The 72089-nt window shown below is 41.6% G+C and overlaps 1 protein-coding gene across 4 annotated transcripts; it reads right to left on the bottom strand.

The window, feature by feature from the left end:
* Positions 1 to 31081: 31081 nt before the first annotated feature.
* Positions 31082 to 69824, bottom strand: BRD1 (bromodomain containing 1). Of its 4 annotated transcripts, none has more exons than XM_072147081.1 (13): positions 69684 to 69824; positions 64830 to 66200; positions 61744 to 61900; positions 60958 to 61089; positions 59959 to 60087; positions 59527 to 59839; positions 57462 to 57725; positions 51545 to 52039; positions 36249 to 36384; positions 35666 to 35796; positions 34755 to 34864; positions 34424 to 34578; positions 31082 to 33125 (listed from the first exon to the last, which is right to left on the bottom strand). In XM_072147081.1, the coding sequence occupies exons 2-13, from the start codon at positions 66188 to 66190 to the stop codon at positions 32942 to 32944; spliced, it is 3567 nt and encodes a 1188-aa protein (XP_072003182.1). In that variant the 5' UTR covers positions 66191 to 66200; positions 69684 to 69824; the 3' UTR covers positions 31082 to 32941. The 4 variants fall into 4 exon arrangements, with proteins under 4 accessions (XP_072003182.1, XP_072003183.1, XP_072003185.1 ...); XM_072147082.1 differs by lacking the exon at positions 69684 to 69824 and adding an exon at positions 69569 to 69673; XM_072147084.1 differs by lacking the exon at positions 51545 to 52039.
* Positions 69825 to 72089: the final 2265 nt, after the last annotated feature.

Here is a 72089-nt window from a genome sequence, read left to right as displayed (position 1 = left end):
TCATCAGGAAACCATTTTATTGTCTCCTCCACACTCAATGTCTCCCCCACTAGATCCCCTGCTGTTAGCCCTCATCCCCAGATCAGTCAAACCAGCTGTCAGTCATCAGGCTACAATTTGATCATTACAAGTGCCCAGGTGAGAAAAGAGCTGAAAAGACTCAAAGTGGGCAAGGCTACAGAACCAGATGGTATCAGTGCAAGATTAATCAAGACCTGTAGTGATCAGCTTTGTGGTATCATTGCACATATGTTCAACATGAGCCTGGAGTTGGGAAGGGTACCACAACTGTGGAAAACATCTTGTGTGGTACCAGTTCCAAAAACACTTCACCCATCGGACCTCAACAGCTACAGACCGGTGGCATTAACATCCCATTTGATGAAGGTCTTCGAGAGGTTGGTTCTCGCACATCTCCGCCCTGTAGTGAGCTCATCTATGGACGCGCTACAGTTTGCTTATCGGCCAGGCATTGGTGTAGATGATGCCATCATCCACCTACTACATCAAACTCTTTCTCACTTGGAGAAACCTGGGAACACTGTGAGAATAATGTTCTTTGATTTCTCCAGTGGTTTCAATACCATACAGCCAGGGCTACTAAGGGACAAACTGGATCTGGCTGGAGTGGACCACCATCTCTCTAGTTGGATCCTAGACTACCTCACAAACCGACCTCAATATGTGAGAGCCCAGGACTGTGTGTCGGATACTGTGATGAGTAGTACAGGTACAGTTCTGACTCCCTTCCTCTTCACATTGTACACAGCAGACTTCAGGTACAATTCATGTAGCTGCTACCTCCAGAAGTTCTCTGATGACTCTGCAATAGTAGGCCTCATTACAGGTGAGAACGACAGGGAGTACAAAGAACTGATACGGAAATTTGTGGACTGGTGCCAGCAAAACCACCTTAGGATTAATCCTGGGAAGACCAAGGAGATGGTGGTGGACTTTCGTAAGCACAGTCCTCCTCAACCGGTGATTATCCATGGGACAGACATTGAGGCAGTGAAGTCCTATAAGTACTTGGGTGTCCTCCTCAACAATAAACTGGAGTGGGCAGAGAACATAAACGCACTTCACAGGAGGGGTCAGAGCAGGCTACACCTGCTGAGGAGGCTGAGGGCATTCGGAGTGCGGGGGGCTCTTCTTAAGACCTTCTTCAACTCTGTAGTGGCACCAGCCATCTTCTTTGGCATAGTCTGTTGGGGAAGCAGCATCTCAGCTAGGGAGAGGAGCAGACTGGACAAACTGATTAGGAAAGCCAGTTCTGTCCTGGGGGGTCCTCTTGACACAGTGCAGGTGGTAGCTGAGAGGAGGACACTGGGTAAGTTGAAGTCTATTCTGGAGAATAGCTCCCATCCCTTGCATGAGACTGTGGTGGCATTGGGGAGCACATTCAGTGACCGACTGCTTCACCCCAAATGTGAAAGGGAGCGTTATCGTAAGTCATTCCTCCCCGCTGCCATCAGGCTGTTCAACAAACAGAAGTAACCTGCGCCCCCCACCTAACCAGTCCCTGCAAGTCCCATCCACAGACTAAACATCAAACTGCCGAGCATTGCTTGTCTCTTTTTTGTCTTTTTATCCCCCTTTTTCTTTTTGTTCATTTATCCCTAATATTATTGTTGTCATAGTTTGTACTTCACTCTCTGTACCCTCTCTGCTGCTGTAACGCTGTGAATTTCCACACTGTGGGACTAATAAAGGATTATCTTATCTTATCTTTCCTACAGCACAAATTAGATTGCCACATGCCCATTCAAATTCCCTAACGATCAATAATGGCACCCGTCAGGGCTGTCCACTGTCCCCCTTATCATATGTCTTAAGCATAGAGCCCCTGGCTCTATGCTTAAATTGGCACTACATGTTCCGGACATTAACTCACTTCAGTTTTCATGGACCATTTCTGAATGCTTTGTCCAATCTATATTCCTTTCCTACAGCACAAATTAGATTGCCACATGCCCATTCGAATTCCCTAAAGATCAATAGTGGCACCCGTCAGGGCTGTCCACTGTCCCCCTTATTATATGTCTTAAGCATAGAGCCCCTGGCAGCATGTATAAGAAACAATCCAGATATTAAGGGCATTGAGGTGAGGGACAAACAGTTCAAAATAACTTTGTTTGCTGATTATGTGCTCCTTACCCTCACCGATCCCCTCATATCGCTTTGAATTTAAAATTGAGGAATATAGTAACATTTCTGGATATAAAATTAATCAGACCAAATCAGAAGCGCTGCCAGTTAATTTATTCCCTACATTATTATAATCTTTGAAAGACAATTTTCATTATACCTGGAACCTGACTTCCATAAAATACCTGACCCTGTCTTATACCTCCCTATACAAGGAAAACTTTCCCCCTTAAATCAGTACGTGAGGAGAAATCTTTCTATACTAGGTAAAATAGCGGCCATAAAAATGTCGATACTCTCCAGATTTTTATATTTCTTTGAAACACTTTCAGTGAGGGTTCCAGTTAGTACTTTGAGGTGCATTCAACCGATGTTTTTGGATTTTATATGGAATTCCAAGAGGCATAGGATTTCAAAAACAGTCTTAACGGCACCTAAGTTACAGGGGAGTTTGGAGCTACCCGATATAACGGTGTACTACTATGCAAATCATCTAAGACACATAGTATCCTGGACTTCATTGACGGCCTTCAATAAGTGGACAGAAATCGAGAAGCTCTGGCCAGCTCCTGCCCATCCCACAGTACTGATTTGGGGGCCACCGTCAGAAGTCCCCACATATTCCCTTTTAGGCCCCATGGCGTTTACTAGAGACATATGGCGGAGGTGTCGCATGTAATATTCTTTAGCTACCCTGAAGTCACCTCTTACCCTGTTTCTCTATACTTCGGGCCTGACTTTGTGAGTACACCCGACTACCAAGAATCTCCTTAAGCTATCAGATCTTACTAGTGCATCAGATCAGTTCGGCCCTGCCGCAAATACTACGTACCCACAGGTTTACTAATTCTGTGTATCTATACTAGAGTCTCCCACAATACCAGATCTCACAGAATTCGAACGTATCCGTCTTAGGAGTTCAGCTTCTAAAGGGCTTATCTCAGATTTATATTTCTTGCTCATGGCCCAGAATTACCCGGACTCTGGTAATCACGCGTACATGACTCTGCCCAACATGACTGGTTGGGCAGAGCACTCTCGGCATTGGAATGGAAAAAGATATGGGATATGGCCCCAAAAGGCTCTCTATCCACTATATACAAAGAGAACCAATACAAAATCTTCATGCACTGGTATCATATCCCGGTGCTTTGGCACAAAAGGGACCCTAACATTCCAGATGTCTGCTGGAGATGTGATGCTCACGTCTTCTGGGAATGTGCAGCTATTCAACCATTCTAGGAGAAGGTCCGAATAGTGATAGAAAGGGTACTGGAGATACGTTTGGCTAGTGATCCTGCTGTGTTTTTGCTGGGGCTTCCACCCCCTGTGATGGGGAAATTACAAATAAAATTGTTCCTCCATATTTTATGTGCTGCAAAGACCCTGATCTCACTGCACTGGAGACGTCCTATACCACCCTCTACATTAGATCTCTACTCTTGCATTAGGCACATACAAACATTAAAACATATGACTGCCTCCTTGCATGAAAATACAAACCCGTTCCTCAAAGTTTGGTCTACTTGGGACACTATCGGAGACAACCTACCTACATCTTAACTATTAGATTTAGGAAAGAGATCCATGGATAGGAATGTTTTGTTCTGTTTCTGCATTTAACGTGTTAATGTGTTGGACCTTTGGTCCCTTTTTATTTAGTTTCTCTATATTGTTCTCACATAAGGTACAGCAGCAGATGAGAATGGGATCAAATGAAAGACTTCATTCCTTTTTCTTCTGGGCATTGGACTTTGCCCTTTACTCTCCTGCTAACTACTTAGCCATTTAAATTTGTTTTTTTTTGATCGATTTCTACACTACCAGCAAGAGGTCCTGCGTGACCTAATCATTTGTCTATGTATTAATAAGCGGTATATGCCTATACAAACCTGGTAATACTGTGGTCTGCTGCTTGTGCATGACTGTTTGTACTTTTCTTTTTACTGAAAATGGAAAAAACGTAAGTTCAAAAAAAAAAGTGCTATGGTGTGGGTGATGGGGGTGAGGGCGAAATTAACATAAACAGAAAAGTAATTTTCAAAAGGGAACAGTTGGTTATTTTCTTTGATAAAGCACTGGTTGTGCTTTGTAAATGTCAAATTAAGTGGTAGATTTCCTATAAGTAAAAAGCAGAAATTGCTATTGCTCCAATTTTAGCAAATAAAAAAAGTATGCATGCATATGTACTGAGGTCATTGTACTATGGTGTAAAATATACCAAATATACTGTACCCTTAAATCCATTGTTTCCAATAAGAAGTCATCTACTTAGTTAACAGAGCTGAGCTGTATGTAATGTATTCTCAGTACAAAGCAATAGAAAGTAGAAAGTCTTTTTTAGAGAAAATAAGTGAACAAATTGCATCATGAAAACCAAGGAACACACCAGGCATAAAGTTTTAGCAAAGGGCATTTTAGGGTTAGGTTTAAAAAAAAAATAGCCTAAAAAACTGCTGAACTACCAAGACATGACTCTACTCATGATGAGCGAACCTGGACCACACAATTCGGTACCGAATTTGACAGGTTTGGCACCCTCAGACTCGTGAAAATGCACCGTGAATGATTGCTGAATTAGCCAACAAAGCAGCTTACAGCTTATTAAACACAGGCATACCTTCCTTTATTGGCATAACTGTAATTGGCTGGACATGTGACAATACAAGAGCAGGGTCAATGTCCAAACGCCATTACACACTAGAAACAGGCAGAGTTTGATGCTCAACATAGGGTCATTCAGATAAGCAGGGACTTCTGAAAAACCAGCAATTGCATTTTGAAGGCAGCTAGGTGTATAGAGGGGGCTACTGATATTAGGGGCAGGTGTAAATCTGAAATAATTGTCCTCATTAGGGCACTCTGAAGATCTGCATTAGGCTACCCTTAGGCTGCAATAGTGCATTAATAGTCTAACTGATTATAGAGGATTATACAGCAATACTTGGAAAGACCAGACAGGAATATTACCATTTACTGAATCATCCAGCATAGGTCCTGTCTATGTATAGTATTCAGCTCCAGAAAAATCATTATCAATCCTTACTTGATTGCAAAGTTGCTCATGTCAGTGAATAGCGAGCAGTAATACATGGATCATCAAACTGCACTCCTCAGTGAATAGCACACAGTAATTTGTGGATCAGAAAAGTGTTGTTGACAGTAAATAGCATTCAGTAATATGTGGATCATAACAGTGTTCTTCTCCATGAATAGCGCACAGTAATATGTGAGTCAAAAAAGTGCTCTTCTCAGGGAACAACACACGTTAATATGTGTATCATAAATGAGCTCTTCTCAGTTAATAGCACACAGTTATACTGGGATTATAAAAGTGCTCTTCTCAGTAAATAGCATGCAGTAATATATGGATCAGAAAAATCTATTTCTTAGTGAATAGTGCACCGTAATAAGTGGATATAAAAGTGTTGGTGTCAGTGAATAACACACAGTATTACAAGGTTCATAAAAGTACTCTTTTCAGTGAATAGCACACACTAATAAGTGAATAAGTGTTGTAAGTGAATAGCGTCCAGTAATATCTTGAAAATAAAGGTGCTGTCACAGTATACTTTGCTACTGCAGGTCTTTTAAAATGGGGAAAGCTGGTTCTACAGCCGACATTGTTAGACGTCAGTGATACTTTGGATGAAGAGGTGATGCCCAGGGACCAAGAAAGCAAAGGCCATCCTGGAGGGTGTCTGCAGCACGGCATTTATTCTCACAGAATGCAGAAGACAGAAAACATGTCAAGATGATCTCTGGTCCTGAAAAGGAACATTTACAAATTACTAGCCTGATCCATCACCGACAAGAGGATCTGCTTCTCTACAGCAAACGTGGACATCCTAAAATTCATTCAAGGAAACCTACAATCTCAGATCTACCTATTTAGGTAGGTCATCTAATAAATATCATCAGATTATCCGGTTCATCTAATAAATATCATTGGAGTCCTTTTTAAGGATAATCCTTCAGTGCCCGCTAAGATTTGAAAAGTTTTATTACCTTACTATGCAAATATTTTGTTACCGATCGTCACTCCCCAATGACATCACAGGAAGAATGATATGAGCCGCGCGCCAACAATTTTTAAGTGCCTCTGGCATCATTGCTGTCAATTTGCAGCAAACAGCCATGCTGTATTGTGAAGGCTCAGCCAGTGAGCCCTTTCCATACTGGCCTTGCTGCCCACCAATGTACTATTATTGCTGTGTGTGACACTGGTTTAAAGGAAATCAAAATCAAGCATGATAAGCCAAGGGTACTTACTCCAGGCACTGAGACTGTGGTTTAATATCCATGGCCTCCTTTCTTCTATAATCAACTTTTAACTGGTTCGCGACCGCCCGCCATGTATTCACGGCGGCGGTCGAGTCCCGCTGCATGGAGAGGGCTCACGGGCTGAGCCCTCTCCATAGCCGATAAGTCTTTGGTGCATATTGCAGCAAAGACTAAGGCTATATTCACACTGCCGTTGCCCGCCCGTACCGTACCGTAGCGGGCAACGGCAGTGTACGGGGAGAGGAGGAGGAGGTGAGCGCAGCTCACCCCCGCCCCTCTCCATAGCAACCTATGGCGCACGTGTGCTGCTCCCGTAGGGTGCCGTGCGCCCATAGGAGTGTATGGGGGACGTATATGGGCCGTATATACGTCGGCCGTATATACGTCCCCCATACGTTCGTGTGAATGTAGCCTTACCGGTAACACCCTCGACCAGTGCTAGCACCAATCACAGGTGTTATAACAGCAATCATTGCCGGCAAAGCTGCCGGCAGCCTAAAAACCGCCATCTTGCCTAGGATCGTCGCTTCCTGTGACGTCATCGGGGAGCGGTGATATGTCTCCAGGGTAGCCTCGGGTCTTCCGAAGACCCCAGGCTATTTCGTTTTAACCCATTCATTAAAATGTGCTGATAGCACATTGTAATGAATGAGGAAAATCCCCATATACTGCCATACTGTAGTATGGCAGTATATGATAGGATCGATCAGACAACCTAGGGTTAAAGTACCCTAGGGAGTCTTAAAAATTGTAAAAATAAAAATAAAAAAAGTTTTAAAAAAATTATAATAAAAAACCTAAAAATTTAAATCACCCCCCCTTGACATAAATATAAATAAACAGTAAAAATCATAAACACATTAGGTATCAATGCATCCGAAAATGCCAGATCTATCAAAATGGCACTTTTTTGCCATTTTGAAAAATATAAAAAAATCTATAAAAAGTGATCAAAGGGTCGTAGAGTCCTAAAAATGATAGCATTGAAAATATTATCAAATGTAGCAAAAATGACACCACCAAGAGCTCTGTACAACAAAGTATAAAAAAGTTATTAGTGCCAGAAGATGGCAGAATCAAAAAAAAACATTTTTTTACAGGAGGTTTTAATTTTTGTAAATGTATGGAAACATTATAAAACCTATACAAATTTGGTATCCTCGTAATCGTACCAACTCAAAGAATAAAGTAGAGATGTCATTTGGAGCGCTCAGTGAAAGCCGTAATATCCAAGCCAACAAGAAAATGGTGCAAATGCGTTTTTTCACGATTTTCACTGCATTTGGATTTTTTTTCCTGCTTCCCAGTACATGGCATGGAATATTACATACCATCACTATGAAGTGCAATTTGTTATGCAGAAAACAAGCCATCACACAGCTCTACGAGTAAAAATAAAAAAGTTATAGATTTTTGAAGGTGGGGAGTGAAAAATGGACATGAAAAAAACAGGAAAGGGCCCGGCCCTTAACCAGTTAAAATAATGATAATGAGCCTGAAGGGCTCTGAGGGATTTTAAATGGGGTTTTCAATGAAGGCAAGTTAGGCCCTATCCACGGGATAGGGCCTAACTTGCTGATCAGTGGGGGTCTCAGTGCTGAGACCCCCGCAGATCACGAGAACGAGGCGTCTGACCGACCCTTTGCCGCTCCTCACACTAAGAGAGCTCCTTTGTGCTCTGGCTCCACTGCCGTGTTACATTGTTCTTAGCCTCCCCACGCTCCCTCAGCACTTTCCCCTCCCTCTTCCTGTAATCATGGCAACAATACAAAATGGGAGGGGAGAAGTTCTTATTGTACAATGTAACTGCCTATGAAGCTAAAGCATAGGTGCCCTGGTAACTCCCCGTAGCCCTTTTGACTCATTAGCATAACTGTAAAAGTTTACTTTAAAAGGAAGAAGGACATGGATAACAAATGTGCCACTTGTTTATTATGCTTGATGGTAGATTGTATTTAAAAATGTATCTGAAATTTGTCTGAATGCATCAGCCCTTTCATTAAGAAGTCGGAACTATTTAGGTAAATATAAAGTCAATGCAGTATGAGGAAGGCACACCTAATATTCTGTACACATTCTGTAACAAATGCACCTCCCTTACACTACATACAGCTGGGAATTTAGGAATGTTACAGTTTTCAAGCCTAAATAAACATAACAGTAGGCAAATAGGTTTCCTATGAAGTTGGCTCTGCATGTTTCTCTGGTTGGTAAAGTAGACTCATTTTTTTAAGGCAGGGGATTTCTTCAATAAATATATTCTCTGTTGGTTATGTATAAATAAAGGTAATCGTATGTAAAAGTGTGACAGACATTGATGATCTACATATACCTCGCACTCATTGGGGGAGCAGCATGTATAAAGCACAGTATGCAATAATTATGTTGGTTATTGCACAATGGTTTTTATGATATGCACCTAATTGAAGAGTAATGTGCAGTTTCATCTTTTTAACTTTCTGCCTCGAAAAGTAGGGGTGGCTTTGCTCCCCAGGCCGTTCTTACACAGATGAATCACTTGCGCCTTTTTAAAACTGCAAAAATGTTCGAAAAATAATTCCACTCCTAGAGTCACTTAAGAAGAAGCCAACAAGAAGGTGCGACATGTAGCTGACCCTTTAAATTTGATTTGCACGCAATTCTGCTGATGTGCACAAAAAGTATATGCACATTATATCAATTCCCTTTTGCCTGAATAATAATACAAGACAAACAACACAATATACAGCAAATCAATTGAATTACTGTATATAGAATGATTTATCAAACCCCTAATGGTTCAAGTATGATTTCATGGAGTTTGAAAGAAAAAAATTGAAAAAGTCTAAAACATATTTAAAAAAAATTAAAAATGTAAAAATTCTAATCACCCCCTTTCTCTTCACTGACAATATAAATAAATAAGCATGCATGGTTTCTCTGCATCCCAAAACCTTGATGTATCAAAATATAAAAATAACATCAAAATGTCCAAATCAACTCTTTTTTTTCTTTTTTGCCACCTATAAAAAACATCAGACACTAGAAGACTTTGTGAAACCTGTTTTACTATATGGAATATATGCATACTAATATAAACCTGTACCAAAGCAGGGACAAATATAACAACAAGATGCAAGATGATGGACTAAAGATCATGGGCTTTAGCTAAGACAAAAATCCAAATACATATGGCTGAATATTATATGCATGTGGAAAGTAAATAAAAATAAGTTAAAAAAACATAACAATATGAAAAATCAATTAAAATGTCATTTCACCCCATTACCCACCAAAAAAGACATCTTACTTAGCTCTGAACACTGAAGTGTAAAAAAGGTACAGAGGTCAGAATATTTCGATAAGAAGATTTACAAAGTTTTGGGGGAATATTTATCAGGGCCTCTGTGCCACATCAGTGGTGTAGAAGCCCTGAAATGATTGTAAATGCTAGCTTATTGCTGATACTTGCTATTATTTAGCCCAATCTGCCACCTTCACACTTTCAACTTTTTGATCACTTTTGCAAAATGGTGAAAAAGTGCTATATTCTTTTACAGCTTTTACCACCCGGAATATTCATTTTTATATAATAATAATAATAATAATCTCTTTCTTCATATAGCACCATCATATTCCGTATCATTTTATAAATCATAGGGGACATATAAAATAATACAGTACAGAGAACAAACAGTTATATGTATTTTGATAGGTCAGGACTAGAGATGAGCGAGCACTAAAATGCTCGGGTACTCGTTATTCGAGACAAACTTTTCCCGATGCTCGAGTGCTCGTCTCGAATAACGAGCCCCATTGAAGTCAATGGGAGACTCGAGCATTTTTCAAGGGGACCAAGGCTCTGCACAGGGACGCTTGGCCAAACACCTGGAAACCTCAGAAAAGGATGGAAACACCACGGAAATGGACAGGAAACAGCAGGGGCAGCATGCATGGATGCCTCTGAGGCTGCTTAAATGCACCATTATGCCAAAATTATGGGCAACAGCATGGCCATGACAGAGTGACAGAATGAAGCTAGATAGCATCTAAAACATGCAATAATTGACCCTGACACTATAGGGGACGGCATGCAGAGGCAGAGGCAGCGGCAGCAGGCTAGAGAGTGTCATGGCGACATACCCTAAATGGACTCAGGCTTCAAACCAATGGGTGGCAGAGAGGAACCAAAGGAGGTGAGCAAGAAGCACTCAAATAATATCGGTACATGATAAAAGTTTGCCAGTATATTTTGTGGATTACACAGCAGGGTGGCGACAAAGCTAACATGGAAGCCATGAAAACAATCCAAAATTCTGCCTGACACAGCTCGTTTGATAAGGGGACCATGTATGGAGGCAGTGAACTAGTAGTAGATTAAAGGTGCTGCAGTTAAAACTATGTTAGTTGGATCTTGAGATGGAGCTGGCGCTCCGCTGCCAGGCGAGCTTTCGCCAATCCAAGCCCCTGTCTCTAGGCTACTCCCCAAACAGCACTTCGAAGAACCTTTTGTATAAGATCAAGTGTAGTAGCGTTCTTATAAGTTTAGGATATGGCAGGTGAGGGGAATGTAAACAGATGCGCAAGAAGCGCTGAAATAATATTGGTAAATGATAAAAGTTTGCCAGTATATTTTGTGGATTACACAGCAGGGTGGCGACAAAGTTAACAACTTTGATGTGGAATCCATGAAAACAACCCAAATTTCTGCCTGACACACCTCGTTTGATAAGGGGACGATGTATGGAGGCAGCTATATGGACGACTTTTGGAGGTAGCAATGGAGACAACGTGTGGAGGCTGCTATGGAGACAATTTAATTTGGATAGTGCCTGTATGTGGCAGTCCAAAAAAGTTTTCAAACCAGAGGAGCAGGTAGGTGGCCCTCCAGAAAAATGAAATAGATTGAGTGCCTGTATGTGGCAGTCCAAAAAAGTTTTCAAACCAGAGGAGCAGGTAGGTGGCCCTCCAGAAAAATGAAATAGATTGAGTGCCTGTATGTGGCAGTCCAAAAAAGTTTTCAAACCAGAGGAGCAGGTAGGTGGCCCTCCAGAAAAATGAAATAGATTGAGTGCCTGTATGTGGCAGTCCAAAAAAGTTTTCAAACCAGAGGAGCAGGTAGGTGGCCCTCCAGAAAAATTGAATAGATTGAGTGCCTGTATGTGGCAGTACCAAAAAGTTTTCAAACCAGAGGAGCAGGTAGGTGGCCCTCCAGAAAAATGAAATAGATTGAGTGCCTGTATGTGGCAGTCCAAAAAAGTTTTCAAACCAGAGGAGCAGGTAGGTGGCCCTCCAGAAAAATTGAATAGATTGAGTGCCTGTATGTGGCAGTCCCAAAAATTGTTTAAAACAGAGGACCGGGTAGGTGGCCCTCCAGAAAAATTAAATGCATAAAGTATAGCTAGAGCCAGTGGGCCCTGTCAAAAAATAGCCAGTTTCCTCTGCTTTAGTGTACAAAGAGGAGGAGAAGGAGGAAAATGAGGAGGAGGAGTGCATAAATTATTCAGGTTGAGCTTCCTTCACCTGGTGGAGATTGGAAATTATCAGAAATCCAGGCTTTATTCATCTTAATAAGCGTCAGCCTGTCAGCGCTGTCAGTCGACAGGCGTGTACGCTTATCGGTGATGATGCCACCAGCTGCACTGAAAACCCGCTCGGACAAGACGCTAGCGGCAGGGCAGGCAAGAACCTCCAAGGCGTACAGCGCCAGTTCGTGCCACATGTCCAGCTTTGAAACCCAGTAGTTGTAGGGAGCTGTGTGATCATTTAGGACGATGGTATGGTCAGCTACGTACTCCCTCACCATCTTTCTGTAAAGATCAGCCCTACTCTGCCGAGACTGGGGACAGGTGACAGTGTCTTGCTGGGGTGACATAAAGCTGGCAAAAGCCTTGTAAAGCGTACCCTTGCCAGTGCTGGACAAGCTGCCTGCTCGCCTACTCTCCCTCGCTACTTGTCCCGCAGAACTACGCACTCTGCCGCTAGCGCTGTCAGAAGGGAAATACTGTTTCAGCTTGTGCACCAGGGCCTGCTGGTATTCATGCATTCTCACACTCCTTTCCTCTCCAGGGATGAGAGTGGAAAGATTTTGCTTGTACCGTGGGTCCAGGAGAGTGAATACCCAGTAATCGGTGCTGGAATAAATTCTTTGAACGCGAGGGTCACGGGATAGGCAGCCTAGCATGAAATCTGCCATATGCGCCAGAGTCCCAACGCGCAAGAATTCACTCCCCTCACTGGCCTGACTGCCCATTTCCTCCTCCTCCAACTCCTCCAACTCCTCTTCTTCTGCCCATACACGCTGAACAGTGAAGGACTGAACAATGGTCCCCTCTTGTGTCTCGCCAACATTCTCCTCCTCTTCCTCCGCATCCTCCTCCACCTCCTCCGATATGCGCTGAGAAACAGACCTGAGGGTGCTTTGGCTATCAACAAGGGAATCTTCTTCCCCCGTCTCTTGTGACGAGCGCAAAGCTTCCGACTTCATGCTGATCAGAGAGTTTTTCAACAGGCCAAGCAGCGGGATGGTAAGGCTGATGATGGCGGCATCGCCACTGACCATCTGTGTTGACTCCTCGAAGTTACTCAGCACCTGACAGATATCAGACATCCACGTCCACTCCTCATTGTAGACTTGAGGAAGCTGACTGACCTGACTACCAGTTCTGGTGGAAGTTGACATCTGGCAGTCTACAATCGCTCTGCGCTGCTGGTAAACTCTGGATAACATGGTTAATGTTGAATTCCACCTCGTGGGCACGTCGCACAACAGTCGGTGAGCGGGCAGTTGGAGGCGGCGCTGCGCTGCCCTGAGAGTGGCAGCATCTGTGCTGGACTTCCTGAAATGCGCACAGATGCGGCACACCTTCGTGAGCAAATCAGACAGATTGGGGTATGTCTTGAGGAAACGCTGAACTATCAGATTTAACACATGGGCCAGGCATGGCTCATGTGTCAGTCTGCCGAGTTGCAGAGCCGCCACCAGGTTACGGCCGTTGTCACACACAACCATGCCTGGCTTCAGGTTCAGCGGTGCCAGCCACAGATCAGTCTGCGCCGTGATGCCCTGTAATAGTTCTTGGGCGGTGTGCCTTTTATCGCCTAGGCTCAGCAGTTTGAGCACCGCCTGCTGTCGCTTAGCGACGGCACTGCTGCTGTGCCTAGAGCTAGCGACTGATGGCGCCATGCCCACGGATGGTAGTTCGGAGGAGGAGGTGGAGGAGGGGTGGGAGGAGGAGGAGGCATAGTAGGCCTGAAAGACCTGGACCGAGGTAGGCCCCGCAATCCTCGGCGTCGGCAGTATATGACCAGCCGCAGGGTCAGACTCGGTCCCAGCCTCCACCAAGTTAACCCAATGTGCCGTCAGCGATATATAGTGGCCCTGCCCGGCAGCACTCGTCCACGTGTCCGTGGTCAGGTGGACCTTGTCAGAAACGGCGTTGGTCAGGGCACGGATGATGTTGTCTGACACGTGCTGGTGCAGGGCTGGGACGGCACATCGGGAAAAGTAGTGGCGGCTGGGGACCGAATACCGAGGGGCGGCCGCCGCCATGAGGTTGCGAAAGGCCTCGGTCTCTACCAGCCTATAGGGCAGCATCTCCAGGCTAAGCAATCTGGAGATGTGGACATTAAGGGCTTGGGCGTGCGGGTGGGTTGCACTATATTTCCTTTTCCGCTCCAGCGTCTAGGGTATGGAGAGCTGAACGCTGGTGGATGCTGTGGAGGATCGTGGAGGTGACGATGGGGTTTTTGTGCCAGGGTCCTGGGCAGGGGGCTGACTATCAGCTGACACAGGGGAAGGAGCAGTGGTGTGCACGGCCGGAGGTGAACGGGCTTGGTGCCACTGAGTGGGGTGTTTAGCATTCATATGCCTGCGCATACTGGTGGTAGTTAAGCTAGTAGTGGTGGAACCCCTGCTGATCCTGGTTTGGCAAAGGTTGCACACCACAGTCCGTCGGTCATCCTGTGTTTCCTTAAAGAACCTCCAGACTTCTGAAAATCTAGCCCTCGCCGCGGGAGCCCTCGCCACGGGAGCTTCACTACGTGACACATTTGGCGCTGATGCACCAGCTCTGGCCCTGCCTCTCCGTCTGGCCCCACCACTGCCTCTTCCAACCTGTTCTGGTCGAGGACTCTCCTCCGTCTCAGAAGCACTGTGTTCACCCGGCCTCTCAACCCAGCTTGGGTCTGTCACCTCATCATCCTCCGATCCCTCAGTCTGCTCCCCCCTTGGACTTCCTGCCCTGACAAGAACTTCACCACTGTCTGACAACCGTGTCTCCTCATCGTCCGACACCTCTTTACACACTTCTTCCACTACGTCAAGAAGGTCATCATCACCCACAGACTGCGACTGGTGGAAAACCTGGGCATCGGAAAATTGCTCAGCAGCAACCGGACAAGTGGTTTGTGACTGTGGGAAGGGTCCAGAAAACAGTTCCTCAGAGTATGCCGGTTCAAATGCCAAATTTTCCTGGGAGGGGGCAGACTGGGGGGGAGGAGGCTGAGGTGCAGGAGCTGGAGGAGTGCCGATTTCGGTGACATGGGTGGACTGCGTGGAAGACTGACTGGTGGACAAATTGCTCAAAGCATTGTCGGCAATCCACGACATCACCTGTTCGCACTGTTCTGGCCTCAACAGTGCTCTACCACGAGTCCCAGTAACTTCAGACATGAACCTAGGGAGTGTAGCTCTGCGGCGTTCCCCTGCTCCCTCATCAGCAGGTGGTGTCTCACCCCGCCCAGGACCACGGCCTCTGACCCCTGCAGTAGTTGGACGCCCACGTCCCCGCCCACGTCCTCTACCCCTAGCCCTCGGGTTAAACATTTTGAAAATGAAAGTTATAACTTTAATTTTTTTTTTGTTTTTTTGTGTTTTTTAGTTTTTAAAACCAAACGATGCTATCCTATTGCTATGGCTATTTTCTAGCCAACTATGAAAGCACACTGCTATGCCAGATGAGATGACGCTGAGTTATGAAAAAATAAACGTAAAATAAAAAGTAAATGGCAGACTGTGCCTAATTGAAATCCAACCCCTAATAAATTGTCCCACTTCGGTCTTTGCGATGGATATGTACGTCACTAAGCGCTAAACACAACGGTCGCAAGTCTCACTGCAAATTCCTCACAATATGGTAGTAGATGCACTACAGCAAGGCCAGCCACCAGCAGATCAACCAGAAATAAAATATATAACGCTATTGTAGGCCCAAGTAAGCCGTTTGGATTCTCCTATGGCTATTTTCTAGCCAAGTATGAAAGCACACTGCTATGCCAGATGAGATGACGCTGAGTTATGAAAAAATAAACGTAAAATAAAAAGAAACTGGCAGACTGTGCCTAATTGAAATCAAACCCCTAATAAATTGTCCCACTTTGGTGTTTGAGGTGGATATGTGTGTCACTAAGAGCTAAACACAACGGTAGCAAGTCCCCCTGCAAATTCCTCACAATATGGTACTAGCTGCAAATAAAAAAAAAAATGTATAACGTTATTGTAGCCCTAAGAAGGGCTGTTGGGTTCTTGTTGAATCACTCCTGCCTAACACTATTCTAATAGAACAGCCTAACGCTTTCCCTGACCAGCAGCAGCTCTCTCCCTAGCGGCATCCAGACACAGAATGATCCGAGCAGCGCAGGCAGGGGCTAGTCTATTCCAGGGTCACCTGATCTGGCCAGCCAACCACTGCTATCGACGTGTAAGGGTACCACGTCATGTTGGGTGGAGTGCAGAGTCTCCTGGCTTGTTATTGGCTCTGTTTCTGGCCGCCAAAAAGCAAAACGGCGGGAGCTGCCATTTTCTCGAGCGGGCGAAGTATTCGTCCGAGCAACGAGCAGTTTCGAGTACGCTAATGCTCGAACGAGCATCAAGCTCGGACGAGTATGTTCGCTCATCTCTAGTCAGGACATTTGGGATGAAGCAATACCCACCATGTTTATGATTTTTTTCAAATATTTTTGTATTAGTTAAAGATAAAGGAGGGTGATAAGAATTTTTTTTTTACTATATTTGCAGACTCCCTATGGCACTTTAACCCTAGGAGTTCCAATCGTTCCTAGTATATGGGGATTTTACAGATGATCGTTGTGCACACTTGCATAGACTCCAGGCTGTCATGGAGACAGATTGTCGCTCCCCAATGACGTCACGGGAAGCATCAATCTGATCCAAGATTTGCCACAGATATTTAAATGGTTAACACCTGAAATTGTTGCTTGCAACTGTGTGTTATCAGTGGTAGAGCTAGGTGTTTGCTGCAGTATGCAACAAACACCTGGTCTTTATGGAGTGGGCTCAGGTCATTAACCACGTTAACAGACATGTGACATGTGATGAGTACATCAGATGTCGTTAAGTTGTTAATATTCCATAAAATGTCCTGGGAAACTGTGAGTCCAAGTTCTATCTGATGGAGACTGACAGAAAGAAAATTGCTTTTGAGCAAGGGACCTGTGGCTGCATTCCCACATTCTTATTGACTTGGGTATAGAATACAGGAAACCAAAAAAGGAAGGGACTTGGCCCAATCGCATATGCATTTCAACTGAAACACTTACACTCACCGGCCACTTTATTAGGTACACCATGCTAGTAACGGGTTGGACCCCCTTTTGCCTTCAGAACTGCCTCAATTCTTCGTGGCATAGTTTCAACAAGGTGATGGAAGCATTCCTCAGAGATTTTGGTCCATATTGACATGATGGCATCACACAGTTGCCGCAGATTTGTTGGCTGCACATCCATGATGCGAATCTCCCGTTCCACTACATCCCAAAGATGCTCTATTGGATTGAGATCTGGTGACTATGGAGGCCATTTGAGTACAGTGAACTCATTGACATGTTCAAGAAACCAGTCTGAGATGATTCGAGCTTTATGACATGGCACATTATCCTGCTAAAAGTAGCCATCAGATGTTGGGTACATTGTGGACATGGTCAGCAACAATACTCAGGTAGGCTGTGGCGTTGCAACGATGCTCAATTGGTACCAAGGGGCCCAAAGAGTGCCAAGAAAATATTCCCCACACCATGACACCACCACCAGCCTGAACCGTTGATACAAGGCAGGATGGATCCATGCTTTCATGTTGTTGACGCCAAATTCTGACCCTACCATCCGAATGTCGCAGCAGAAATCGAGACTCATCAGACCAGGCAACGTTTTTCCAATCTTCTACTGTCCAATTTCGATGAGCTTGTGCAAATTGTAGCCTCAGTTTCCTGTTCTTAGCTGAAAGGAGTGGAACCCGGTGTGGTCTTCTGCTGCTGTAGCCCATCTGCCTCAAAGTTCGACGTGCTGTGCGTTCAGAGATGCTCTTCTGCCTACCTTGGTTGTAACGGGTGGCGAATTGAGTCACTGTTGCCTTTCTATGAGCTCTAACCAGTCTGCCCATTCTCCTCTGACCTCTGGCATCAACAAGGCATTTCCGCCCACAGAACTGCAGCTCACTGGATGTTTTTTCTTTTTCGTACCATTCTCTGTAAACCCTAGAGATGGTTGTGCATGAAAATCCCAGTAGATCAGCAGTTTTTGAAATACTCAGACCAGCCCTTCTGGCACCAACAACCATGCCACGTTCAAAGGCACTAAAATCACATTTCTTCCCCATACTGATGCTCAGTTTGAACTGCAGGAGATTGTCTTGACCATGTCTACATGGCTAAATGCACTGAGTTGCCGCCATGTGATTGGCTGATTAGAAATTAAGTGTTAACGAGCAGTTGGACAGGTGTACCTAATAAAGTGGCCGGTGAGTGTATAATTGGTAGTGAGCAGCACATATTTTGCACTGCTTACACACAAAACACATGGTGATCATTGTCAGTCAAATGTGTTTCAGTTGAAATGTATACGGAATTGGGCCAAGCCTCTCCCTATTCCACGTTAACTTGCATTTCTAAACATGTGAACATAGCCTTAAAGTGGTATTCCCACGACAACAAGTTTCTTATATATACTCATGATAACAAAATAACACATTCTCTAATTCACTGTTATGAACAAAAATGCAGCATATAAGTCAAACATGTCTTTATCAGTCCCGGTGTAGACAATTTCAGTTTCCCCTAGACACAACCCAGTAACTCTGACTTAGGGTCGGGGGCATCTTGGATGAGATTTCTCTCTGTCTATTCTGTGTGGCTGTAGCCATGCCCCCTGCACGGAGCTCAGAGACACTCACTAACTACATCCTATCAGCACATGGTGAGAGGCTGCAAACTACAAGCTACAAGGAGATAAGTGATCAGTGGGAAGGGGGAGGCAGGCACATATCTGTGAAATGTAGCAGAGCTCACAGTATAACAGTGTAATGATCTGTCAGCATCTGTCTATCAGCCTCTGTGTAATCTCATGCATACACCTGTTCCCTGATAATCTAACCACAAGAGCTTACAGTCTATGAGGATGAGGGGGTGACACAAGAGCTTACAGTCTATGAGGATAAGGGGTGACACAAGAGCTTACAGACTATGAGGATAAGGGGTGACACAAGAGCTTACAGTCTATGAGGATGAGGGGGGCATAAGAGCTTACAGTCTATGAGGATGAGGGGGTGACACAAGAGCTTACAGTCTATGAGGATGCGGGTTGACACAAGAACTTACAGTCTATGAGGATGAGGGGGTGACACAAGAGCTTACAGTCTATGAGGATGAAGGGGACACAAGAGCTTACAGTCTATGAGCATAAGGGGGTGACAGCAGAGCTTACAGTCTGTGAGGATGAGGGGGTGACACTAGAGCTTACAGTCTATGAGGATAAGGGGGTGACACAAGAGCTTACAGTCTGTGAGGATGAGGCGGTGACACTAGAGCTTACATTCTATGAGGATAAGGGGGTGACACAAGAAGTTACAGTCTATGAGGATGAGGGGGTGACACAAGAGATTACAGTCTATGAGGATGAGGGGGTGACACAAGAGCTTACAGTCTATGAGGATGAAGGGGACACAAGAGCTTACAGTCTATGAGCATAAGGGGGTGACAGCAGAGCTTACAGTCTGTGAGGATGAGGGGGTGACACTAGAGCTTACAGTCTATGAGGATAAGGGGGTGACACAAGAGCTTACAGTCTATGAGGATGAGGGGGTGACACAAGAGCTTACAGTCTATGAGGATGAGGGGTGACACAAGAGCTTACAGTCTATGAGGATGAAGGGGACACAAGAGCTTACAGTCTATGAGCATAAGGGGGTGACAGAAGAGCTTACAATCTATGAGGACGAGATGGACCCCTGAGGAAGCTACCACGAGGTAGCAATACGCGTGGGGCATCTATCCCCAGCACCCCGCTCTCATGGCCTGAGCATTTAGGTATACAACTTTCTTATTTGTACATGGTTCTGTGCTGATCCTTGAATTGTGTGTCCATCCATTATTGTGTTTCATCCCTCTTTTTGTTGTTATCCTGCATTTGTATGGACTTGTCTAAAGATTTGATTAGCTCACCATTGATAATATTTATTTCTGTACATTGGAAGGAAAATACTGAAGCAGCACTCCGTAAATGTGAGTTTATTCCAACGCACTGCTGCTCCTTATTTTTCTTTTTTTTGAGCTATTTCTGTACATTGTTGTATACTATATTGTGGCCAGTAGGGGGAGCTGGAGTTCCGGGAACAGTGCACATTATCATGTGTTGAGCACTTTCCGAGGATATCATTCATTTGTGACTTCGTTCACAATTTTTAAAGGTTTTTAAGCATGTTTTGTGGCGTATTTTTCTATTAATAAAGATATTATTTGCTTGATCTATTTTTCATGCCTCTGTTCTTTTTGTGGCTTTTGATTATGAGGACAAGGTGGTGACACAAGAGCTTACAGTCTATGAGGATAAGGGGTGACACAAGAGCTTACAGTCTATGAGGACGAGGTGGTGACACAAGAGCTTACAGTCTATGTGGAAGAGAAAGTGACACAAGAGGCATAAGAGCTTGTATAATGGTAAATGTCACTTTAACAGTCAGTATATTCTCTCTGATCATCATATATTGAGGAATATTTTATATTCAATTAAGGAGGAAGAACTCCAGCAGGAGCTCCAATAATTATCCAGCCCTGTCCACAGCTCTTTTCTCCTCCTACTGTCCCAAACAGCCAATCATGTGTTTCTTTAAAATAGCACTGACTGGGCTTTCTGGGACTGTAGGAGCTCTGTGCAGGGGCAATAGCCTGGGTGTCCACTGAAAAGGCTCTGGGTGCTACCGCTGGCCCCTGTGTCATAGGTTTGCCATTATTGCCCATTAGCGACAGGTTTGAAATTCATGTGCCTGTAATATAACAATTCAGTTGGACACCATGGCAGATATTTCAACTTGTAACACGCAACTGAATTAATTTAATGTATGTACTTAAATGCTCTGAAGATTAAGATTTACAGAATAAAATCAGAGGCATGTATTTTAATTCTTCTATTTTGTTGGATGAACAATTGGGTTATTGATGCAATTAAACAGAGGGCAGTGGTTACTTTCTGCAATTTGTACACTAGAGGGCACTGGTGTTCTTAATATGCTGTAACCTCTGAAAATGTATGTTTTCCACGTGGATCATCTTCAGTCTTGTAAACATGTCAAACATGGTCTGCACTGCTCCCTATGCAATAGTTCCTAAACTGTGTTTTATATTACATTGTGTTATTCTCTATTCGCCCTTTTATAGAGAGTTGTTTATTTTTAGGATAAACATTTTTATTTTAAAAAGTAAATTAAAAAGATAAAATAAATTTCTTTGAGGGTTCTCAGACATTAGCGGTGTAAAAGGCTGACCGCACTGCCGAAGGGGCACTCCTTGCATCATATCACTATATGCTGCTTCCCCACTAAATAGCAGCCCTGATACTGTATTACACTTTTGGCTCTGCTGCATATCTGGGAAACAGGAAATCAGTGCATCGTATATTAATATGATGGGAGAAATTCAATCTTGTCAGTGTGATTTACATTGCCCTACTGTCATGTTTACACTCACGTTTACATGGTATTCGCGTTTATGTTGCATTTGCATCGCATTTACACATACATGGCGTTTGCGTTTATGTCTCATTTACACTTACATTTACAAGCCATTTGTGTTCATGTTGTGTTTGCATCACGTTTACACTTATGTACTGTTTGTGTTTATGTATTTTTTACATTTACGTTTATATGGCGTTTGCATTTATGTTGTGTTTATGTTTACATTTACATTGCATTTGTGTCTCATTTGCTTTGCGTTACATTATTTATGTGGCATCTGCATCACATTTGCTTTTGTGTCACATTTACTCTGCATTTACACCACATTTGCATTTTACGTGGAGTTTGTGCCACATTTATGTCATATTCACATTTCCATGGCCTTTGTTTCATGTTCATGTTACATTTGGGTTTACGTGGCATTTACATTGCATTTGCGTTCACGTCTGCGTGCTGTTTCCATTTACATGTTTACAATGTGTTGGTGTTTACACTGTGCTAAGATTTACAATGTGTTTGCATCCCGGTCGCATTGCAATTTGTAACATTGTATTTTTTTAAACACAATGTAAACATAATGCTAGCAGAATGTGTGGAACATAACCTTTAGATCAACATAGAAAAAAATCACAGGCCTCTACTGACAGTATGAGAGAAGATTAGTATAACACACACCTCCAGCCCCAGCTCCTCCTCTCTGACCAAACATAGATTATAATGGTCAGATACTTAGACTAATTATTCCACAACCATGGGGGCAAGGAGTAAAATTTAAAGTGCTCCTGAATCCATGTAGTCACCCCTACAGAATGGTATGTTAATCTCCATATGTGTGAGGTGGTGAAAGGTCCTCTTCACCATTACCTCGGTCCTTGCCAGCAAATAGTGGTGAGTCCCGGCTGGGGAGAGAGGCAGTTCAGAGGGAGAGAGGGATTTACAGAAATTTTGTAGATCTGAAGAAGAATGAAGTACAACAGATTTGCCCTCTTTGTGAGACGTCAGGGTGAAGGTGAATTCCTATCAATAATTAGTCTAAAAAAAGTGGCGAAAATAACGTTGGAGAGACAATAACAGGACAGACTATTACCTGGCGTGCAAACCCCGACGCGCGTTTCAACCGCAGCAGGTCTTTGTCAAGGGCCACTTTTTATACTTATCTATCACTGATCATGTTATGTTTCTTGTCACGTTGGACGTACATCTGTTGGTAGCTATGGTACACTCCTCACCTTATTGCTTTTTGTAAGCATGTATACGTATACTAGTGTCTATGGTCTATTACCTTTCGCTATATTATATGTGCTTTTGTGACTATATATTACTTATTATCTGTACTACTCTTTTGATACTTTACTTTATCAGGACCTATTACCTGGCGTGCATTATGTATCTCGTCCTGTGATGCATTTGTCTTTTATTTTTATGTAGTTTTTATGTTTTTTGATATGTAATAAAGATTATCACTTTTCCATTACTCATTTTGTAGCCTTGTGTTACTTTTCCTCTTTTGCTTCTTCTTTTGGTATTTTATCCAACCGGATATAGCATTCCTGCACGAAACACATCTTACAGCATTGGGTATTTTTTGATTTGCCACTGTAACAACAAAAAATGTAGGGGTAGTAATTCCTATTGCCCCTTCCAGGTGACTCTTATTCAGATCACAAGGGTCGGTTTCTTATTCTGCGGGGGATGCTTGGGTGCCGCCATTGTGTCTTATGTAATATCTGGTCAATTAGGATTTATTTCATAGGTCCCATCACATCTAGCCCCTATAGGTCCTTACCGACATTAATAGGGGGGATTTTAATGCCATCCTCTCTGAAGACTGGGACCGCCAATCCTCACACAGTACTCCTGTGGAAATATGAATGCACAAATAAAGACAGAGCTCAGGCTCCTCATAAATTCTACTGAATGACATGTAGATCTTGTATGCACACAGCATAGTATGTATACAGATCCGAGAGAGGCGATGTGTAGGTCTCTGCACCTACCTCTCTGTCCAGATGAAAATGGTCAAGGAAGAAATAATTGATTCTAGAGAACATGTCATGTGTAGAAGAGTAATACATAACGCAGTTCCTCTATGAATTCCGCCACTGCAACAGTTTGTCCCACTTTAGGCAGGTAGAGATAAGTGAATGGTTCCCTAACAGTCAACCTTATCAGCCCGAGAGTCCATGTAGACCCATGGGATCTCACACCTTTGGAGCGGGAGTCCTCAGAGCATGTGGTAGCAGTAAGGAACTGGCGGCTGGAGAGTCTTTGAATCTTGCCATGGTCTCCTGTTGGAAAACCACCTGTACTTGCAATCTCCACAGGTCTCTTTGAAACATCTGTTGTTTGTCGGGAGTTCAGAGGTCCCTGACACTAAAAGAAACAATCCTGACATCAGAATCCATGTTACAGGCTTACAAAGAAGACCAGGGACCACAGGGGAAATAGGGATAAAGAGATGGGCAAGAAGGGGATGGCGAAGAAAAGAGAAGAGGAAAGTCAAAGAGAAACCCAGCGGAAGCAATGTAAAGGAGGAGCAAGGGGAAGGAAAACCAACAACCCTATTCTACAGAAGGGGAATACTCTAAAACTTTCCAAAGGTGTTCGCTTAAGACAGAGGACACTTCGGAATCCCTAATAGGGGTTTTGTAAGGCAATACAGGAAGAGGAGACTGCACTCCCAGACACAACCATATAAGAAGGTGCACCAGCTGCAGCTCCTGGTCACCACATCAACTCCACAACTGCAAGCTCATTAATCTTGTGGGGGGATGTGAGGAGGGGGGGGGGGTGCAGTAGTATGTCCACACAACCCTATAAGAAAATTAGGGAGAGAGACAAAACTTTTTGGTGATGTGCATCAACAGCTTAAGAAGGGCATTCTAACAGTTGGAGCCTTGTGCCTACCTCTGGGTCAGATCCCCTCGTGGGAGGCAGGCCCCCAAAACATTTACGGTAAATAAGACATGACCAGAACGTGTCAGAACCAGGGGGGCCATCAGGATACTAATAATTAAGTAAGACACATTAAGTATGGCAGGTAGCAAAACTATTACTAGTCATAGACAGGCTAATGACAACCCAGTGGAGGAGATCACTGGTCAACTTGACGTTCCTGCCTGGGACGTTGAGCTCTTGGTGTGTGAGGGTCCCCGGGCCTGTCTCAACAACGATGCTGGGGACGTGGGCCACCGCTGCTTGAAGACACTCTGTGACACTGCTCAATTGGAATATTAGTGCAGTGCACCTCATCCAGGCATTGACTATTCGAGAAGAAGATAGCTGGTAGCCCGGGAAACAGCAGGGGAGAAGATCAAAGGTGGTGAAGCCTGCAATGTAAAGTCATGGAAAAAAGTTTTTAGAATGATACAAATGTTAATTTTTACAAAGTCTTAAGTTTTACATAAGGTTTTATAATGGCAATTTGCATATGCTCCGGATTTTTATAAAGAGTGATCAGCTTAACAGCAATTAATTGCAAAGTCAATATTTGCCTAGAAAATTAACTTTTTACCCCAAAACACATTTCATTGCAGGCCTATCTTAAAAGGAGCAGCTAACATTATTTCATTGATTGCTCCAGTAACAAGTGTGGGTGTTGATGAGGACAGGGCTGGAGATCAATCTGTCATGATTAAGTAAGAATCACACCACTGGACACTTTAAAAGGAGGGTGGTGCTTGGCATCATTGTTTCTCTTCTGTTAACCATGGTTATCTCTAAAGAAACACGTGCAGTCATCATTGCACTGCACAAAACTGGGCTAACGGAAGAGTATTGCAGCTAGAAAGATTGCACCTCAGTCAACAATCTATCGCATCATCAAGGAATTCAAGGAGAGATGTTCCATTGTTGCCAAAAAGGCTCCAGGGCGCCCAAGAAGGACCAGCAAGTGCCAGGACCGTCTCTTAAGTGTTTCAGCTTCGGGATCAGGCTACCAGCAGTGCAGAGCTTTCTCAGGAATGGCAGCAGGTAGGTGTGAGTGCATCTGCACGCACGCGGAGACTCTAGGAGCAAGGCCTGGTGCCACTTCTCTCCAGGAAAAACATCAGGGACAGACTGATATTCTGCAAAAAGGACAGGAAGTGGACTGCTGAGGACTGGGGTAAAGTCATTTTCTCTGATGAATCCCCTTTGCGATTGTTTGGAACATCTGGAAAACAGCTTGCTCGGAGAAGACAAAGTGAGCGATACCACTGGTCTTGTCTCATGCCTACTGCAACCATTCATGTGTGGGGTTGCTTCTCAGCCAAGGGAATCGGCTCTCTCAGTCTTTCCTAGAAACACATCCATGAATAAAGAATGGTACCAGAATGTCCTCCAAGAGCAACTTCTCCCAACCGTCCAAGAGCAAAGTTTGGTGATTAACAATGCCTTTTCCAGCATGATGGAGCACCTTGCCATAAAGCAAAGGTGATAACTAAATGGCTCAGGGAACAAAACATAGAGATTTTGGGTCCATGGCCTGGAAACTCCCCAGATCTTAATCCCATTGTGGTCAATTTTCAAGCGACGGATAGACAAACAAAAACCAACAAATTGTAACAAAATGCAAGTATTGATTGTGCAAGAATGGACTGCCATCAGTCAGGATTTGGTCCAGATGTTGATTGAGAGCATGCCAGGGAGAATTGCAGAGGCCCTGAAGGGTCAACACTGCAAATATTGACTTGCTACATTAACGCATTCTGTCAATAAAAGCTTTTGTTACTGATTGCACTTGTATTTCTGTATGTGATAAAAACATGTGACAAATACAAAAAAACAGAGGGCAACAGATCATGTGTTAAAATATAATATTTGTGTCATTCTCAAAACTTTTGGCCATGACTGCAGGCAGTACCCCAAGCCCTTGTGGCAGAGGCTGACATGTCAGCGTCAGGTTGTCATCTCCTTCATCTTGGCTGGCCTGTGACCAGGTGAACTGAGGGGTTGAGGGGAGCACTGGGGTGCCAGGAGCCGAGTCCATGGGGGACACAGTGAGTTACTGGCTGTGGTGGAGTCAGCTTGGCCATGCAAAGCAGGAAATCTGGGGCATCAGGCGACATTCCCAAAGCGCTCCCCTCTCATGTCTCCACCACCCAAAACAGCGGGTGAGGAGGATGCTGGCTCATGTGTGTCGGCCTATGGTAGCCTCGGGTAACTGCAGTAGTGGCGCCATCCAGAGGTCCCACCGTCCACTTGCTATTTCCTGGTCAGGCCTGCAGTGAGGCTGGCGTTAACCTTCGCCTGGAGGATTGGCACACATATTGGAGCATCGGCTGCAGACTTAGTGTGGACAGCTCCCTAGGTCAGTGCCTGTGGAGATTGGTGGCGCTCGTTTGTAGCAGGAAGCGAGGAGGCACGTGGAGAGCCACCACCCACGACAGCCATCTTCACTCCTTCGGCCACTGGTGTGGACCTGGAGTGGAGGGAACGGGTCAGGGTAGCCGAAGTTGGTACCACCGGCCTTGGGGTAGATTTGTGGGTCCTCCCCTTAGTCATTACCAGGTGGCAGATGGCTCTTGGGGCACCTCTATGGCACAAAAGGACATACACTATCATATTGGGAGAGATAGTGGGGTCGTCTTATACGCCAGTAATCCCGACCGCCCGCCGTGTTTTCACGGCGGCGGTCGGGTCACGCTGCATGGAAAGGGCTCACGGGCTGAGCCCTCTCCATAGCCGGTAAGTCTTTGCTGCATATTGCAGTAAAGGCTTACCGGTAACACCAGTGATCGGTGCTAGCAAAGCTGCCGGCAGCCTCAAAAAGATAGCGGCGCATACTCACCCTCCGGTGGCCCTGAAGTCTGCGCGGCTCGTCTTCAGTCTTCCGCACCGTCTTCATTCTTCTGCCGGGCGCCGCCATGTTTTTCCCCGGGGCGGCGCCTAGTATGATGTCAGCAGGGGCGCCATACTAGGCGCCTGCCGGGGAAGATCAATGGCGGCGCCCAGCAGAAGAAAGAAGACGACGCGGAACACTGAAGACGAGCTGCGTGGACATCGGGGCCACCAGAGGGTGAGTATATACGTTTTTTTTTTGTTTTTTTTTAATGCTGGGCAGTGCTGTATACTACAGGGGGCAGGCTGTATACTACTGGGGGCTGTGCTGTAATGGTAATGTTGTATGCCTTATATTTATGAGCGACAGTTTTCCTGCTATATACCTGCATGTCATAAGAATTTAAATTTAAAAAAGGACCATGTTAAATTCAAATCAGTTTTTTTTTAAATTTTTACCGGTGTTTTGTATGCGTTGGAAAAGGGGTAGTCTTATACGGCGAATATATCTTAAACTCTATATTTTAAACAGGAAAGTAGGGGGGTCGTCTTATACACCAGGTCGTCTTATACGCCGGAATATACAGTACCTTTTATACTTGAGTATAAGCCTAGGCCATTTCTTCCTTCTTCTCTTCACTTGTAACAAAGTGGGCAGAGCTGTGCTCATACTCTCTGGCAGCCAGCGCACTATGATGTCAGAAGCAGCAACACTGACATAATGTGCACCCGCTGGCAGAAACGCTCCATTATTAGTGAAAAGAAGATGGAAGTGGAACCAGGGGGAGCATTGAAAAGCGAGTATGTAAGTTTAATTTTATTTATACACATTTTTTGCTATTAAAAACTCAGCTTATACACAAGTATATATGGTACGTCTTATACCTAACACTACTGCTGAGGAAAAAAATAGAAGCTTTAGTAACATCAAGGGCAGTAGTGTATGTTGGAAAAGATGTGGTCAAATTTGGAGGTTTTACCACTGTTGGTGGGGGGTGTCTTCTGATTAACCCTTTAAGGACACAGCCTTTTTTTGCTCCACACAGTCAAAAATCTATAACTTTTTCATTTTGTGTACAGAGCTGTGCATGGGCTTATTTTCTACTTAACAAATGTTACCTTTAAATGGCATTATTTACTATTACATGCAGTGTACAGGGAAGGTGGAAAAAAAAAAATCCAAATGTGGTGAACATTGGTGAAAAAATGCATTTGTATCACTTTCTTGTGGTTCAATTTTTACGGCTTTCACTGCGAAATTGCACTCCAAATTATATGTCTACTTTAATCTTTGGTTTGGTACGATCACGACGATACCAAATATATAAAGGTTTTAAAACAACTTGTATGAAAAATTTCTGTAAGATGTAAAATGGGGTAAAAGTTATTTTTGATAGATTGGGTATTTTAGGACGTGGCAATACCCAACAAGTTTGAGATTTTTACGGTTTATTTAGTGTTATATCAGTTATATTAGTTCTAGGGAAAGGGGGCGATTTGAATAAAAAAAATAAAAAAAAATAGTAACTTACCTTTTTTTAAAGCCTCTAAACTACTTTAATCCTATATGGTCTGATCGTTCCTACCATTTGCTGCAATCCTACTGTATTGCAGTATATGTAATTTTTACATTGGCTCATTGTAACGTATCTTCAGAAGCCATGCAGCCTTCGGTCTGACGAAGACCCAAATGCTGTTATGGGAACTGATCATGGGGTGCGGAGACCTCAAGCAGCAATCCAGGGGTTAACACCCGCGATTGCGGGGGGGGGGGGGGGGGGGTTTAGTTGCAATATGCACTGTGAGCCTACTTCATACATCCTTAATAGCTTGCTGGCGGCTATATCCATCAGTGAGTGTTAAAGGGTTAAACAATTTTGGTGCGATATTTTCACACTTGAAGAATTAGGCTATATTCACACTGCCGTTGCCCGCCCGTACCGTAGCGGGCAACGGCAGTGTACGGGGAGTGGAGGAGGAGGTGAGCGCAGCTCACCCCCGCCCCTCTCCATAGTAACCTATGGCGCACGGCGCCGTATTACGGGAAAAGATAGGACAGGTCCTATCTTTTTCCCGGGTACCGCTCCCGTAGGGTGCCGTACGTGTGCTGCACCGTATCGCTCCCGTAGGGTGCCGTACGTGTGCTGCACCGTATCGCTCCCGTAGGGTGCCGTGCGTCCATAGAAGTGTATGGGGGACGTATATTGGCCGTATATACGTCCCCCATACGTTAGTGTGAATGTAGCCTTAGAAAGAAATTAAACTTTTCAGGAGAGCCAATGGTTTTAACTATAGGCATGGAAACATTTTGACATGATCTAAGAAATTTGGTCCCTCCCCCCCCCCCCCCCCACTACCATATCATGTGCTTCTAGACATTACAAGGCAATGGAAAAGTGTAACATTACTTTCGTATCCGCAGTTACTGATAAAGTAAATAGCTTTTACTTTACCTATGGGAAAAACAAAATGCCATCATTTAACAGAAGAAGGAAATCCTGGGTTAGTGATCCCAACTTGTTTAAAGGTTCCTACCTATCTTGATGTGCTTTGAAACAAAAGCCAGTCAGTTTTTTTTTTTCCTCGCTCTTATTTCTCTGGAAAAAATAAGGTCCTACCGCTGTTTTGGGTACAAGAAAAAAATATCTGCTGCATACAAGGTTCCAATTGTTTTACATGTGTGTAATTTTTTTACCCAATTGTTTGTAATTGCTGAACGATCATTTTTTAGCATAGAGCATAGAACTCTGCAGTTATTGAATCAGTAAAGGACATCTACCCCGGGGATGAAAGAATGTATGCAAATGAGCCTAAGGAGCTCCATTAACACCCTTCAGGCTTATTTGCATCCAGTCCTTCATCCTAGTAGTAGATGCCTTTTATAGGACATTAACACCAAGATGAAGGTTTATAAACCAAGCACATTTACATGATGGTGTGTGCCTCCTCTCGCAGGATCTGCTATTTTAGTTTCTTATGCCCTAGTTTGTACAAAAAAAAAGGGACTTTAAAATTGTAAATGAGCCTGAGGGGCTCCATAGCTGTTAGTTGAGAGCAGAGTGTTCCTGGCTTTTGTAAATACAAGGACATAAGGAGCAAAAACAAGAGCGGATCCAACCAGAGTGGGCACACACACCAGCATGTAACTGCGGGCTTCTACAATCCTCTTAACAAAGGTTATAATTGGTAAATGAAGTTGAGAAGCTATGCTTGGAAGGAAGTGTTGAAGCTGGATATAGTAAACATATGAGAGTTTATGACAATGATTGTGATTGATAGATTACCAAAATAGAAGGTCTTCTAGATGTTCCCGATTCATATAGGCAAATATAAAAAGTTGTCTAGGAGGAGAACTGGACATTGCAGAGTGTCAAATGCACTAAATGGCATATGTGGGTCATAAAGATTAACCAACCTGGTCAAATTCTAAAAATAATGTACTGTATATATACTCGAGTACAAGCCGAGACCCCTATTTATTTTTTTTTTTAAACCGTTAACTCAAGTATAAGAGGAGGGTGGGAAATGCATTGTCACAGCCACCCCCCCCCCCCCATTATATAGCCTGACAGTCCTTGCCCCCCAATATAATGCCTGTAGGGGGGGGGGGGGGAGTGTACACCCCCCCCCCCAAAAAAAACAAGAAAAATTGATGAATAATAAAACAGTTTCATAGTGACACGGTCATGAAGTAGCAGTTTGCTGCATATGTGGTTGTTGGGTCAGAGATCCCATGCCAACACCCTATTGGCAGTGGACAATTGCCCAGGATTGGTCCAGGAACATAACAGTTGAGGAAGTACAGACTTTACCTCCATACTCTCTAGAATTCAGTTCATACAAGCAAACATTTTATGGGTGACAAGTGTCCTCTTCAGTAAAAAAAAAAAGGGGGGGGGGGGGGGGAATAAAGTCAGTGAAGCATTTTTAAAATAAAATGCAGGAAATGACAAATAAAATGAACCCTTTACTAAGGTGAACAAAACCACCTGCGGCCAACAATAAATACACAAAACCATACATACAAAGCTAGGACAAAAAAAACTTACATACAACTCATAGGTTTCATAATGTGGATAGGACTTCATTCACTGGGAACCCCACAGATTCCCTGAGTAAAGGGTTCAATAACAAAGACCCATTTGGTTTGTTGGATCTCCAACACGACATGGTCTGAAGTCTTAGTAATTTCAGCACTAACACGAGTGAGCAGATTGGCAGCACTATGGTTAGGAGTAGAAAGCAGGGGAAAAAAAAAATACAACAAAAGGTGTAATGGACATTTTTTTAAAATTTCTTTTAAGTGTTCCTTGTAGATTCTATACAATACCAATTCAGAACAGCGCCAAGATGCTATAACATACATCAAAATCTTGACTTTTTATTTTATATATATATATAAAAATGCAGCTCTGGAAACCCACCATACATATATGTCCCTAACATAATGCTTTAAGTCTTAAAAATAAAGTACTAATTCTATATACATCACATGTACCATACAAAATGTATTCAAAGGTTCTATTGCTACCAAGCTTCTAAATTATAATAGGTTACCCAAACCCATTTCCTTAGGAAAAAATGAAAAGAAAAAAAGAAAACAAAATACAGAACAGCAATCTCACAGTCCATAACAGATTTTGATGCATATTTCTTCAGAAGCATGTGGACAGTTATGTGCCTAAAATAAAATATGTTAATAGAATTTGACAAAATTAATTTTTAAAGCAAATTAACGCTTTTAAACAAACAACCCAGGCACATATAATTAAACATTTAATATATATATATTTATATTTATGTATGTATATAAAAAAAATAAAATCTATGGGAGAAAGGTAGTGGGGATTGAAAGAGAACAATGTGCTGAAAAACCCTTTCCTCCAAAAGATTAAAAATATATAAAAAGTGAAACCTTTTAAAATTAACGGGCCAAAAAAAAGAAAAAAAAAAATGGGCTGCCATTGTGTCTAACAAAGAGGAATCACCTTTGCAAGGGAACACAGATTTATTTTATGCTTTATTTTATGCCTAAATTAGAAAAGTCCATTGGCGAAAATATATTATGACACAGGAATTTTTTCTTAAATAAGCAGCAAAAAAAAAAAAAAAAAAAAAAAGGATGCACAACTGCAAGGATCTAGACACAGCTTCATCAGCCAAAGGCCAGGAGATTTTTCAGTGCCTGGGCAAAATAAAAATATTCATACAGAATAGCACATTGTACTCTTCACAATGGTAAATTCATCATTTAAAATACTTATATCGTTACAGTAGTCAAAACAGGAAAGTGGACACACTAGGCAGCAGTTACTTAAATATATTTTGAACATAGCCATGTTTCAATCTAGCATATTAAAATTTGAAAAAAAAATTATACACAACAATCCTTAGGTAAAGTGGTTCTAAGGCTCAACCATTAAAAAAATAAAAGTAAATCTCTAAATTTTAAAGTCAAATTAAAAAAAAAAAAAGAAAGAAAAAAAGCTTTGATAGGCTTTAGCCTGAAGGGAATTTATGAATCAGCTCAACGGTCAGAATAAGTTAAGTGTTTCCCAATATACATTTATGTACACATTATGAACACTATAAACATAATAACATTTAACAACTTTAGTGGAAGCTCCTCCATTCTACTATTAGATAAAATCATCCAAATGGCAGCAATAGGTTCATGCTCCTTTACAAAAACATCTTCACCCATTCAAAGATTAGGAATTGTGTCTTCAATACATTCTTTCTGAGGAAGAGGTTAGAAATAAAGCTTAAGAGTACATGAGGCGTGTTGTGTCTTCGTTGCACCTTCTTTAGTCAATATCACTAAAGTCGCTGACTGATTCGCCTTGGACCCTGCTTAAATGGTTCAAGGCGCGATCATAGGCTACACGCACGGCTTTCCGTATGCTTGAGTTCCGTCCTTCCATCATTTTTAACTTGTCGATGGTCTCGTCTATGCCAAGAGGAACCATTTTGGATTTCGGAAGCCATTGCCTAGAATATATAAAAAGTAGTTTAAAATACACAGATATCAAAACAATCTGACAGTTGAAAAAGACCACCAAGTTTTCTCATGTATGCCGAGTTACACGTACAAAATTGTAAACCTGTTTTAACTTGGTCTTATTTTTGCATGTTTATAGATTTATAAATTACATACACACACAGTGGAACCTTCGGTTACAAGCATAAAGTACATTCTGGAAAATGCTTGTTATCCAAACTGCTTGTATATCAAAGTTTTCCCATAAGAAAACATTAAACAGACAATTCGTTCCACGCCCCAAAAATATTTAGTCATGTATTATTTAGTACATCTAACCCCTAGCATCTCTTCTACTTCCAATACTGTATTATACAAATTTTTGGAGGAGGGAGGTACAGTACAGAAGAGGGTGGCGAGAGCTCACATAATGTTTCTATTATGACATTGTAATGTGGTTTACAAGCTAAATGTTTGTAAAATGCAAGTTTGTCTTGCAAAACACTTGCAGACCAGGTTACTCATCCGGGCTTCACTTTACATAAAGAAACATTTAATATGTATGAATGCATATTGGTAGATTACATAATTTCCTGCCCCCCCCCATTCAAACTGAAACACACACTGCAAAAAGAGGAAAGTGGCCAACCCTATTAAATAATATGCCACAACTTGTTAGTTGGAGATTTTTTTGTGTAAGGGAACAAGGTACAAGGTCTGGCTCTCTAGTGTTGTGAAAAATAGAGAAGAGTCACATTTGGAGACTGGAGGGGGAGCACCATTTCAGATGCCCATTTATTGGGCTCTTATAGGACATCTTGTATAGTCCTCTATCCAATCGCATCAGGGATGTGCAGATACATGCAGATAAACATAGGAGAGAATGTGAGCTGCAGATTAAATTGGATTTTTAACTGCCAGCATCTATGGTTCTGTAGCTCAAAACCGCAAACCTGATGCAATTTGAAAGATCTCATCTCAATTTGCATTGGACTATGGAGGAGATTTGTAAAACAGGTACTTAACACAAAAACCTAGTAAGAAATTCCATCCTCTGACAGTGCTCATAGTGGGGTAAAAGCTAATGGTACTGCCCTTTTATGTGCCTTTACAATGTAAATGATAACCGTTTTGATACAGATTTGCATTTTTTTCCCATTATGGAGGAAAATAATCAAATAATAATGGGAAAAGGAAGGGTTTCCAAGTGCTATCTGTAACAGATTTCTGTTTCCATACTCCATAATGGAAGAAAATATAAGAAGCGAACATTCCTTGTCACACACTGCCATTAAGTCTATACACTTACCAGCTCCTTTTAGTGTCAAAGAACAGAACCAAAAATAGCTTTTCTTCAGCTCTCGTTTGCATCTGTTCTCCGGTTTTTAGCACGTCCATGGGTGGAACTGGTATAGCAACACCGTTGTGATGACAACCAACACGGGGCATCTTTGGGTCTATTATCTGAAAGAATAAATGTATTACACTTATACACATGTTCTGTTAGGATATAACTTTACTTGAATCGCTTTATTATGTATAAAATATTAGATGGCATAATGTCTATATGACACTAGATGGAATTAAATGTCTTAAAAAAATGTAAAAAAAAAAATAAAAATAAATGTAGCAGTTCTTACCAATGCTGGATAAGAAGGATAGCCACTGCATTTGGCCCACACCACTTTTAAAGGTTCAAGAAAGGCTGCAGACGCACTTGCAGACACCCACATATTTGTTTGTCCAACTTCTTTTTATTAAGAAGAAAAAAAAAAAACACATCAAAGAAATTGGAAGGGTTTAAGCATGCGTTCAAAATACTGCAGCAAAATAACCATATTCCTAGATACAAAACTAAGAATAATTGATGCTAGCTGTAGACAGGATGTGCGCTTTAGCAAAGACATTTAAGTGCTTGCACTGGAATTTAAAAAAAAAAAAAATTATATATGTCTGGGGGAGGGAAGAGGTAAAATAATAATCCTCTAATACTCGCCTCTCTCAGTGCTCCCTCGCAGCCGCTGCGCGGTCCGTAACTGCTGGTTTCAGTCACAGGTGTCAGGACGGCTGTATACAATCAGTATACAATCAGTATACAATCAGTATACAATCAGTATACAATCAGTATACAATCAGTATACAATCAGTATACAATCAGATACCGGCAACAACACAGGTGCACAGACATGAGTATGAGTGGTTTAACATTTTTTGAGCTCCCTCAGCCATATATAAAAATGTATTCCCGCACACATCCTTTCATATTAGCAAAAGCAGAATTTTATTTTCATTTCCTGTTATTTCTTTAGACCCATCATATTTTACAGCTCTGTGCACAGACAATATCACTTCTATTAACGTGGTTTATCAATCATGTATTATCTGGGTGCTTTGTTTTCTTATAACCATACAATCCCTATTCATGTTTGGATTAGAACCCAGGACCATCATGCCACTATAAACATGGACCAGTGGCATCTCTAGAGTGGATTATAGTTGAATAAACAGGAAAATGAAGGGTAAGGTGTAGAAAAAAAAAAAATCATTCTACCTGCTGCAATTCTTGCTGCCCTTGCGTAATTCCCATTTTCAATGCATGATATCAGCTCACTTCGATCTTCTATTGTGTGTCGTCGTACAAGTGCAGGTTTACCTTTGCCACATTTTGGCAGAGTAAAGGTGCTAGACAAGAGAACAACCAAAAAGATTATCAAAATGTCATTTTTGGGAGTTGGGGGGGGGGGGGGGTTATTGACTTTCAATGTGGGGTCTAAATATACTATTACACTTAGAAAACTTGCAATTTAAAAAAAAACAAAAAACACATTATTAAGGCAGTTAAAATCAGGGAATTTGGACCAAGGGTCTTTTCACATGTCCGTTAGTTTTCAGTTTTTTTAATCATTATTTTGAGCCAAAATCAGGAGTGGTGGAACGAGGGCAAGTGTTTCCATTTTACCTTTCCTCTGTGTAATCACTGGAAAGACTTGCACCACTCCTGGTTTTGGCTTAAAATAACTAAAGTAAATAAAGTGAAGTCCTAACAGTGATATATACAAGCCCTAAATAAGAAAATTGGTGGGGGTTATGGGTGTGAAAAATGCTAGATTTGATAAGGAAAAATAAAAATGTACCTCGAGTTACACAGCATACTATTGTTGGAGGAGATACTTGACTCTGAAGCACACCTTCTGCGTGGTTCCAATTTCCTTACAGGGGTTACTTCTACATCTTTTTCCTTGTCTCCTCCTTCAAAGCCATTTGGAAGACCTGAAATACAAGAATAAAAATCTATTCAACTACACTGTTAAAAATAGCAAAATATTACCAAGAAATCTCAGATTATAGGGGACACATATCATGCATTGCAAAATCTAAAATAAAAATTGTAACTACATACATGGCTGCATTAACATATTAGTATAAAGTCTGTGCATTATAATATAGTTTACCGATGATGGTATACATGTCACTGCTGGCCAATAATCCAAAGCAAGACTCAAAATACCATCCCAAAACAAAGCAAATATCTGTGTTTGAACCAAATTAACATAGTCCATCAATTCTTTCTGCACATTTTCTTCACAAACCTAAACACCAGAATTTGTCCACAGATCAAAGAGAAAACCTTTGTTTCATTAGACACACCCCAATGCCTATGGTAGCAGCTCAACACCTGCATAAACAACAATAAACTAGCAAAGACAGTCAATACATACACATATCTGGGCTAAAAATAAAACCTAACTTTTAAAAGTGTAATAAAATATATACAAATTGTTGTGTTAAGGCTGTGTAGATGCCTGGTATTACCTGTGTTCTTAACACAACAATACTCACATATATATTTTATCATTACAGTAATTACGTTTTGCACACTTTATTGGGGTGTATGAATTAAATACCCTGTTGAGCTATTGGTCAGAAATAAATATTTGTTTGTGTACCATTAACACCCGCATGCCGCAGTAAGATGTTTAACAGTGCACTGCATCCTTTTTGGAGGCAATAAAATTAACATGAGTGAAATTTACATTACCTAACATTTTGGATCATCACATGTCCATGGAAAGTATAGGTGGACAGCTCGGATTGCTAATATCCCTTCAGTTCTGGACTATAAAATACCTTACCATGAAAATCATTTAAGTTTTCAAAGTTATCCCTTACCCACAGGATAGGGGATAACAAGCTGAATGGTTAGGGTTTGGATCAGTGGAAGGAAATCTAAAGAACGAGAGTCCCGCCCAGGAAGCATGCGTGTTGCCGCTGCATTCAATTGTATGAGAATGTTGGAAATTGTAGAGAACAATGCGTGCCTATCTCTGGCAACTGGACATTGAACAGATGGGCCTGTTGTCACTAATGGGTGAAGCGACAGGTTGTGAATGCATCTGGGGGTGTCAAAAATTGTTGCCACAGCTCGTATATATAGAGGTTTAGGTGTAATATAATGTCAACAGAGCGCATCAGCTACGAGGGCGGATCAATAAGTACCCGTGTTTGTCGACAGAGGGCGTTCCTGAGGGAAGTTGGTGTTATCATCGTGTGCTGCCATCTATCAAATGACGGCAAAACAAATTGCAAAATGATTGATTGGTTAGTTTGGATTTGGCAGCCATTTCAGTAAGAAAGTAAGTACCGTATATATATTGGGGTATAAGACGACTTTTGAAGACTGAAAAATCTTCTGTCGGGTCTGGGGTCGTCTTATACGCCGGTAATTGACCGCCCGCCGTGCATTCACGGCGGCGGTCGGGTCGCGCTGCATGGAGATGTGCTGATAGCACATTGTAATGAATGAGGAGGAAAATCCCCATATACTGCCATACTGTAGTATGGCAGTATATGATAGGATCGATCAGACAACCTAGGGTTAAAGTACCCTTGGGAGTCTGAAAAATAGTAAAAATAAAAATAAAATAAAGTTAAAAAAAAAAAATTTGAATAAAAAAAACCAAAATTTCAAATCACCCCCCTTTCCCTAGAACTGACATAAATATAAATAATCAGTAAAAATCATAAACACATCAGGTATCGACGCGTCCGAAAATGACCGATCTATCAAAATATGATAACAGTTTTTCAATGCGTTTAACCCCGTAACGGAAAATAGCGGCCAAAGTCGAAAATGCCACTTTTTTGCCATTTTGAAAAATATAAAAAAAAAAAAAATTATATAATGATATAATTGAAAATATTATCAAATTTCGCAAAAAATGACACCACCCACAGCTGCGTACACCAAAGTATAAAAAAGTTATTAGCGCCAGAAGTTGGCAAAATCAAAAAAATTACTTTTGTACAGGAGGTTTTCATTTTTGTAAATGTATGAAAACATTATAAAACCTATACAAATTTGGTATCCCCTTAATCGTACCGACCCAAAGAATAAAGTAGACATGTCATTTGGGGCGCTCAGTGAAAGACGTAATATCCAAGCCCACAAATGCGTTTTTTCACCATTTTCATTGCATTTGGAATTTTTTTCCCGCTTCTGAGTACATGGCATGGAATATTTAATAAAATAAAAATTTAAGGTACAGTATAGTAACATTTACAGTAAAATGGACGATGGTAATGTTGTTGTTGTATGCCTTATGTTTATGAGCGACAGTTTTCCTGCTATATACCTGCATGTCATAAGAATTTAAATTAAAAAAAGGACCATGTTAAATTCAAATGTTTTTTTTTTTTTAATTTTTACCGGTGTTTTGTATGCGTTGGAAAAAGGGTAGTCTTATACGGCGAATATATCTTAAACTCTATATTTTAACAGGAAAGTAGGGGGGTCGTCTTATACACCAGGTCGTCTTATACGCCGGAATATACGGTAAGTGTTTTGTGATTTTCGCTAAGATGGAAAAAGAGCAGTATCGTCCGATAATTCGCTTTTGGTTGGGAAAAAATTCAAGGAGACTAAAACAAAGTTGGACGCCGTTTATGGGGACACTTCGCCATCTCTGACCACAGTTAGATATTGGTTCAACGAATTTAAACAAGGGCAAACATCAGTTATTTTTTTTTTTTAAGAGGAACGACCAGGACGCCCAACAGACGTGGTTACCAAGGAAATCTTTCAAAAAGTCCACGACATGATACTCGCTGATCGCCGATCGAAAGTGCGTGAAGTAGCAGAGGCCTTAGGTATGTCGATCGGAACGGCAATAAATATTTTACATAAGTTGGCGATGAAAAAAATTGTCGGCCCGATTGGTGCCGATTGCTTGCGGTGGACAACAAGCGGATGCGGTGTTTGGAGCAATTTAAGCGAGATCCGAAGAAGAGTTTGCGTTGAGTTGTCATCTTGATGAAACCTGGATTCATCATTACACACCAGAAACTATGCAACAATCAAAACAATGGATTTCTCCCAGTGAATCTGCTCCAAAGAAGGCCAAGACGGAGCCATCGCCCGGAAAGGTCATGGCGACAATTTTTTGGGCTGCGAACAATGTCATCCACATGGATTTTTTAGAAAACGGAAGAAGATCACTGGACAATACTACAGCGAGTTATTGGACCGCTGTGACAAAAAAAAAAAAAAAAAAATATGAAGACGACACGGCCGCATTCAGCGAAAAAAAAGGTGCCGTTTCAACACAATGCACCAGCCCATTCATCCGGAGTTGTCGCCGCCAAACTGCATGAATTGCGTTATGAATTGCTGCCGCATCCCCCGTATTCACCCGTTCTGACTAGTAGCGACTTTTTCTTGTTCCCCAACAGGAAGAAATTGCTTGTAGGAAAAAATTTTAGCGCAAACAAAGTTTTAGCTCAAACAAAGTCATCGCCGAGACAGATGCGTATTTTGGAGAGTTCGACAAATCCTATTTTTTGGAGGGGGGTTAAAAAAAGGCAGGAACGTTGGGAGAAGTGCATCTTTGTAAGGGGACTATGGTAAAAAAATTAAACTATTTTTGAAAAAAATGGTGTCTTAATTTCTAAAACGGGTACTTATTGAACCACCTTCGTATATAGCTCGCTGGAGTATATTGTATGAAATTGAATGCAACTAGACAACCCCTTTGTGTGGTATTGTGTTTTAAGTAAGTTTTTTGTTTTGTCCCCTTTATTCACCACTAATATAATGGATTATGATCAACTGTGCTCCCTACTACTTGACAAGGGGTGTGCCCAAACATAGTTTGATTATACAGTGTCAGAATGTCTAAGGACATACCCCAACTGGTAGATTGAATGCCAACCTATCCATCATTTCCCATGAACAGTGGGACAGCGAAATATTTTTCTGACTATAAGACGCACTGGACCATAAGACGCACCAAGGTTTTAGAGGAGGAAAAATCTGAAAAAAATGGGGTTTTTTTCCCCAAATAGTATGCTAAAATAACATGGCTGCCTGGAGCTGTTGTATCTTTCACACACACAGGCTGCAGGGGACGCTAACACCAGCAAGCACATGGAGCAGCCATTACACCATTATACAGGCTGTCCGTCAAGTACTGGGGGTGTGGCTGTGCGTCCCACTCATGAATAAGCTGGACAGCTGAATATGATAATGACTCATTGGACATTTCACAGGTCATTTGCATACAGCTTTAGGACCTCATTGCTTAAGTTTACAGGCATGTAGAGGGACAATGAAAGGATAGAAGCAATGCTTTCTAATGGCAGTTTATGAAAATCTATTTAGATTAGGGGGGGTTATTTTGCCTGCCGGGTTCTCTTTAATTTGCAGTAAATAAAGATACAAATACAGCTCTCCAGAGAGATGAAGTGAGCCCCCCTCCAGCCTGTCAGCTAAAGGCAGAATGTTGGAGCTACAGAAGACACTGTAAAAGTACATTCATCCTCTGAATCTGTACCTGGAAAGGGTGATGGATTGACAATACATATAAACATTTTTGGAAATGGTTTATACAATTGTATCACTAAAACTTTTTAAAGAGGTCTTCCAGGTAAGAATTATGAACATATTGTTGAGGGGACTGTGAAGCAGCTGTGGTCGAGACAGCACTTCTGAATTTGTGTTATTTTTAGTTATTTGCCAATTTTATTTCAAAAAATGTTGATAAAATATTAAGTTAAAGTCTCACATGTCATGAAAAAAAGTAACATCATTTAAAGAATAGAACTGCAAGTTGACCTGGACGATCAGGTAGCATTCACCCTCGATCACAGAGGTGTTACACGAAATCTACCATGATAAACTACAACTGTGGTAATCTACTTATATTTGTCATACATGACCTCCTTCCTTCCAAAATCAACTTTTAAAATTATTCTAATAGGCTTGTGGGTTTACCCTAAGCCCTCTGCACGGGCTATATAAGCATTTACACAAATACTAAGGTAGCAGGCGAGAGGGTGAGACAGTAACAATTTATAAAAGCCAGATACTGGAATGGTAAAATGAACAGAAACCAGGTATATAGTAAAATAAAGTTTAACTTAAATAATGAATTATATATAAATGTATAAATTATATACCGTATATACTCGAGTAAAAGCCGAGTTTTTAAGCACAAAAAAAGTGCTGAAAAACACAAACTCGGCTTATACTCGAGTCAAAGAGCAGACTAAAAAAAAAAACCTAAACTCACCTTTCCTGCGGCCCGCGCGGGTCTTCTATGTGATCCCTCTGGCTGCAGTACCAGGTCAGTGAGATGTCACAGTCACTGACTTCAGCCGCCGCGATCGTATTGTGTGTGCCGGCAGCCGGCACACACTGATGTCAGCGGCTGCCGTCAGAGCTGCGCGCCGCAGCCAGAGGGATCGCATAGAAGACTTGCGCGGGCCGCCGGGAAGGTGAGTTTAGATTTTTTAATCATCCGACTCTATAACGGGCCGGGGATCCGGCTCCATAACCGGCCAGGGTTCCGGCTCTTTAAGAGGGCACAGGGGCTGACGGGCTACATATTGGGGCAGGGGCTGACGGACTATACTGGGGGGGGGGGGGGGGTTGTGACCAATGCATTTCCCACCCTTGGCTTATACTCGAGTCAATAGGTCTTCCCAGTTTTTTGTGGTAAAATTAGGGACCTCGGCTTATACTCGAGTATATACGGTAAATGTCATTTATATGGCACTCTTTGAAGGCAGGGTAAAAGTTATACTAGACACCTATATCTTGGCTTCTATACGATTCAGAACCAAGATTCTGGTATCAGATTTAAAAAAAAAAAATGTAAATATAAAAAACACTGTAAAAGTGGATCTGAGAGCTAAAGAACAGGATATATGGGCACACAAGCTGCAGTAAAAGATTCCTTTTTTTTTTTAACATCATAATTCTGTTGTAGTCTCTGCTCCGCTGTGCAGCTCTGTGTAGGTCTTCAGCCTGCATTGCATGATGTTTTACCCCTTTACAACCGTCATACGGCTGAATACATCCTATTTGCACATGTTATGTGCAGAAAGGACGTTTATAAATGAAATGACAGTGGCTATATCTGCTGAACCCTGGCACCTAGGGTTTTTTTTGTACAGCTTTAACATGGACACTAGAATTGTGTTTCTAGGTGCTCAGGAGATATAGTCATTTGAAGTGTGGCCCCCATCCAGCTGAAGGCAGTACATGCACCCTCTGCATCTGTAGCTCTGAAACTGGGAAAGGGTGATGGAATAACGCTGTACATATTCATAACATATTTTGGTAAAAGTATATTCAGTTTTACTACAAGTACTATTAAAAAACATTAATTGAAAAATGGGCAAAAAAAGCTTATTTTTTCACATCGGTAGTCAATGATCTGCAGTTATTAAGAAAAAAAAATTAATTAATAAAACTATCAAGTTAAAGTCTCACATTTCATGAAAAGAAACTAAGTAAAATTGTTTAGATATGTAAAGCTTTCCATAGAAGCTCATAGCAGAATGTAAAAAAATTAACCTAAACATTTTGCACCAAGGTCATTAAGGGGTTAAAGGACATAAAGCTGGAAAACTGATGTACGCTTAAACAATGCTTTAATAAGAAAATTGCTGTGTGTTGTAGTTCTTCTAATCATGTATACCTTCACCCCCGTTAACATGGTCTCACACAAAACTCATCTCAGGTGCACAGTTGCCCACTTCAATAAATATCCTCCATTATACGCGTCTGTATATTTCACTGTTCCAGGATGTCCATAACGGCATCACCCTCTATGTCTCTTCAGAGTCCGTCCACACAGACACAGGAAGAAGAGAGTGGGCAGCACAAATCATATTCTCCTGCTGCAGCTCGTATTCAGCAGAGCTCAAATTTAAAAAAAAAAGAATGCAGAGTCTGCACACAGTACAAAAGTAAGTAGCAGGACTGCTGAATCAGCGATTATAAACAAGGAAGTAAAGGCACATAGGAAACTGATGTAAAAGAGTGCCCAACCCATTTAACATATTACTCTGTGTCATGTCTATAAATCAGTAAGAGATTATTTAAATTTCTGTTACAGGTGGCATAAGGCAAGATAAACCTACCATGTCATTTGGTCCAGAACAGAAAAGTTTGGGTCTATGAAAATCTGTCCAACCTTAAGTGTAAACTGGGACAAGAATTGGAGTACAGGTGGTCCACGACTTAAGGACACCTTACTTAAGGATGACCCCTAGTTAGACGGACCCCTGGTAAGGCTCTCTGGATGCTTTACTTTAGTCCTAGGCTACAATGATCAGCTGTAGTGAAATGAACCTTTATAGTTAATTCTTCATCCCATGACTGCACAAAGTTTTGAAAGTGTCACAGGGACAAATTTTTTATTTTTTTTTTGCAGTTACAATTATAAAATATACAAGCTCTGACTTGCATACAAATTCAACTTAAGCACAAACCTAAAGAACTTATCTTGTAAGTAACCTGGGGACGGACTTAAAGATAGTTTGTAATTTGGTCTCCAAATTTATTCTGCTAAGAGCAAGAGTTTAATTTTCATTAAAGGCACAGCTAAGGCTATATTCACACTGCCGTTGCCCGCCCGTACCGTACCGTAGCAGGCAACGGCAGTGCACGGGGAGAGGAGGAGGAGGTGAGCGCAGCTCACCCCCGCCCCTCTCCATAGCAACCTATGGCGCACAGCGCCGTATTATGGGAAAAGATAGGACAGGTCCTATCTTTTTCCCGGGTACGGAACGGTACGGTGCCGCACCGTACCGCTCCCGTAGGGTGCCGTGCGCCCATAGAAGTGTATGGGGGACGTATATCGGCCGTATATACGTCGGCCGTATATACGTCCCCCATACGTTAGTGTGAATGTAGCCTAAATCTTTGAGGCAAATTTTCTTTTCATAAATGAATAGAGCAAGTGATCATTGTAAACTTTGTAATATACAGGCAGTCCCCAGGTTACATACAAGATAGGGTCTGTAGGTTTGTTCTTAAGTTGAATTTGTATGTAAGTCAGAACTGTATATTTTATCATTGTAATCCCAGCCAGAACTTTTTTGGTCTCTGTGACAATTGGATTTTAAAAATGTTGGATTGTCCTAAGAATCAGGACTAACAATAAAGCTTCATTACAGACACCTGTGATAAGTGTTACAGCTGTTTATTGTAGCCTAGGACTAAAGTACAATAAATTACCAATATCCAGAGGTCCGTTTGAAACTAGGGGTCGTCTGTAAGTCGAGTGTTCTTAAGTAGGGGACCGCCTGTACTTTGTTAATTTTAGTATCCCATGGTAGATTTTCCTTTAACCCCTTAACGACCTGACCCTTTTTAGTTTTTTCACTCACCACCTTCAAAAATTTATAAAACTTTTTTATTTTTCCACATAAAGAGCTCTGTGACAGCTTATTTTCTGCGTAACACATTGCACTTCATATTGACGGTATTAAATATTCCATGCCATGCACTAGGAAACAGGAAAAAAATTTTAAAATGCAGTGAAAATGGCGAAAAACCAAGGTTTTATAAGGTTTTCATACATTTACAAAAATTGAAACCCCTTTAAAAAAAATTTTTTTGATTTTGCGATGTTCTGGCGCCAATAACTGATGTACGGAGTGGTGGGTAGTGTCATGGTTCTAATTTTTAGGACTGTCACGACCTTTTGATCACTTTTTAGATTTTTTTTTTTAGATTTTTCAAAATGGCAAAAAAAAAAAATGCCATTTTCGAATTTGGGCGTCATTTTCCGTTACGGGGTAAAACGCAGTGAAAAACCGTTATTATATTTTGATAGATCGGGCATTTTCGGATGCATCGATACCGAATGTGTTTATGATTTTTACTGTTTATTAATATTTATATCAGTTCTAGGGAAAGGGGGGTGATTTGAATTTGTATTTTTTTTTAAAATTATAATTTATTTTAAAACTTATTTTTACTTTTACTATTTTTCAGACTCCCTACGGTACTTTAACCCTAGGTTGTCTGATCGATCATATCATATACTGCCATACTACAGTATGGCAGTATAAGGGGATTTTCCTCATTCATTACAATGTGAATTAGCACCTTGTAATGAATGGGTTAAAACGAGACAACCTCGGGTCTTTGTAAGAAGTCACGAGGAGCGTCAAACCGCAGCCATCAGCAGGAAACCACCCGCGACCGGTGGTAGCACCAATATGCAGCAAAGACTTATCGGCTATGGAAAGAGCTCGGTCCGCGAGCTCTCTCCATGCACCTGGACCCGACCGTGAAGGAGTTAAATGATTAACACTGGTAGAACTTGTGACAGCCCCCCTGCACAGTTTGCACTTTCCCTGCCACACTGTATGCCAAAATCTCACAGCAGTACAGAGCTCATAATCACTGCAACCACAACATTTCTTAAATAGAGAAGAGGGAGGTAGCCACAAGCACTTGAGAGGCACATGTAATAGCCAGAGACCCCGGTGGGAGATGCCCACCAACGTACTTCAACTTTATTTAAATTAAGAGGGCAAGTGTTTCACACGTGTTTGACGACAGAGGGCGTACCTGAGGGAAGTTGGGAGTTATCATCGTGTGCTGTCATCTATCAAACGACGGCAAAACAAATTGCAGACCGATTGATAGGTTAGTTTGGATTTGGCAGCCATTTGAGTAAGACGCGCTTTGGGAGTTTCACCAAGATTGGAAAAAGCAGCATTGTTCGGTAATTCGGTTTTTGTTTTTGGATGGGAAAAAAATGTGAGGAGGTAAAAGCAAAAGTAAAAAGTCCACAACATGCGCAAAGTACAGATACCGTAGGTGTGTCGACCGGAACGGCAATTAATATTTTACATAAGTTGCCAATAAAAAAAATTGTCGGCCCAATGGGTGCCGCGATTGCTCACAGTGGCTAAGAAACGGATGCGGTTGCTAACTTCGAAGCAGTGTTTGGAGCAATTGAAGCGAGATCTGAAGGAATTTTTGCATCGAGTTGTCACCGTTGACGAAACCTGGATTCAATATTACACACCAGAAACTAAGCAACAATTAAAACAATGGATTTCTCCCGGTGAATCTGTTCCAAAGAAGGCGAAGACTGTCCCATCAGCCGGAAAGGTCATGGCAACGATTTTTGGGGATGGGAAACTGTGTCATCCACATGGATCTTTTAGAAAAAGGAAGAACGATCACTGGACGATACTACAGTGAGTTATTGTACCGCTTTGACAAAACAATTGAAAGAGACATGGCCGCATTTAGCGAAAAAAGAAGTTGCCGTTTCAACACTATTGTTTGGCGTATTTCGCAGAGTTCAACAAATCCTATTTGTCTGGAGGGGTTAAAAAAATGGCAGGAACGTTGGGAGAAGTGTATTTTTCTTAAAGGGGACTACTTAAAAAAAAAAAAATGGTGTCTTCATTTCCAACACAGTTAGTTATTAAAACGACCCTTGAAAGTTAGATTGTGTAAACTTTTTGCAATAGCTGAAAACTAACATTGTTCTACATTCATTACCTTATTGCAGACGGTGTCTGCTAATGCCCTGCTTCCTTCAGCACCCATCTTCTGCTTGCCAAGAAGAAACCATACGGTGAAAACAGGAGACTCCAGAGTCAGCAGGTGTAGGAATAGGACTATGCAAAGTGCTCATTCCCATCTCTGCTCAGTAATTCGAACCATCTCTGCTCAGTAATTAGAAGAAGCAGCTCATTCATGTCAGCTCTGCGCTCATGTTCCCACAGACAGTCCACCTCTACAGCTGCTCCATTTAAGGAATAAAGGGCCACATTTATCACTTTTGTGCGCCTAAGTGTAGTAGTTGCGCCTAAATTCTGGCGCACTGTTTTGACAGAATTATCACAAGCTACAACCATCTGTGATCAGTATATTTTTTGCCTCTTATTAATCACTTTACTTTAAAACAGTTTAGGCGCAATTTTGGCGCAGTTTAGGCGCAATGTTAGATTCAGGCACTTACATGTGATCCTGCTACAAGCTCCTCTCTGCTTCTCCCACAGCCCAGAATGAAGATAACACTCACAGCAGCACCCAGGTGTGTGACACCCTGCACCCAGTGACCTCCTCAGCAGGGGCTTCTCCTGGAGGGGATCCCCCAGTGCTGATCTCCTGCTGCACCCCTGTAATTCTGCACAGTATCCCCCTCAGATACTGTGCAGAATTACATGGGGGACACTTGTCTGTAGTTTCTGCAAACTTCTGAGCTCTTTTGCTCTGAGCTCAGGCGTTTGCAGAATATTTTGTAAATAGAAGGTGATGAACTGTAAATAGAGTCTGCAGCTCCTGTCTGTAGTGTATTTAAAGTATCTATTATCTGTTCTAGTGTCTGCAGTGTATGTAGTGTCTATTATCTGTTCTAGTGTCTGGCTGAGCTCTGCTGCTAGAAATGAGCTGTTCTGCAAAGGGGCTCAGTGCTTTCTTCTCAGTTAACGCCACCTTCGGGCTGGAGTGTTTTTGCGCCTAAATGAAAACGTTGCAAGTGATGAATATCATTAGGCGCAGCAAAACATCTGGATTGGTAAGATAGATGAGGGAAAGCTGGTTATTTTTGCTGCGCAGCTAGTTTGGCGCTTAATCGCAAAAATGGCGCAAAAACGGTGCACCTGAATGAAAAGGCGCAAAAACAACAGAAAAAACGAGTGATACATGTGGCCCAAAGTTATCACCAAGACTACCCTGCTCACCACCCACTTATCTCTAGGCTTTGACAATGTTACAGGTGTGTGCGTATGTGTACGTACAAGTGTGTGTGTGAGCAGAGCAGTGTGATACACAGGGTGAAGACTTAACTTCTGTGTGCCCTCTTTGCTCTCCTGCATGTAAGCAGATGAGCTATTCTCTTAGTCTGGACTCCGCATTCATTTGGGAAGAGTGAAGGCATCTGCTGAACTTCCCGGTTACCCAAAGAGTGACAAGTGAATGAGCCTTTCTGTGCCTGAGTCTCCTCATGAATTCTTCCTCTCCTACACAGTGCACACAACAAAAAGTGTGGAGGGGTCAGGGAGCTGCATGAGTATGGAGGAGAGGAGACTGACACAGGAACACAGGCTGCAGCTGCCCCTCTCTCCAGGAACTCACCACATGCTGCAGGAAGGGAGACAGGTAATGTAAATTAAACATATTATTGGAACCTGTCACCAGCTAAAATAACATTCCTAAAGTAGTCTTTTAGCAGCTTAGGTCTCAGCAAAGAAGATTGTTTAGAAGTACTGAACTGTACATGTGTGCTGATAATTTCCCATAAACAGCCTTAAAATTCCCCCCACCTTCGGTCCTGCGCCCATATCCACTGAGAGGCTCCAGCCTCTAAATATGTGCACAAACCCTGCCAGTTCCGACCTGTAGACTAGATGGAAACTGGCAGTTTTCTACTATAGCCAATACCGCTTTACTGGTGTGATGGGCATTCACACCCCAGCCTTGAGCCATCTGCCACTCACTGAGTGGCAAGAAACTGGCGGTTACAAGGATATTCATGTAATTTCTCTGCCAGAAAACGGGTGGAGAAGCCATAACGCATCACCCCATTGTGTTTCTTTGCACAAAAGGGAGAGATTCATTAGGATTTCTCTGCCAAGAAACACAATGGGGTGATGCGTTATGGCTTCTCCACCAGTTTTCTGGCGGAGAAACCAAATGAGTAATGAGAAATTCACTAAGAGGCTGGAGCATCTTGTGAATATGGGCACCGGTAGAGGAATTTTAAGTTCTAAACACCAGTCTTAATTCCTCCCATTGTTCTAGCACAAGAAATAGCCAAGAGTTAAAGCATGTTCCACAGAAGAATGAATCCAGGTGGTCTGTGCCTCCAAAGCACATGTATGACCAGTGCTGCCAGAGTGCAGCCATAACAAAGGCTATCTATCTTGATTCTAAGAAACGACATGTCTACATTTATGGGAAATTACCTTCACACATATATTAATTTGGATGTTGATTAAAAATATACATCAAATTTATTGAATTTAATGTGTATGACCACATAGGAATACCACTTTAAAACTTTTAAATCTGCAATTATCAGGCCTGTGGAGTCGGTAAGCCAAACAACTCCGACTCCACCTTAATGATCACCGAATCCACAGCCCTGTTTTACGGATGACTCTAGCAGTTCTAAGAAGTTCTATTCTTCAGCAGTGAAGCTCCTCCGCTACAGATCAGAAGTTACAGTCCATAACTGATGGAAGTATTGATTGATGCAGGAGGCCAGGTATCACCAAGACATCCTCAGAACTCCAGAGTCCTCTCCTGCAGATCCACCATGCATCCCATGTTCTGACGTTCGTTGAATGTATCGGAGTCGGGACCCAGAACAGAGCTGCCCCAGGAGCACGAGAGGATCCAGGAGTTGCAAGTATGTGTCAGTTATACTGCTCTCCTAGGTCCTCTCCTGCTTCTGGCACAGACCTTTTCTGGGTTAAGACAGATACATAAAACCAGGTCAGGACACAGAACTGAGGCACACATGGAGAATAGGATGGTGCAGTGTGATGGTGTAGGGAGCAGAAGAGGAGCTAGAAAAGGAGAGGTTTTTTTTTTCCTTTTTACAGACCATGATAATAATAAAGACCCCCCACAGCAGCCAACTATCATCTGCTCTGGGGGTCTCTCCATTATCATTGTCTGCTTTGGGGGTCACCACTGTTACTATATGTTCTGTAATTATTGTATGCTCTGAATGAAGTATTACTGTGCTCTAGTATTTATAATTTCTTTGTTGGCGTTTTATGCTGTACAGTGGATGTTGGTGTATCTAGTCTGCTGGTTACTGGTGTGGCCCCTTGAAGTTGAGAAGTATGACAATGTGTTGTTCACCCCCGGCCTAAATCCTTTTATCAGGAATAAAACAGTCATAAGGGCTTATTCAGACAGGTGTGTCCGTTGAGTGTCCGCAAAACACATGGACGTGTGTCCGTGTTACATCCGTATTATATCCGCATCAGGTTTTTTTTTTTACATCTGTATGCCATCTTTTTTTAACATATGCAAAACAGCTGATTGTTTTCTAATGTATTTTTTGCCCAGCAACATTTTGGGCAAAACACACACACAACGGATACCATACATCAAACGCCAGTCTGAATGGGCCCTAAAGGACATTTCAGAATTTCCCCATATTCTTCTGAAAAAGTATTCAAAACATCCTGCATCAAACTGAACCAATTTGTTGAATATTTTTTTTTTAGAGTTTAGTCTGTCCATGTTTTCACGACTTAACTCCTCAGCCCTGGCAATAATGAACTTGTTATTTGAGTTTTAATTTGTTGCATGCTCTGCGTTTTAGACAGTAAGAATTGAACTTAACAGGGTTTGTTTCTTTGTGCCTTTATATTCTAAAGGGTAAAAACAATTTGTGGCTTAGTTTTTTTTCAGGGGCACATAGAAAATATTTTTCAGAAGTAGAGTTTCTTTTACAATATTCCCCATATGGTTTCTGCAACTTTTTTATATTTTTAAAAATATGACATGCTGTGATTTGTTGTGACTACAACCTGTTAGTATAAGTTGATTAAGGCAGACTTGTATGAAGCTAACTTATACAAACTCAGTCTCTCGTCCTCACAAGAGAGCGCTTCTAAACTTACCTACCATCCAGGCACAAAGCCTACCGATTCTGAGAAACAGACAACCAAAAATAAGCCAGTCTCCACACGTCTTCCATGTAGCTGGGAAGTATGCAGTGGTTGGTTTTAATCAGTCTCTAAGATTTGGCTTCTATTCTGCATGTTTTGCATGATTTTAGTTTTGTCATTTTTATTTTATTGTCCTTGTGTATTTTCATTTGTACAGCGTCTTAGTAGTTACAAATAACTGAATAATGAGGAAGAACAAAGGTTTAGGACATGTAGTATTACCTATGGAAAAAAGCTATATTGCATGCACTGTATCAGTATATGTTAGGGGTTTTAAGATGTGTAAGTGCAAGATGCTTATTAAACATGTCAGTATATATAATATTGCAGGTAACAATGTAAACTAAAGGTTAATGACATCACGGACAAAGTTTAAGAAATGGAAAAATAACTTTAATCTTTTAGGCCATATTGACTATAGCATCCAATAAAACACTATAGCTTTAAGTTTACGGGAGAAGTAAATAAATGTATTTACCTGTATCCAAACGCTTCACAGGGGACTCATCGTCATGTTCTGAATCTCCACATGAGCTCCGAGACCTTTTCCGTGGCTGTAGGAGTGTTTCCAACCTTGGAAGGACTACAGACAAAAAGGTTTTGGGCCCTAGCTGTGGTGAAGTTGGCTGTGTTTCATTGTTCTTTGCAGGCTTTTGGGGGCTTACGCTTTTTGATTTGCGGAAGAGAAAAGATGTACGTCTGTTTACATCAGTTGAGGACTCCGCTACTTCATAATCTGTTGAATCACTTAGATTACTGTCCTTAAGTAAATGTTCTGAATTGTGTCCATTTACCATTTCATCCTGAACAGTAGTGCTATGTAATTCATTATCAAATGTGACGCGTTTGTATAGTTTACTCTGCTCGGGATTGAGCTCTATTGGTTTGAGGGTTGGTGGTTCTGAATTAGTCTCCGAGTTTGAAGGTAGAGGTAATGCATCAGATGGTTCAAGTTTAGGGGGAGATTTATCTCCTGAAAAATTATAAATAAAGTGCCATTTTTGAAAACTGTATGAAATTATAAACGTTCTCTATGATACAATTCTAATCTAATAAACTTAAACGTTACTTAAAAACAGTGACAAACTTTACAGAAAACAGTCAAACACTGCTGGACTGACTTTATAAAGGCGCAACTCTCACTGTGTGATAAAGTTTACATCTTCTGTAATGATCTACTTCTCTAACATTAATACCACTAGAGTTTCCAGCTGCGCAGTTGTCAAGAGTTACGTCTTTTAGGAGTTTCAGTAGGTAATAATGCCACTATACAAGACAACAAGAATCTAAACAGAAGTATATGCCACCATTCGACTGGTATTGCAGGACTTCGTTTTGACCACCTATCCTGAGGCTAGGGCATCAACGACAGATAACCTGGCACCCCACAGATCAGATGTTTGAAGCACCTGCCACAAGCCACAGGTCCATTTGCAGTTCAGTTCCATTTAAATGAAAAAAAGGGCCAAGTTGTAATACACAGCACAGCCACAATAAAATGAACAGCACTGTACTTGGAAGATTGTATGAAGGAAAAAAAAAAAACAGCAGTTATCTCAATGCAGCAGTCTCTTCCAACAGTTGATTGCTGGGGGTGCAAAGCGCTAAGGAAAGGCCGTCCATTAAAAAAAGAAAAGGATGTCCCTTTAAGTTGTGATAAAGAGTACATTAGTGATGTGAATTTGTTTCACCATGAATAGGATGAAACATTGTTAGAGGAATATACACATTACAAGTGATGGCAGAAAGGAGTGTTGTAGGCATCTGCAGACATTAGATGTGACCATGGACCTCTACAAGTATGTCCTACATAATCACAGAAATAATCATTCAAGTCATGAAAAAAAGCTGACAATCCTGCACCACTTACCTGATGTACAATGTACAGTACAGGTGTAAGACACTAAATACATTCCTAGCAAAGCTGCCTTATTTGTGCTCTGTTCAGACACCATCTTATCTTCCCTTGACTCCTTACCACTTGCATCATTGGGTACTATCTCTGCTACATAAAGATCATCATTACTTTGTTATAGAAGTGTCTATTCCACACCAGTAACTAAAAATGTAGCACTGGCATTACCCAGATGTTACAAATTTCACCATTCCATCTGCATTAATCTTTAAATAGATTTCTTGACTTTTTAGTACACTGGAGCTCAATTTAAAGGAAATCTACCAGCAAAATCAAGCATGATAAATCAGGGGCACTTACTCATAGATCCAGGCACCATGACTGCGGTAATCCTCTTATTTGTTATCCATTGCCCCCTTCCTGGAGGTGTTACCGGAGCCCCTGCTGCAGACTTACAGGCTGTTACAGTATGCAAGAAGCACTTCCCATCGTGTGCTGAAATTGCAGAAGCACCTTTCCTCCTGCTCCTCAGCACTTCCCACCTATTCGATTTAATCGTACAGCAGAGTATCAGCCTGTGAAGCTACAGCATGGAGGGGCTCTGGTTACACCCTTCAGGCTTATTAGCATTTGATTTTAGAAGGTGATTGTGGAAAATAAATATAAGAAGAAGAGGATTAGCTCTGTTTATCATGTTTGATGTTAGATTTCCTTTACGCCACACACAAGCAGACTAAGCTGGAGGCCAGGGTGGCAGCCATAGAGAACATGGGCCTCAATTGAAGTGAATGGAATTTAGCATTTTCAATATGCAGGCAATGTGTAGGTCTTTATTTTCCATCCACAGATTATGTTCTATAAACTTTATAAAAAAGTCCATTGTTAAAAAAGAAGCCCATTGTTAAAGGGGTTTTCCCACAAAGCTAGTTAGGCCATATCCACAGGATAGGGCCCAACTTGCTGATCAGTGGGGGTCTCCGTGATGGTACCCCACAAGTCATGTGTACAGGGTCTGATGTACCACAGTCGTACCCAGAGGTGACCGGATTGGCTTTGTGGGAGCTGGTGGAAATTGCCGACCGCCACACTCGGCGATCTCCCTTCAGCTCCATAGAGATTAGTGGAGCAGAAGGGTCACGCACGGCCGTCTGCTCCATTAGTCTGAAGGAGATGCAAGGGGTCTGACAGACCGCTCGTTTTTGCGATCTGTGGGGGGGCTAACTTTAGTTTGTGGTGAACTCCTTTAACCAGAGTTTAGTGTAAACTGCCAGCACCCTGAGCCTTAAAGTAACTGTCTGAGATGAGTCCCATTAAGAGGCTTGAGGGGGAGAGCAGAACTTCATAAGCCCCTATTTTAGGCTCAAACACCTTGAGAATATGTGCTTTAGAATGACACCAGAAGCATGGCTCTGACACCAAGTATAGATTGAGACAAAGATGGGGATCTCTAAAGTGACACTTTCCAGCTCATTTACATGTGACTTTGGAAAAATAGTAGGTAAATGAGCATGTTTTAATATAAGGGGAATGCTCAAAAAGCACCATGCAGTAGAGTAAGAGGACAAAAAGGTTCACTGTAAAATCCAGTCTTACATTACACCTATAAACTATTAGTTATATCAATGCCAAAAGTAAAGGCCAGCAAACACAGCTATAACAAAACAGAAACAAAGAATAGATACAAAAAGTTAATCCTGTGCAGAAGACAATAGGCACCTAGCAACAGAATTGTTACATAAAGCAAAAAAAAAAAAAAAAAAAAAACGTCCGAATCAAGATAAATACCAAGAAAGCAACTACAGAGCAACAACTAAAACATCATAGGGAAGTTATTCAATGAAAACACCACATTGTGTAGCAAGATTTCTGGAGTTGGCTTCTAAAGACAAAACGAACAAACAAAACCCCTTCATGACTTCCCAAGTTGGACTGAAGGGTACACCATATGGCTCATTCATTGCTAGCTCAAGAAGTGATAACAAAAGAATACAAGTGAACAGCTGCTGGACACGGGCATCATGATCTCAAAGAACAAAGATAAAAGGTATTCTCTAACAAGTTCCCTGAGATGCTGCTTTGGGGGGTTATAAAATTAACCAAAAAAAAAAAAAAACACACAACACAAACACTGGTAAAAAAGGCAAGCAACAGACTTCAGGCAAAAAACTGAAATTCAAAACAAAAAAATGTAGCATGTTTTAATATGTGACTACAAAGCTCAATGTATTCCTTTGGACACAAAAAGTTTAACACACCTGCTTGGCTCCCATTAATCTTTAAATATAGGGTTAACAAAGCCAGTAATTTGACACACAGGCTAGAATTACTGACTGAAAGATGGCATCTTCTCTACTGTTAAAAGCTGGAGTGTAGCCACTATATATTGCACTTATGCTAAAGCCATTTTAGTTTAGGAGATATTCTCAGCACATGAACTTTTAATCAATCTCATCCTCCCTCATTTTTTACAGTATCAGGATATTGAAGTTTTCCATAAAGGTACATTTGAGCCGATTACAAATATTGTACCATGATGGACAAGTGTCTGTTTTCAACCATATAAACTATGAACCTATGTTAGCCATGGTCAAGTACTCAATAGAGAGCTCTCCAGCTTGTGTAGAGAATGGCTACAAAGAGGGTAGGATCATGGTCAGTCAATAAATGGCCACTGTGTAATGTAATTTCCCCCCATGGCAACACTACTGTCAGGTGCCTAGAAATCAAGGAGAATTACTCAGGGTGCAATTTGTGATTAAACTATTGTACCAAGCCCCTTCCAATATATGTCCAATGTAAACAAAACTTTTTAGGGTGTGTGTCTCTGAATGAGTCATATTAAAAAAAAAGGAATGTGTATTTATGTAGAAGGGAATTAAATCATCAAAGAGGCTCAAAATTGTCCAGAGATTTTATAGCAGGAGAAAGAGCTCTCTAGAAAAGAATGTGTGACTTTCAACATGGTCTTGTATATGAGCATCAGAAGATGAGCAAATGGTATTTTCAACAAGCACAAGAGTGCAGGAACACATATCCAAGCCCCACTCTATTCACTTCTAGAGGGTTTCCAGGACAGCCATGTCCTGAATTGACATAGAAGTGAATGGATGGATGGAGGGTTAGATGTACACCTGTGCTCTATTTACAATGGGCACTTCAGCAGACTGGTAGGCTCTTGTACATCAGATAAATGGCCATCAAACAGTAGCCATTTCCTAATGTTTCTATAGGCTCATGGCCCAGGTTGAGGTTATTGAGCTGAGGTTATTGCCAATGAAGAGGAAAAAAAACCCATCACATTTTTACCTAAAGGACATGCTCTCATAACCTTTTTCCAATCCGGTTTTATAATCATCATTACTGGTTCCACTCACGTTTAAAAATGTGTAGAAATATGCTTGGCTTCCTGCCAGCACAGTGTCGATAGTGCCACTGTGACTCTATTGTGCTGCCGAGTCCCTGTGTCATCATTATCTCCTCACTGCTCTGCTAGCATTTTCTCCTTCCTTTCTCCTCTCCCCACACCCATCATGTAGACATGAGCCGACAGATTCACATGGAGTACAGGGTCAGCCAAGATCTGCATGAGGGAGGGGGAGTATAGGGAGGAAGAGCTAGGAGAAAGGAGATAATGATGACGATTCAGACACCCCACTAGTTGATCCTCTTTACTGGCAGGGAGCCAGGTATATATAAAACATAACCTTAAACACCAAGGCAGTAACCAACATACTTTGCTGCAGCGGCTACATCCCCCATAAGGCATCAGTCTTCCAGTCTCTGCAGTATATACAGTTTCCATGTTGGTCAAAGGGGCTCAATTGCTCCTTCACCAAGTAAACGCAAGTTCCTCTGTATAGTGATCACAATACATCTAAGCTCATCCTCCCCTCTTATACTACTGTCACAGAGAAACACCACACAAGCCATCTCTTCAAAGCAAGCTCTAGTGATGGTTCACCTCAAAAGGGAAAGTGTTGCAATTTTTTATTGTAGATTATTCTTTCCATGAGGAGCGGTCATCTTGCCTGAGCATTAAGTGATGGTATCCTTACAAAAGCCTCATGGCCATAGGCATTAATGGTCTTGGGGCGACTCACTGAACGTTTTCACAACTCACTTTATGTTTTCAGACTTTCTCCCTGCAGAGGAAGTGAAGATGAGCGGAGTCATCTATTGTCACTAGTGTTGGGGCTTTCCATAGATGCATTCTCTTCTTTTGTAATTCTGATGGGATGTAAATGAGGCAAGTCAAATCCCCTACTAAATTGTCTCAGTCTATTACTAAGCCAAGCCATGAGAAAGACAGGACAAACTTATTTAAGTTAAATATAGAGTCATGGAGAACAAGTTTAGAAAAGCGAAAACTCTAAAAATTAGCTCCACTTAAAAACATGGATTAAAAAAAAAAAAAAAAGTTTGGTATTTGATGATGGAAATTCACTTTAGACTATTGCATTGTTACAACATCTTACTGCTTGAGACACACATTCTCTAAACACACATAAAAGGAAGCTACAAATGAGCCAGAATGTCTTACCATCTTCTTCACCATCGTTTTCTACTATGAGGCCGCTCTCCTCTTCAAAGCTTCCAATCCCTGATTCTATCTGTGGAGGCTGAATGTGTTGTTGTGACAGCAGCTGACGGACATTACTGATCTCTCTCTTTAACAATTTTAAACGTTTACTTCGGGATCCACTTGATTTCATAGCAAATGTCAAGTCTAGTTTTTCCAACAGCTCTCTCAGCTGTTCCTCCAAGGGCATATGGACACGATTACTGGGATTGAGCAGCTTATCAACTGTAGAAGCAAGAAATACAGGAACCATCAAGATTTACAGCTATGACAGCAGATCACAACACAGTCACGGCCATAATCTTCTGTTGGAGGAAAATGTTTACAACCATTTAAAAATGAGTAGTCTCTACATATCTGCCTCAATAACCGATTACAACACATCTTACATGGGAACCGGTCACCAACTCTTACACCACAAAACTAGCAGCAGCCTTCAGGTATGGTATAACATATTGAAATAGAAATTCAGTCTGAGCTCAACCTCTTTCAGTAAAAAGTCCTTTTTACCAAGTAAAAAGTTAGTCCATACCCCAAAAGTTCTTCTTGGCTTTTTATATGGTAAAAAAGGACATTTTTTAAAACCAAAATTACAGCATAAAGAATTATATCAAATTCCAACAACCATATAGCCCATCATGCCCCATTTTCAAAATTCCTTAAAGTAGTTTAGAGACATAGGCACCTTCATGCAATTTTGATGAAAAGTGAAAAAAACATTTTAAAAATGCACGCAAATTTACTTTGATGACAAAAGGTTTATTTAAAAAAAAAAAAAATAGCCTTCCATGTATACAAAATAACTTTTTTTTTATAAATACACACACCTTCCTGATAACTTAAAAGGGTTGTCCACTTTCAGCAAATATTTGATATGGTTTGCCTAAGGAAAAAAGTTATCCAATTTTCCAATATACTTTCTGTATTAATTCCTCATGGTTTTCTAGATCTCTGCTTGCTGTCCTGCTGTAGAAAGCTTCTTGGTTTACTTACAGTGGATAGAAATCAGTCCATGTGATGCCGTGGACATGCATGTGCACGAACCATTATTATCACAGAGTTATAGGAGCTGTGTAATAATAACGGCTCATGCACCTATGAATATTCTCTGTCATAGTAATGAGCTGTACACCTGTCTGGCATCGCATAACCATGAACAGATATCTATTCAATGGAAGACAATTAAGCTTCCTATAGAATGACAACAAGCAGAGATCAACAAACCCAACATCAATTATTTGCTGAAAGTGGACAACCCCTTTTAAGAGGAGAATTGCACCTTTTATACTTCATCTTATAGATCTGTTGTCTAAAGATCAAATTCCTCACCAAGTCTTTAACCACAAAAAGCGACTCTTTCCTGCTCAGGTAAACAGGCAAGTTTTTACTAAAAAGGAAGACCTGAAGTCGCTGCTGGTTCAGCGAGTTTTAGACATTAACCATTATGGATTACAGGAAGGTTATCACTTCGACTTTACAGAGTTCTATAACATGAAGTGACTACAAAACTGCAACTAATACAGCCATCACTTATCTGTGCCACCCAAACATGTTACCTAACCAAGGTGCAGAATACAGGAGGAGCAATCTGACAGCAGGTACATAAAAGATGCCAAGCCAGCACATATGACTGGAGATGTACTTTATGCCGTATGACTAGAGAGCTCCATCTTGATGCGGCAAAAAACATTTAAGCAGCTAAATAAATGTACATGTTTTGATATCACCATCACATGATAGCAGCATAATGTGTGAACACATACAGACAGTATAATCAGAGGGGGTAACATTGTCCCAAATTCTTAAAATTTAAAATGCCTTATTTAACCTTTATGTGCCTTATTAATGTCAGATGTGCTCAAGTGCCCAGGCGCAGGTGTGAACTGGGTCCAAGGTTACACATCTACTCAATGAATAGTGAATTTTCTAGTAATTAATTACTAGAAATTAAAGAAAAAATATTAAATAGTTGCTCAATTTTTAAGCAATAGACATAGGGCTGAAAAAAAAAAAAAGAAAACCTTACCATCTTCCCAGGAAAACTGTGGTGGCGGTTCAATTTTTGGTGGCTCTGGCAAATGCATTCCCGTTACTTCATCAAAACCAATTCCATTAGCATCTCTTCTAGTTTGTCTTAACAAAACGCCTCCTTGATCCCTCAAGCGGACAGCAGCACGATAGAAGATGGTGTCCTTGGCATTATACTTCATGCAGTTTTCAATGATTAGATTGAAATCCTCCTCAAACGCATTAAGGTTATGGTACCTCTGCTCCTCTAACCGTTTTTTCATGGTAGAAAAGTCCATAGGATGTTTTATGTGGTCCAAATAATCAGGAACCTAGAAGAAATAATCAAGTAGTAAAAAAAGCTGCTGTACCGGAAGAAAATTAGAAATTAGGTCTTATACCCACTGGGGAGCAGAAGCTGCAGACACTATACAAGGTTTCCAAACCTCACCTCTGATAGATTCACAGGCTGAGCAAATATATGGGCTGGATCTTTCTCCTGTAGTTGTTCCAGCAGTGATCGTAGTAGTACTGTCAGTGGTGTCAGCTGAAGCTCCATAGCTACCTGCTCAACTTTAACCTACCAAAAACAAATAATTACACATAAACAAAACATTTAACACAGGCCAATGAATACCAACACTTAGGCTATACTCACACTGCCGTTGCCCGCCCGTACCGTACCGCAGCGGGCAACGGCAGTGTACGGGGAGAGGAGGAGGAGGTGAGCGCAGCTCACCCCCGCCCCTCTCCATAGCAACCTATGGCGCACGGCCCCGTATTACGGGAAAAGATAGGACAGGTCCTCCCGTAGGGTGCCGTGCGCCCATAGAAGTGTATGGGGGACGTATATCGGCCGTATATACGACGGCCGTATATACGTCCCCCATACGTTAGTGTGAATATAGCCTAAGGCTAGAATTATAGCAGGGAGACATTTAACATGTAAGGCAGTGCAAGTTCCATCAGCATCCATAAAAAAAAAAATAATAATTAAGAATTTGTTGAGATATAAAAACTATTTAGGTCAGGTTCACAGTGTCGTAATTCCCAAAATGACACCATTTAAAATTTGCTTTTCCTCAATGTAATAAAAGTCTTTTTACCATATTCAAAGAGTGCACCAACTTTATGTTCTGGGACATTGCATGGAATATTATAAATGCCGCTACTAAAAAGTACAATTTGTCCTACAGATAACAAGCCCACACACATCTCTGTAAACTTAAAATAAAGTTATGGCTTTTGGAATGAGGGGAGAAAAATAACTAACAAAAAGGGCTGAGTCCTGTAAGTGTTAAAAGATTGCTAGAAATGAAAACAAAAGATGACCATTTTTGTATTAAAACATTAAAAAAGGTTTGAATAATATTCAGCCTCAGACAATGGCTCTCATATGGCTGCAAAAGTGATCCATTTTGCATGGGGTAATTAAAAGAAGAAAAATCACCTGTTCACGTTTTAATTTTTCCCGTTTGCGGATCAATTCAATAAGTAATCGCGCTCTTTCAAGGTCGTGCCTTAACCGTTGCCAGTACTTCAACTTCTTTTTCAATGACTGTACTTCCTCATCATCCTCTCTCTGTAACAAAAACAGACAAAGAGAATTTACAAAATGACAATTTCAAAAGCAACAAACTATACTGAAGCAAGGGACCTGGGGAACTGGCCAGTGCTACATGTAGGGGATTGAAACATGAACTGAAATTTAACCAACACTTCTTCTTACCACCATCGCTGTTTTAGTCACTGAAGACTGTTTTTGTATAAACCAGGTTCAGTAAGCAAGAGCTCTCCTTACAGAGGTTGACCATTAAGACCACCTTGACTTATAGCCAGTGATGCTCCAATGGCGGATTCTAGAAAGCTATTACTTTCTGACCCTAGTCAAAAGCCTCTCACTCAGCTAAACAAGTTCCCTACACTGTACTGAAAACATGCAACCACATCTTAACAGTGCTGTCTATAGTAAGGAATCTGTCCCTTCTGGAATATATATACTGGTTTGGTTTTAATCCCGTATTGTTAGGCTTCCTAAAAGTCATGCTTGATGGTAAGGTGACTGATTTACAAGGTAGCATGGTTTCCCTTTCCCCATCCTGGAAGACTTATTTTCATTATTTTCTATTTGTATACTGTCACCACAAATAGAACTTTACATCCATTGTATTTGGGAAGAAAGGTAATTTCAGCAAGTATAAGATGAACACATTTTTCCTTGTGATCCTTTCCATACCTCTTGAATATTTCTCTGGGACTGCAAGCTGGATTGTAGCCGTCTCAGTAAAGGAATGCCATTTCTCGAGAGTCTCTTCAGTAGCCAGTAGCTTTGTAACCGCTCCACAAACTGCTTTTTCCGCTGAATTGATACCTGATTTATTATTTTGTTTATTCTATAAGAAAACATGAGAACTATTTTAACACAGCATCAGAAAATTAACTATAAACAACTATATAAATCCTGATAATATTAAGAAGTGATCACTAGAAGCGTGCTACCACTAAAGCTCCAGATACCACTTCTTACACAGATACAGAATACCTATTGCATATGAAAGTCCAACTTGTATATGCCAAATGTATGCATACATGTAGTACAGTAAATACAATACTATGTGAAAAGAACACCACAAAATCTCATGAGGGGGGGGGGGGGGGGGGGGCTGAGTAGTAATCATATAAGCTCGTGTACATTCTGAAGAATTTCCAACCTGGGTGTCCCCAATCCCATGGTCACATGTTGCCTTTTAAAAATCATGTGGTGTTCATTCCAGAACGCATACGTTTTAGTGAAAATGCATACGTGTTCCTTCCAAACCCCTTTCCGTATAGTTTAAACTGAAACGCACCAAGTCAACAACAGTCACACACCTATCCATAGGTCAGGAGTGGTACTACAGGGACATATCAGGTTATAGTAGTGTTCAATATATTTGCAACATTTCACACTGTGGTTCCATATACAACACATATGCCTGTAAACGTATTCACAACAAGAAGTCCTCATGAAACACAGCATTTAAAAACCCAAGCGACAAAATTGTGTCCTACAGGTCAATTACAAGGTGCGACACACAGAGGAGAATATGAATATAGCTACTCTGGGGTCATAGAAACAAAATGGACTTCTCATTTTAAAGTGCAACTTAAAATTCTAGACCATTTTTTTCAATTTCATTAATAATTAGTGCAGGTGAAAAACTTCAATATTTTTTGTAAGAAATAACTTCCTTTGTTCTTCCTTTCTTCATACCTTTCCCTCTACCCACACAAAAGGCAGATTAAAAAAAAATGTTAAATTTTTTAGTGACTTAACGGCTGACTAGTGATAGACTCCTATCTTTAGACTGCATTGAGAGGACACACATTTAGTGTAACATTTCTTACGATATGATTGCATGCGAGTTGCAACTTACCAGACGCATGCGTTTTGTGCAAAACATGTGCATTTAGTTTTGCATTTCTCCTGATGAGATGAGTTTCAAAACACAATCGAAATGCCTAAGACCTCATGCATTTTATTTCAGTGGCTAGCCTGAATACCACAGCCCTATGTATGAGCAGACTGCCAGAATCACAAAAGAAAAATTCCTGCCCTTGTTTGAGGCCCAGGCTGTCTTTTTCTATTATCATTGCCACCGCCATGGACCATTGTTCGGAGCTTGACAATGTTGAATCATCAACTAAAATATCATCCAGAAGTGTGAGGAGTTCAACTTTATCCTTTTCTCCTCATCTGTCTGAGGTGAATGGAACCCTACAACATAGTGCTTTATGATTCCCAGTCATTGCCTCCTCGTGGGAGTGCCATCCCATACAGTAATTATTGGGGAAATTCATCATAAGCCGATGCAGGATTGCGGCCACGCCACCCATCCTTTGTTGTTCCTAAGACGCTTGATGTTTAAGGCGAGTGGTGCCATAGTTTTTCAAAAGAAAGCAGACAAAGGGGCGGGAATGCCCCGGACCGGTCCACTCCACCAGCCACCGCGGCCCTATACGTCCCATCCACGCTCACATAGCATGAAGGTGGCATGGTCGCTAAGAAATTAGTTATTTCACTGCTTCTACGCAAGAGAACTGGCACAGAAGCAGAGATAAATTTCCCGCTATGTTTTCAGTATGGAGCAGCAGTTTTGCAGGGAGACCGACTTCTAGCATAAATGAAAGCCATGATGCTGGTCCCAATGCATAGTTCAGTCCAAGAAGCCTAGCTGATAGACAGTACATATTTTACAGACAGAATACATTTATTTTTAGGGTACCTAAGCCATTAGCCTTGTCTAATTAGGACCTCGTCTTATCAAGGACTCATGCTGGACCATTAATGTGATGCATACTTGCACACAAACATGTGCTTTCTCAGGCTGTAAACAAATGACCCATGGCCAGTTTTGTAACCTGTGTCTTCAACATGAGAGGTCTGCGCACATGCCAAAGACAATAGAAAGGACTACCCTGCTCTGAGAAACATTGGCTGTGTTTGCCAGCCATTGAATTAAAAGATAGCACATTAACAAACAATGCTCATTTGCAGTGAGAGTCTGGTCAAACAAACTGGCTGACTACATTGAACCAAGACAGAAACCGACAATGAGACATGTATCATTTGGTTTCTTTTGCAACTTTTTAAAGTTGGCCAAGGTTGGCATAATTCAGCAGTTCTTTGTATCCTTCTAAATTTGCCATTTTGACGCATGTCTATTTTTGTCTGTTTTGCAGGGACTTTTTAGGGGCATTTATGGAATAAGTGTGGGTTGGTTGGACTTCATTGTGCACCTGAGTCGTCTAAATGTGCTCAAAAAAGTTGTAAAACAAAGAAAACATTGTCTTGGAAAGATACATTTAGGAACACTGCAACAGACACACCTACCAGCTAATATCTTATGACCCTTATGTAGTCAAAAAAATGCACCCAAATTAAAAAAAAAAAAAAAAAAAAAGAAGGAGGAAAAAGACAAAACAAGTCAAACTAAAGATACAAGCCCCCATTGAACAGTTGTCATCATATTGGTTTCATAGGCCAGAACACCAATAGGGGAAGGAGGTAAGGTTTTTATGTATTTTAACAATGACTGGTCACTAGCCATATCACTTTTTTTGCACGTTGCCTCTGCATGAATACTACACTACATGGCCGTGTGCCCACCCGAGCCATAACCCAGGCATAGTGCACTGCCAGGAGGGGAGGAGGATACACATAAGAAGCCATGGAGGTACAATAGTTGATGAAAAACTACCACTTTCATGATCACGCTGTATGAACCATATCCACCCAAGACACAAATCAGGATATGCATAACCCATTGCTTTCCATCTTACCTCTGAGGAGGAATATCCGGTACACTGACAGTCGGTACAACTGTGCATGTTTCACTCACAGCTTTTTTGGATTTCTTAGCTTTTTTCCGAACTTTAGATGTTGACCTCAAGGACTTGTCCATGCCCTTCCTACAAATGCCATTTTTTGATTCTGGTTCATCATAAATATTTAGCGGCCTCCTGACACAACCTGAAGGAGTATGTGCATCACAGTACGCAGTCTTTTTTACAGAGAAGGTTGTGCCAGTGACAGTCACTTCCTTCACAGGCTCCATTTTCATGTAGAGCCCAGCCTTCTGAGCACAGGTTACATGAAACGCTGTGTAACAGTTAGCCTTGTGGCACTGGATGCAGGCACCAACACCTTTTTTCTTGCAGAGGTAGCAAGTTAATTTCCATCTTGCAGGGGGAATGTTACGAACACCGTCAATTGGTTCAATAAAAACTGTGTTTGCAAACCCTACTTCCGGTATCCATAGAGCACAAACAACGTGTCCCCATCGATCGTCATCAGTCTTTTTAAAGGCACCTCCCCTGTTTGGGCACAATACGCACTCAATGGCTGTATTACCTGACTGTAGACAATGCCTGCATAGCCACTGTCCTTCTGGGATGTATGGCACGCCATAACACTCTTGATGAACTGCTAAGTTACACATATCACAAAACAAGATAACATTACTATTCTGACATTCACCATCCATGCAAATACAGCACACAGCATCCTCGTCGATCAATGACTGCTGGTCACCCTGCTTTTGGTTTTCAAAATAAGATTCTTTTTCAAATCGGTCCATAAGAAATTCAAATATGTCTTGAGATACCGATGAGAAGCCCTCACTTTTCCTTTTATCGTTTATTATTTCCAGCCATGCGTAATCCTCCTCATCCATGTCATATTCCACTTCTTCATCCAACTCTTCAGAGGACTTTTCCTCAAACTTGTAGTATGCAGCAGACCTATGGGGTGCAGATGGGGGGCTACATTCTATGACACGGACTTTGGGCTCTGGAAGAGTGCTGGTAGTCGCATGACCGTGAGTGGTTGGAGCTTCGCTTTTCTTTTTTGCTTTGCTCGCTTTATGTCTTTTAGACCGCAGACAATGCTGAGGAGGCTGTTCACTGTTTTCTTTATTGCTGTTGCATTCACTCATTTCTTGAGCGGTGGGATCATCATCCGAAATGATATCAAGAGGATCAAATATGCTTATTCTGTGCAAGCGACCTTCAATTTCAATCTCCACCATCCTCTGTGCCTGGGCATATGTCAAGGTCTCTCGAGTAGGGGAATGTTTAATACTACAAGGAGAAGTAGATGTTCTGGGGGTAGAAACCCTGTGCCATCGTCCTTTTCGCCTCATCTTGCGGGATCTGGAATAGAATAAACAAATGTTAGATATAGACTTAAAAGACAGGTGGGTACAAAAAAAAAAAAAAATGGTGACAATGTTGTATTATACAATGTTGAAAGCTAATAAGGAACCAACCCGTTATCTGTTCAAGGGCTGGATATTCCCATATGACAATGGATAATACTAATCCTTTATATAGTGACATCATATGCTGCAACACTTCACAGAATCAAACTATTTAAGCTATATACCAGAGAAAGATTGCAGAATTTTGAGCGCAAGTTTGGCGGAATGACATAAATGGAATCAATTAGGGACAATCAGATCTTTAGGGCTTCTTTTAATTCAATGACTCATAACCTGCTGGGTTTCTGGTATCTTTATTATTTTACTGCTATAACAGAATGCTACACATGTAAAAATATTAACAGACTTAGATCCTGAATCTGCACCTACTCCTCTACATTCATCATGTGTATCTGTGTATGTAACACTTAAAATAAGCACTTAATGATAAATACATCCACAATATTGTAGGCTGCTAGAGGTCACATAACATAGCCCTCGGATACTGGATCACACCATTGAATGAGCTATCAAGCACCTTATTATGGATATTCCCTACAGCCAAAAAGGATCTACCGAAGAAAAATTCCTAAAGCTCCACACTGGGCCCTGTAACATATCGGTTATTTCATAAGTTTTCTGCATCAGTTATTTGGAGCTGGAGTCAGTTGCCGATCTTTAGGGTGTGTTCACACATGGCATAAACAGATGCACGCATCACAACAGCTGTTAAGAAGAGATTTGCGTTTTGTAAATGCATTGTTGACAGCAACATATTTCAGCAAATCTCCTCTTCTAAGCGGTTGTGATGCCTTTAAAAACGCATACGTTAACCCCACATGCAAACGCCACCTCATTCCTCATCTTTGTTTTCGCAACAATTGGTTGTGCCCCTTATAGAACTAATAAATTGGTCCTCCTACGACTGCAGTAGCTCATTCTGGAGATATGCTCATCTATACATTTTACTTTTAAATTTCCTTTATAATGTCTAATGTCCCATCTTTGGGATATGTATACACCGGCTATAGAAACAACCCCATTCACATGTTGAATGTAGCAGAAAAGTCTTCAATAAATATGTCGCTTGTGAATAAACCCGTTGCGGCACTTTGGATAGATGTGTCACTTTATTTAGACTTATTCAAAAGACAAAAATAAAAAGGATTAAGTACAAAGGGAAATAAGATTAAATATGTGTTCATATAACCGAATAAACCAAGGGCAGTAAAGTTTGATGTTTTACAATCTCGAGATCATTTCTTTGTAAGTGGCTCAAGCATACATCTATATCAATATATAAAATAAAATAAAAAAATATTTAATAGTAGTATCAGTTTCTATGATAGTAAATATATGACAGACCATCCTTTAAAGGGAACCTTTCATCAGAAATTGGTCCAATTAAACCCCTACCACAGCTTAACTATGGTGTTAAATTCTCTGCCTCTCTTACTTCATACAACCAAATAACATCTCACTTTAAAGTTGATTTTCTGCATTAAGCCAGCACACTGGGCCATGAAAGAAGCATGATCTAGAACAGTGGTGGCGAACCTATGGCACAGGTGCCAGAGGTGGCACTCAGAGCCCTTTTTGTGGGCACTCAGGCCATCGACCTCTTCACAGAGTTCACCAAACAGGAACAAATTCACCAAATCTTCCTACAGTCCCAGGCAACTTAAGAGATGCTGCTTTCAGTGCTATTTCAAAGAGAAACTTCATTGGCTGTTTGGAACTGTGGGAAGAAACTGCGGGAAAAGTGAGAAGGTGTTGATAGAACTGCATTATCTTTGTAGGTCATCCTACTGTACCCACCATTCTTACTGTATAGAGAGACCCTGGTGAGAAGCTACAATGATAGTCTGAATGTGCCCTTCTTTTAACTGTATTGGTGGCCTCAGGGGGGCCGATACGATTGAAAGATGTTGAAGAACAGGTAGCAATAACTTACTGCTTAAAATGCAATGTTGGCACTTCGTGGTAAATAAGTGGATTTTGGTTATAGTTTGGGCACTTTGTCTCTAAAAGGTTTGCCATGACTGATCTAAAAGCTGTTCAGCTACTTGACAACATACTGGTATTAGGTCAATCTCTGATGACAGGTTCCCTTTAAGATAAATGTATAGTTAAATACTTAAAGAAAATCGACCACTTTTTTTTAAATAGATCCTCAAACTTTCAGACTCGTAAACTGTACATTGTTTTTATTTAGAGCACATGGTATCGATTGATGTTGATTTCCATTATGAAAATCCACTGCCCTTTTACTCTACAACATCTAGAATATGTTATATACACATTTAATGTTTTCCTTTCACACGGAAAGGGATCTGCAGGGCAGATATTACAACATGTCAATTATTACGCTTCAGTTCCACAGTGGATTTCTCCTCCAATGGAGAAATTGTAAGCAAAATCCACAGCAATTCTGACTTATTAACCACAGATATTCCAAGACGTTTAGCTGTAAATCTACCACCATGTGCAAGTTGTCTTGTGGGCATGTGTAACAGTTCTGCTTTATTATGTAGTTTTCAGAGCAAAGATCAGGAATGGTTCACAATAAGTGACATACAATTCTGTCAATGAGGCATCATTCTCTAAACACCATAACATGGTCCTGGTTATGCCACAAAGTGACATAACAGAAGGGCTAGCATCCAGAAATCATTCAGCTGAGATTTCCACCAGGAGGGAGAAAACAATCTCAGGAGTCTTTATGCAAAGTTGCGGTGAGAAAGTAGAACATGACGGTATATGATGAAGGGAGCTGGTTTTGAGGTTTTGATACTACATGCTCCAGATAAACAGGGAAATTGGGGTTTTCTGAGAGGAAAGTTCCCTCAGTAGGACAGCCCAAGCATGGCTATGGTGAAGGACTATAGTGTACATCTAGCCCAGGACATGACTACAGAGACATAGGTGACAGTAATCCATCACACTTGCAGGCCCCTCTCCCTCCTTGTGCCCATGCGCCTGCACGCTGCCCCTTTAAGGCCGTCTAGCGCACTGATAGGTGGCTGAATGTTTGGTGTAGCGGCAGCAGGATGGGCTGCCTCATAATAAAGCGGCGCCGTTTGACCCCCATGGAGCCTGAAGAGTTAAATGTCCCCCCAAACTTGGGAGAGAAGCCAGCCCCGTGACGTCACTGCACCAAACATTTTTCCCGGGCCCGTTCAAATCAATGGGTGGCCGTTAGAGCAGGCAGGAACCGGGAGCAGCGGCGCCGAGTGTCAGCGCTCCGCCCGGCCATCCCCAAGCCCTGCGCTGCAAACATGGCGTCTAACAACACAAGCGCACAAAGCAGAATACACACACAGGAGAGACAGCGAGCGGCGGTCCTCCTTCCCCTGACGCCGGCTGGAGATGGGGGAGGAGAGTGAGCGCTCAGCCAGGAATAAGAGCGGGTTGTGCAGCGGAATGCGCCCGTTACCTGCGGGGGGGACGGTTGACAATCGGTGGAGCACCTAATGGCGATGGATCGTTGTTCCAGGCTGACCGCGAACTGTGGCCACCGCCACGGAGCGGTCACAAAAGCTCCCCCTCCTCTCCAGATCTTCCGGTAGCGACTCCCTCCCCTGGCCGGACGTGTGGAGGCGGAGGGGCCCCGCAATCAGCCGCCAGCCGCTGTCCTCGGCTCCGTGCGGACGACCTGGCCTGTCTCCGGGTATACGCTCGGCGGCCGCGGCTCGGCCCAGATTCTTCCTTTGAAACAAACAATGCGGTTTCACCAGAGCGCGGACCGCCCCTCTCCGCTGCTCCGACGTATCAGCGTCACGACCCGTACGTGCCGCCATGATGGAGGAGGCAGAGGAGCTCCACATACTACGGTCGTCATGGCAATACGTGAGCGCACTAGTAAGAGCATATGGCTTCTGCTTTAGATACAGGCGTCTACCTGAATGGGGTGTTATGTTATGGGGCAAATATAAAAGGGATTGGCCATGTTACTTCATGATTTTTGTAATGTGTGTGATCAGGATATTAGGTAATTTACAAATCTACATCTATTGAAAGTTCTGCACAGCGTTCTCTAATTGTCCGTGAACAATTGCCCTGCCAAGACCTTAATCTTATATTCATGAATACTATGATAAGGTCCTGGCAGGGCAATTGCTCATGGATATAGTTAGTGATTGCTTGACCCTCCATCTGCAGCCATGTTATGGACTGGAATGTCTGGCTGATGTGGTAAAAGACAGGAGGTTTCACTTTATATATCAAGAAAGCGGTGCAGAACTATTAATAGATGTGTATTGATAAATTACCTAATATCCTGCCCCCACACTACAAAAAAACATGAAGTTAAGTGGCCAACCCCTTTAACTAACTTATACTTCATGTTGTGGTTGGTTCACACTCTGCCCTGTACATGTATGGCACAGAGTAGCAGTTGCTGTGTGAAGAGGGCTCAGGGACTGAACCCTCTTCATACAGAGATGGGGTTTGCTGTTACATTCATATTCAGCCACAGGAATTCAAATAAAGCTCTAGATATCATAATCCCAATTTAGTCCATGTGAGAAAAGGGAGTTCAATTTCTGAATTCAGAAGACTTCTCTGAGTTTTAACTGCCATATACAATCACCGCATCTCCTGGGGCGCAGCACCTGTTCTAGTACCTGGAATTTAAGTTGTGTGATTAAAATGGTGAGGAAATGGCAGCAATAATTTCTTGCAGCAGCTATCTTTTATATTTAGAGATGGGGTCTTGTGTACACCGGATATACAATAAATGCAATACTGCATGGACAGGTATACCAAATAAGTACTGTCACAGGTGTAGTAGCCCATGATGGAAAATTATCTTTATTAGCAGGATTGGGTTAAGGGCCCTTGAGCAGCCTCCAAATTTTTATCTCTCAGACTGGGTGCTCATTTATAAAAAAGGGTGAGAGAATTTGATTATGTTGGCATAGCCTTGACATACCATGTTTCCGAATAGCTTTGTGCAATCCATAGATTCTCAGATGGCATTGATGAACTTGGGGGGCCTCTGGATACTCTTTTCTTGAATTTCATGCACATTTAATTTAATCTAAAGTTGGTTTGTTGAGTTTCAAAAACAATTGTTTTATTAGTAATGGGAAAAGGATAAAGACTTTTTGGAAAATTTGTGGTGGAAACTAGAAAAATGTAGCAACCCATTGCAGTCAGTCAGTCTCTTTAGTAAAAAGGTCAAGTGTGAGGATACCTGTTTCACTTTTGCTAACAAAGGTATTCAAGAAATGTATTTGATTTAAATACAGGCAGTCCCCGGGTTACATACAAGATAGGGTCTGGAGGTTTGTTCTTAAGTTGAATTTGTATGTAAGTCGAAACTGTATACTTTATAATGGAAGTTTTAGACAATTTTTTTTCTTTTGCCCCAGTGACAATTGGAGTTTCAAAATTTTTGGTGTAATTGGACCAAGAATTATCAATAAAACTTCATTACAGACACCTTACAGCTGATCATTGCAGTCTGGGACTATAGTAAAGCATCCAGAGAGCTTCACCAGAGGTCACATGGGGCAGAGGGGTCTGTCTGTAACTATGGGTTGTCTGTAAGTCGGGTGTCCTTAAGTAGGGGACCGCCTGTAATAGATAATGCTAAATTTTAGCTCAGGCCAAATCTCATTGCGATACTGGTGGAATTAGCAGACTCATTAGCATTACTATAAAAGTAGATTTTAGAAGGAAACAGGCCATGGATAACAAATATAACAAGATAACTACAGTCACAGTTCCTGGATCTATGAGAAAGTGTTTATCTGGTTTATCTTGATGGATTTTGATGGTAGATTTTCTTTAATAATTGGTTTGGGCCAGTATATCATGCTGTGCATACAACATATTC

This window comes from Engystomops pustulosus, chromosome 4 (assembly GCF_040894005.1).
Source record: "Engystomops pustulosus chromosome 4, aEngPut4.maternal, whole genome shotgun sequence".
Lineage (NCBI taxonomy): Eukaryota > Metazoa > Chordata > Amphibia > Anura > Leptodactylidae > Engystomops > Engystomops pustulosus.
The sequence above is the reverse complement of the archived record's forward strand: the minus strand, read 5'-3'. Positions and strand labels throughout refer to the sequence as shown.

Bases quoted from the DNA above. Each gene is read 5' to 3' on its own strand.
- BRD1 (XM_072147081.1), bottom strand. From the start codon at position 66,190: ATGAGGCGAAAAGGACGATGGCACAGGGTTTCTACCCCCAGAACATCT. The intron at 61,090-61,743 runs GTATGGAAAGGA...TTTTTGTTACAG, and splicing joins CCCAGAGAAATATTCAAGAG to AGAGAGGATGATGAGGAAGT. The intron at 35,797-36,248 runs GTACATTTTTAT...TCTCTTGTCTAG, and splicing joins AGTATGCTGTGTAACTCGAG to CACCTTTACTCTGCCAAAAT.